The sequence below is a fragment of the Nicotiana sylvestris genome, chromosome 9 (assembly GCF_000393655.2).
Source record: "Nicotiana sylvestris chromosome 9, ASM39365v2, whole genome shotgun sequence".
NCBI lineage: Eukaryota > Viridiplantae > Streptophyta > Magnoliopsida > Solanales > Solanaceae > Nicotiana > Nicotiana sylvestris.
The window spans coordinates 104,690,502-104,761,717 of NC_091065.1; the positions used below are offsets into that span (position 1 = coordinate 104,690,502).

Here is a 71,216-nt window from a genome sequence, read left to right on the forward strand (position 1 = left end):
ATAATTCATTTAGTACTTTTTATTTATTTATATAGCTTAACTAATGTTTGATATTTCTTTGCTTGATTAACTTATGTTTTTTTGGTTTTCCTTGAAAAACTATATTTATGTATGGAATATTTGCTACTGATTCTGAGAGTTCTTTATTCTGACACCTTTTTTTTCAATTAATCATGACTTATCTTATACCACCAAAGTGTGTTTCTACATTCCTTCACAATACTGATCAATTGAGTAGTAATTCCTTAGTATAAAAAAAGAATAAATAATTTAAAAAATCTAAGAAAAATAGTTTTTATTGTATGTGTGAGTACGTCACAATAATATATGTTAAATCACAATCTGAAAAGGTACAATAATATATTATGTAAAAATATTCATTACTAAGGCTTTAAGTTTAACTAAACATGGGGTACACTGGTTACTCAATAAATTCTTTTTTTTGCAGATTATGAATCTATGATTTTACTTTTCTCTTTAAAATTCATATTCAAGAGAATTTTTCGTGCATTATAAAATACTTTTATTTTATTTTGATTAGCATCAAATATTTCTAATTTAACTTATCATTCTCTATTTTTTATACTATGCAGCATGATACCCATCTAGACCAGAAAGAAAAGTACGTTTCATATACTGAATTTGTTAACCAAGAGCTTATTCTATTTTCAGTGGCTGATATTCGAAGGACTATTCCATCAATGCTTGACGGTTTAAAACTGGATCGAAGGAAGATTTTGTCTTGTGCCTTTAAGAACTTTGTTAATTTGTACAAATATATTGTGTAGTAAAAATGGCCTTTTACAAATGGTACTAATAAATTTGTGAGAATCAGAATATGGCCAATCATCCAAGATTGCATTTTATTATGAATGATTTCCTCCCTACCTATTTTCTAACGGATACATATGTTTTCTTATTACTTCAATGTATGAATATCCAGTGGATTTATATGTTTATAAAATAATAGCATTTGAAAGCTCCTTTATGTCTACCATATTTTTCAAGTAATATTTTCTTATGAAAAAATTATATTTAATATTCTCCGCGCAACGCTGTTTAACCAAAAAATAGAATTTTAGTCAAAGCTAGAATTTAGAAGAACACGGGTTACTGATAATCGAAAGAATGTAGAAATTGGCTTTCAACAATAACAAGATGAGCAGAAGAAAGCAAAGTAAATCAGTATATTCCAATAGTCTTCTCTGTCCTTACAAATGTTCAGCATTCTCCCTTTTATAATGGTTTTTTTTTGGAGATATGTTTATTGCTTTGTCTTAATAAGGCAATTATGAGCAATAAATCACAATAAAAGAAATGTTACTCAATCATATGTATTAAATACAAATTCTCTAACGTACTAGGTATTTAATATATGTTAAATACTGAATTTGGACTCTCATGTGTCGTCAGATTCATTTCCTTGATCTTTGAGCTTTAAATGATTTAAATAGATACGAGCGCCAAACTATTTGAATAACTGCTTGTGCCTCTTTCATCACCTTCTCTCGTATCTGTTGTTGCTCGTGCCTCTTGGCTAATTATAACTATTTGACCATTTGACTAATCCACGTGTCATGACACGTCACCTCCAATATGCAAACTTTAATTTTACCCAATACAGATAGTCCCCCCACTTTTCATTTATTTATCAATTAAATATTTGGGAAGTGGATTTCATTAAAAAGGGAATTTATGTCATCATTAATGCTATGACAACATGGATGCTTCAATTGTCTCTTCTATTAAATGCTCTATACACGTGTCATTCTCCCATCAGTTCTGCAGTTTTGCAGCCCTTTTTCAAGGCTTTATAGCTCCACTATTCACGAAGAGCTAGTTGTCTTTATTATAGGCTTTCCATCATTACGCTTCTTGCCTTTGACGGTCGCTTTCTCACATAAATATAACCTTTTTTCTCTTGTCCTCTTCTTCATAAAATTTTATCGAATACTTTACTTTTCAATACTGTTCACTTCTTCCTTAATTCGACCTTCTTCATCATGTCTTCTTCAAACCTTAACCCTAGAAGAGTTCCTATCTTGGATAACTTCCCCAATGCCCCTGTTAGACATAGAAGGGGTAGGGGTGGCAGACTCCGTAGTTTAGGATCTGCCCGTGGCGTCAGTTCTTCTGCTGGTTCTTCTATACCTTCCTCTAGTTCTAGTACTCCCTCTAGAATTAGAGGTTCTTTTACTCAGAAATCATTTTCTAAGGGTAAAGAAATTTCTGAACCTTTCCAAGAACCTTTGATAGAAGAAATTTCTGAAATTTCTGAACCTTTCCAAGAACCTTTCCAACATTTTGCCCTTTTTTTCAAGTTTGTTTAGCACAAATCGGCCCGCTCGTTTGGAGATTTGTGGCTTGCTTAAGACATTTATCAAACAAGGCGGGTGTTGATTTTACTTTCCCTCATCTAATTCATCTTTACTCCCCCAGGCTCTTTCGCATCGGTGTTTTTACTTTAGTAGCCAGGAGTAAAAGGGTTTTGGTAAGCCCAAAAGATGATAAGGATCGTGGTTGGTATGATCGATTCGTTGTTGCCCCCACTGTTGGTTTGGTGGGTGAAGAAAACGTTCCTTTTCCCGAGAAATGGAATTTTGCACGTAAGTCTTTTATTCTTCTCGTACCTTTTTCTTTCAATTTTGACAATTTTTTTTTAATTTTCTCTCCCTCTCCTCTTTGTAGCAATCATGGGAGTTGTGGATAAAGTTCCCAACTTTCGTGGTTGGGTAAAGAAATTATTGAAGGCCGCACCTATGGAGGCCAGGTCCTAGAAATCTATTTCCAATCAGTACGGTTGGAAAGTGAAAACTCATGGTAAGGGTTTTTTATTTTCTCGTATGTAAAATCTTCTGTTTATCACCTTAATTTTCATCCTTCTTTTTGTCAGGATTTTCAATTCGAGGCGTTGCTGCTGAAGCTGTTGCGGCCTCTCGAACCTCTACATGAGCTCAATTCACTTTAAAGAGGGCTCAGGACATACTTGTGAAGAGGAAGACCATCGATGAAGATTCCGAGGAGGAAGATGAAGATGGCTCTTTGATAAAGAGGCCAAGGACTAGAATACGTGTTATGTTTGATGATGAGGCTGAAGTCTCTCCCCATGCCTCTTCTGCCGAGCATGTTCATCTCGTCTCTGATGACGATGTTACCCCCCAAGATACTCGTGAATCTACCGACCAACTTTTTGCTAGTGGTTTTGATAGTGGTGACCTCGGGCCTGTTTTAGATGAAGTGCCTTTATCGTCTTTTTCATCACCCGTGCCTGCGATTCTTTCTTTACCGGCCCCTGTTATTTCCGTTCCTTCTTCTATTGCACTCACCTCTTCTCCAGCTCCTCCTTTGATTATTCCCCCTCCTATTGTTCATCATACTGAAGTTGGTTCTACAAGCAGAACTACTACCATGAGGAGCGTGACTATTGAAGTTCCCGCCAACAGCAGCCTTTTGAGAAAATCTGGTCAGGCAGACGTTTGGCTCGAGCCTTTGATTGGCTCAATTGAAAAAGAGAAGATGAATAGTCATAGCTGCTTGACTTTGATGAACAACATTGTTCATGCCACTTTGAAGGTATTTTCCTCCTTTATTTAAAAATAATTCTTTTTCTTTTTATTCTTGAATTCTTACTTTCCTTCTTCACTATTCTCAGGCCAACCTCATTGGTACAGAGTTGATGGGCAGAATTTCTCTTTTAGAGAAAGTGGCCCGTGACTCTGAGAAAGCAATTCTTGAGGCCGAGAAAGTGACTCATGAAGCTCAACTAGAAGCGGCTAATTGGAAAGGGCAATTTGATAGTGCACAAATCGCTATTGAAGATATGCAAGAGAATAGGAGTAACCTGGAGCAGCAGGTGCGTGCATTGACTTTGGAATTGGCAGTGGCCAAGGCTTCTTCAAGCCAAGCAGAGAGGGACAAAGAATACCTTGAATCTTCTTTCTCAGATCAGCTATCTAAGGCAAATGGGGAGATTAAAGAATTGAAGGCACTCCTGAGTCAAAAGGAGGTTTATGAGAAAGATCTTGCACAGAGCTTGACCCAAACTCAAATGGACTTGAGGGCCTCTACTGATAAAATCCGTGCTTTGGAAAGTTCCAATGCTGCTCTTTAAATCTCTTTCAATTCCACCTTGGCTGAAAATGAAGAGCTCAAAAGTGAAATTGCTATTTGGGAAAGAGACTACGAGCTTCTCGAGGATAAAATGGTTGTTGAGGTAAGCTGGACTTTTCTGAACTCTCGCCGTGATGCCTTAACCGAGGCTAGCCAAGAGAATTTTAATTTAGAGTTAGAATTGGCTAAAGTCATGGAGACTATTGAGAAGGCTCAACAACCACTGGACTTTCCATCTCCCGCAATTGAGGCTCCCGTGGTTGAAGCTCCTCAAACTAATGTAGCCTTGGTTCAAGTTCCTAAAGTTGAAGCTACCGTGGATCAAGCTCCCAAAGGTGAGGCTTCCGTGTCTCTTGCTCACCTCAACGATCCTGATGTTTCAAGTCAAGTTGACACCGTGCTTGTGGCTGCTCCTTCTGATGTTGGCACCGTTACTTCTAATGCTCCTGCCTCCTAGTGACCAGTTTTTTTTTTTTTTTTTTACTTTTTGGAAGATAATGATCAAACCCTTAGTTTGTTTTTAAGGGTTTTTTGAAAGAAAAAGTCCTCAGTTCTTATTATGGGGCATCTATAAAACAATTTTGATGACTAGGTTCATACTTAGTCTTTAGATTTTAAATATAGATTAAGAAGTTTTTATTACTTCTATTCGTTCTATTCTTGCCTTTTATTTTTAAGGACTTAAAGAATAGCTTGCATTTTTATCCTTTGAAAATGCTCTATGATTAATCTCATGACTTAATAATATGAGTTTTATAAAAGAGGGTCCTTTTATATTTTCGACACTTAATGAAGAAGACGTCTCAACGTCATAATGGTGTTGTAATACGATGAAAAGAATAGGAACACACATGTTTTGTTTGAAATAACTTTGACAGGTTTTTATTTATGAACTTTGACAAGTTTTTTTGAATAATACTTTACATGTATTTGGATTACATCTATAGTTTTCTCGTAACTGTTTTTCTTGTAACAGATTTTCTTGTAACAGATTCTTACAAAAGAAAAATAATACACACCAGGTTTTTCCTTATAACCCGTTTTAGTACAAGGTTTGAGAAGTGACATCGTTGTTCTCATGAGAAAAAACACTATGATAAATGCCATAATCTTAATGGGAAAGAACACTATGATGAGTGTTATGAATGTCATATCTTTGTAACTTTTGCTCTGCACTTGTTTCTTCTTAACTTGATTTTTTCTTCAAATCTTTGCTTGAGATTTACACATATGTTTGTGTGTATTAGGTAGTCCCCCAAGTGTTTGAGCGTTGAAGATTGAAGCCTCGAGCACTTGTTTGTTCCTCTCATCTTGGTCCGTTTCCTGAAAAGGAAAAACGTACGGGACTCGGAGGGACGATTATAGATGAAGACTGCATAACCCGTTTTCGTTTCTATCAGAATAATTGTAACCCTAGGACAAGATTTTTAGGTTACTCTGTATGCCTTATAGGTCGTGACTCATCATTTAGTACGGGTTAGCTTTTTGCCTACCATCTAAAATCGTTAGTAAAATTAATAATTCAAAAATGAAATGTAAAATGGTTATACCTGACCGTGGGTTTTCCTTAGAAATAGTATCTCTTCAAATGAACAGCATTCCAATGTGAAGGCAGTATTTTGCCATCCATTGTCTCCAGTTCATATGCTCCCTTTCCTGCAACATCACTAATTCTGTAGGGTCCTTCCCATGTTGGACTTAACTTCCCTGAGTTAGTTACCTTTGTAGATTGAAAGACCTTTTTAAGCACGAAGTCCCCAATTTTTAAGAATCTGAGGCGCGCTTTTTGGTTGTAATATCGTTCAATGACTTGCTTTTGTGCTGCCATCCTTATTAATGCAGCTTCTCTTCTTTCCTCGAGTAAATCAAGATTGACCCGCATCTCTTCGCTGTTAGACTCCTCCGTTGCCTCCATGAACCGTGTGCTTGGCTCTCCTATCTCAACTGGAATCAAGGCTTCGGCTCCGTAAACCAAAGAGAATGGTGTTTCGCTCGTACTTGTTTTAGTAGTTGTTCGATATGCCCATAAACCCCAGGTAATACTTCAGGCCAGTTACCTTTTGCTTCTTGTAAACGCTTCTTCAAATTGTTAATGATAACCTTGTTTGTTGACTCTGCATGTCCATTACCCACTGGATGGTATGGTGTTGACGTAATCCTTTTAATTTGCCAGCTTCGAAAAAATTCCGTGATCTGAGCTCTAATAAATTGAGGGCCATTATCACATACGATCTCCATTGGCACGCCGAATCGACATATGATATTTCGCCAAATAAAATCTCTAACTTCTTTTTCTCGCACATGTTTGAATGCACCTGCCTCTACCCATTTAGTAAAATAATCAGTGAGAACAAGTAAAAATTTTACATGTCCTTTTGCTTGCGGTAATGGACCCACGATATCCATCCCCCCATTTCATAAATGGCCATGGTGCAATGATCGGATGTAACAATTCCGCAGGTCTGTGTATATTGTTACCGTACCTTTGGCATTTATCACATTTAGCCACGAAACTTCATGTCTCCTCTTCCATTTTGGGCTAGTAGTAACCTGCCCTAATCAAGGTTCTCACCAGTGATCTTCCACCTGCGTGATTCCCGCAATGACCCTTATGTACTTCTCTCATTACGTACTCTGTTTGCGCAGGTCCAAGACATCTTGCTAATGGACCACCAAACATTTTACGATACAAATTGCCTTGTTTTAAGCAGTACCGAGCAGCTTTTCTTCGAAGCGCACAAGCCTTTTTCTTGTCATCAGGAACAGTACCATACTGCAAAAAAGCCATAATTTCTTTCTTCCAATCCCAAGTTAAATTATTAAAATTTACCTCATTAGCATCAGGATCAATAACTGAATGAAATAAATGTATCACTGAGGTATTTGCATCGTTTGTCACGTCGGCCGCAGATGCGAGATTAGCTAGGGCGTCTGCTTCAAGATTTTCATCCCTGGGTATTTGTCTAATTTTCCAATCTTGAAATTGTTTTATCAACTCCCATACTTTCTCCAAATATTGTTGCATCCTTGCTTCCCTGGCTGTATAAGTCCCCAGTATTTGATTAACTACGAGTTGTGAATCACTTTTGATTATAATCTGCCTTATGCCAAGCTCCCGTGCCAATTCAAAACCTGCAATCATAGCTTCATATTCCACCTCGTTGTTAGTTATGGAATGACATTTGATAGCTTGCAGAATGGTTTCGCCCGTAGGCGGTACCAATACGACTCCCAAACCTGCCCCTCTCACATTAGATGAGCCGTCGGTAAATAAAGTCCAAGTTCCTGGGTTAGCCCCATTGAACACCTGCAATTCTTTCTCTGCTTCTAACTGTATTCCATAACTAAAATCAGCCACGAAATCCGTTAATACTTGTGATTTTACAGCAGTTCTAGGTTGATATGCAATTTCATATTCACTTAACTCTATTGCTCACTTAGCTAACCTACCTGATAACTCATGCTTGTGTAATATGTTACGTAAAGGGTAGGTAGTTACCACAACGATAGGATGACACTGAAAATAAGGTCTTAACTTTCTAGATGTCATGATCAATGCAAGGGCAAGTTTTTCTAATTGAGGATACCTTGTATCCACATCCAACAAAGATTTACTCACGTAATAGATAGGGGATTGTTTACCTTGCTCTTCCCGGACCAAAACAGAGCTTACTGTCACTTCTGAAACAGCGAGGTAGATGAGTAGCTTTTCTCCAGCTTTTGGTTTTGCCAACAAAGGTGGATTTGATAAGTAAGTTTTCAAATTCCTAAGTGCTTGTTGACATTACTCATTACATTCAAAATGATCCTGCTTCTTAAGAGCTAAGAAGAATTTAAAACATTTTTCTGATGATTTTGATATGAATCTTCCCAAAGCCGCAATTCTCCCTGTTAACCTTTGAACTTCTTTTTTGTTTGAAAGTATATCAGGGATTTCTTCAATGGCTTTAATCTGTGTAGTATTCACTTCAATTCCACGGTTAGAAACGAGAAAACCCAAAAACTTACCTGATGTAACGCCAAATGCACATTTTTCGGGATTTAACTTCATATTAAATTTACGCAAAATTGAAAATGTGTCAGATAAGTGTGATATGTGATCTTTTGAATATTGAGTTTTAACAAGCATATCATCTATATATACCTCCATAGTCTTTCCTAAATATTCCTGAAACATTCTGGTTACTAACCTCTGATAAGTCGCCCCTGCATTTTTTAGACCAAAGGGCATTACTTTATAACAGTAAGTCCCCCTGTCTGTTATGAACGAAGTGTTTTATCTACCGGGTCCATTTTAATCTGATTATACCCTGAATATGCATCTAGAAAACTTAGTAATTCGTGACCTGCAGTTGCATCAGTCAATTGATCTATGTGTGATAGCGGAAAAGAATCTTTAGGGCAGGCTTTGTTAAGATCTGTATAATCTACACAAACCCGCCACTTACCATTTTTCTTTGGAACCACAACAGTGTTAGCTAACCAATTAGGGTACTTTACCTCTCGAATGGAACCAATTTTAACAATTTTTGGACTTCTTCTTGAATCACCTGATTCTTGAAAGATCCATGCTTTCTCTTTTTTTGCTTCACAGGAAGATATGATGGATCCTCATTTAGTTTATGAGTCATCACCCCCGGTGAAATTCTAGTCATGTCTGAATGGGACCAAGCAAAGCAATCCATGTTAATTTTAAAAAATTCAATTAATTTACCTTTCATTCCTTGGTCAAGATTAGACCCAACATAGACTTTTTTATCAGGCCATTGAGCATATAACACGACAGGCTCTAATTCCTCTATCGTTGTTTTGATATTTTCATTCTCTTCTGGTTCTTGTATAGTGTCAGGCCTTGAATCTACATCTGTCTGTCCTTGTTCAGTTAAGGTTTGCGTTGTGATGTCCTCAACTGCCTTCTGTGATTGCTATTTACCTTCACTTCTCGTGCTCGTGTCTGCAACGGAGTTGATAGCCCTGGACGTATGTTGATCCCCACGAATTTGACAGATTCCCCATGGCGAAGGAAACTTAATAACCTGATGCAAGGTTGAAGGAACAGCATCCATTTCATGGATCCACGGTCTCCCAAGAATCATGTTGTAAGCCATTTCCATCTCTACTACTTGAAACTTTGTATCCTTCGCGATCCCTTCAGCAAATGTGGTGAGTGTTACCTCTCCTTTTGTGACGACACTGGAATTATCAAATCCAGATAGAGTATGCACCTTTGGTATTATCTTCTCTTCAACTTGCATCTCACGTAATACTCTTAGCAAAATAATGTTCACGGAACTACCTGGATCAATTAAAACTCATTTCACATTAGTATCAAAAACAATTAGAGATATTACTAGTGCATCGTTATGAGGGGTTAATACGTCGTCAGCATCTGCATCATTGAATGTAATATTGTCTTCTTCTAGAACCTGCCGCACCCGTTTCCCTTGGGTAATAGTTACTTTGGAAACTTTGTTGGCTGCAGTATATGATACACCATTGATGCCTTCACCCTCACTTATAACATTAACAGTTTTTTTGGGAGAGGGGGGCTTTTGAGGCTCCTGCCTGTTTTTCATATAAGCTTGCTTGCCTTTCTCACTGAATAACTCGGTGAGATATCCTTGTTTTAATAAATGATCAACCTCACTTTGTAAAAATCTACAATCTGTTGTTTTATGTCCATGGTCATTATGGAACTCGCACCAATGGTCAGGGTTGCGCCTGTTTGGATTCGACCTCATTTCCTTTGGCCATCGAACCTTATCTCCCATACTTCTCAAAACGGCTACGAACTCAGAAGTGCTGACGTTAAAGTTGTAACCTCCAAACCTCGCTTTTAAACTTCTATCATCGTCCCGTGACTCATAATGGTTTCGCTCGTTCCTGAATCTCGATGAGGAACCTGCTTCTCTGTTCCTTGGTTTGCGATCGTGCCTTTGGTCGTCCTGTTTTGATCGTGAGTCTTTTCCCGCAGGTCCCATATAAGGCTCGTACCTATTTTTACCGGACCTTTTGTCGGTCTTTGCCCGTCCCGGACGTATATTTTCTTCTTTTTGAGATCGTGGCACAGTATCTTCCTCAATCCTCAACTTCGTACTATACCTGTTGTAAACATCATTCCACGTTGTAGCTGGGAATTCACGAAGACTTTCCTTGAGCCTCCTTGTAGCTTCCGAACTTTTTTCATTCAAATTGCTTGTAAAGGTTATAGCTGCCCAGTTGTCAGGTACACGCGGCAATGTCATTCTTTCACGTTGAAATCTGTCCACGAACTCTCTAAGCAATTCTGAATCTCCCTGCTTGATTTTGAAAATATCCTCCATTCTTTTTTCCACTTTTTGAGCTCCCGAGTGTGCTTTGATGAAAGAATCTGCAAGCTCAGCAAAAGAATTTATAGAATTTTCAGGTAGAAGAGAATATCATGTTAGTGCTCCTTTGGTGAGTGTTTCACCAAATTTCTTGACTAGAACCGATTCAATCTCCTGCTTAGTCAAATCGTTGCCCTTTACACCCGTTGTGAAGGCAGTCACGTGGTCTCGTGGGTCTGTTATTCCATCATACTTTGGAATATCAGGCATTTTGAACTTTTTTGGGATTTGGAGTGGAGCAGCACTTGGCTTCCAGGGTTGTTATGAATACCTATCCATGTCTACCCCCTTGATTATAGGTGGCACCCTAGGTATCTGCTCTATGAGTTCACTTTGCTCCTTGAGCTGTTTCTGCAAGGTTAGTACTAAAGTTTGCAAATTAGAATTAATTGCATTACCTGGTTCTCCCTCCTGTGAGTTATTGGGGGTTCCACCACTGCCTGAGTTAACGAGCCCGGAACGAGGGTTTTCTATAGTGTTATTATTTGGAGTAGGTGTAGGTGTTGCAACAGGTAACTGGTTAACAAGTGCCGCAACGGCTCTATTGACCTGAGCAGTAATTAATTTCTGCAAAGCTTCATCAGCGGCCTCCATGTTTTGAAATTGAGCATACTCGTTTGTTTGAGATTCATCAGGAGAACCCTCGCGAGATTGTCGTGGAGAGTCTTACGGAGCAGGAACTTGAATGTTGATATTTTGTGGATCCCCCTAACTTTGTTGGTTCTCTTGGTTTCCTTGAGTATTGACATCGTTAGTCGACATAGTTGATGCAACAAGGAAGGTTAGGTGAAAAGAAAATAGATTATCAGATTCCCGGTAACGGAACCAATTTGTTTAACCAAAAAATAGAATTTTAGTCAAAGCTAGAATTTAGAAGAACACGGGTTACTGATAATCGAAAGAATGTAGAAATTGTCTTTCAACAATAACAAGATGAGCAGAAGAAAGCAAAGTAAACCAGTATATTCCAATAGTCTTCTCTGTCCTTACAAATGTTCAGCATTCTCCCTTTTATAATGGTTTTTTTTGGAGATATGTTTATTGTCTTTGTCTTAATAAGGCAATTATGAGCAATAAATGACAATAAAAGAAACGTTACTCAATCATATGTATTAAATACAAATTCTCTAATGTACTAGGTATTTAATATATGTTAAATACTGAATTTGGACTCTCATGCATCGTCAGATTCATTTCCTTGATTCTTCTTGATCTTTGAGCTTTAAATAATTTAAATAGGTACGGGCGCCAAACTATTTGAATAACTGTCTGTGCCTCTTTCATCACCTTCTCTCGTATCTGTTGTTGCTCGTGCCTCTTGGCTAGTTATAACTCTTTGACTATTTGACTAATCCACGTGTCATGACACGTCACCTCCAACATGCAAACTTTAATTTTACCCAATACAAACGCGTAGGTACTGGTACTAGTACAAAATAAAAAGCATGCGTATGCCATGTAACTCCATGACCATTCCTGAAACTACCCTTGTTTTCTTCTCTATTTTCTTTTTCTAATGCTAATTATAGTACGTACTTCCTTTTTATGTTTTACTTTTGGACTGTTTCATTAGTCACCGAAATATTTTATTAGTCGCGAGAATAAGCTAAGGTGAACTAATGCCTTTCTTCTGCTCTGGATCAATTTGCTCCTTCCTCTCCCCAGAAATAATATTTCAAATTCTCCATTTTAGTACCCTGATAAAGATTTATTAGTATGTTTATAATCACTAAAGAAATACGAGATCAATACACATAATAATCACAAGCACACATACAGAGATATTTGCGCTTGAAGCTGTGTATTTATATCCAACATGAGTACGATTCCAGGCAGAGACAGACCTACCCTTAGGGTAGGGGGTCACTGGCCCCTAGTAATTTTGTGAAAAATGTATGTATATATCTTAAATAATCCTTATATATATATATATAATTGAGAGACATTAAAAAGGTGATGTGGCAGCCTCTAAAGCCAGAATTTGTATTTATCTTTTTCCTCAATTTTTTGTTATTTTCTCCTTATGTTGATTTTTAAAAAACCCAAAAACCATCTCTGTAATGTTTGGTCCATACTAAAAGACCGAAAAGTCACGTCTATTACACATCAATTCCTCATAAATAAATCAATGTGTAAAGATCAGTTTCAATAAAACAATCGTTTTCACCTATTCAAAGCCGATTGAAATGCCTTATTAATAAAGAACCGTTTCCCTTTTGTTAGAACTTTAAAAGCCTCACAAATTTTTCAATCAACTATAAATCCTATAAGCCACCATCAGAAAAATAGGAAAGAAAGTTGAAAAAGAATAAGGAAGAAGAGGAACTGTTATGAAGAAAACTTGGAAGAACGTAACATTCACATTTTTCCATTTTCTTACATTTTTGAATGTGGTATGTCTGCTTCCATTATTTTGTCCCTTTCAGTTTGATTCTTTCGTTTTAACTTTTGCTATTTAATTTCTGTTTATAAATTAGGATGTGTACGTATATTGAGTTAACACATTGCTAATACTGATGGGTACAATAATTTTGTACTTTCCCTTTCGGTTTGATCTTTCGTAGAAATTTTTGCTTTATTGATGGGTTTTTAATTAATTTTGTTCTTTTGTGTTTGATAGTTTTTCATATAATGAAGACTCCAACATCTGAAGGCAAATCGATAACAAAGTTGCCCATATACACGATCAAAAGTTGTATATGATTTGAAGGTTTCTCATGCTTTAAACTCTGATTTTATTATTTTGTATGTGTAGGACTTCAAATTTTCTTCTCCTTTTTATAATATCTTTTTGTTAAATTTGTCTTTTTTTTGCAGTTGCTTCTTTGGGTGTTCATATTATGCTGTTCTTCTACTAATGATTATGCATATATACGGAAAGAGCAATAACCATAAAGTTAGTATTTAATGTTATGATAAAATATTGAAGAAAAAAGTGTTTGCCGTTCTCTCTTTCTTCTTCTTTTTCATGCAACTCTTGCCATTTTAAGTTTACATCTTACCCCAATGTTAGGGAGCACTTTACCCCAATGTTAGGGAGCGCTTTATTCTAATGTGGGATTTTCTGACGCGAATCCGGATTAGTCGAGCTCCAATGTGGGTACCGAATATTGGGTGAGAAATAAAAAAAAAAGAGTTTACATCTTACCCTCTAATAATTAGCACATGTTTAAAGAAAAGAAAAAAATTGCAGAACCGTTTCCTCTTTAGAAGATCTCATCCAATTAGTTTCTTTATATTTTTCTTTATAATTATCTAATGCATCAAGATCTTTTAGTATACCCTTACATAACTTTTTTCTGTACAAAAATGAAAATAAAATAGAAATATGAGTGTACGTAGACACTTTTATTATGAGCAACTTATAAAATGATTATACATTTTACTCAATGTATAGAAAAACTTACAATTACTCCGAAGATGTTAATTAAAGAGAGACAATTTTACCTTTTCTTTGCTTAATTAATTTTATTCCATTATTATTAATATTATTTATTCTCTCCATTCACTTTTAGTTGTCCACTTTTGACTTTATACTCCTTTAAGAAAAAATAAATGAAGTATTGTATAAAGTTTACTCATAATAATGATAGCATCTTCAAAAGTTTTGGAGAATGAGTAGTTAATGATAAGGGTAAAACAGGAAAAGAAAAATTGTCTTTCTCTTGATTTAGTATAGTGGACAAATAAAAGTAAAAATGTATTTTTAGTATAATAAAAGTGAACGAAGGGAGTATGAACAATATTTAATTAGAAATAGAACATAAACAGACATAACAATTTTATACTTATTGAATAGATTATTTAGTGAGGAATAAACGTGTATGCATGCGTGTGTTACCTCTTTTTTTTTTGTGGGAATGTACGTTTTATATAATACTCCCTTAGTGTATTTTACTATATTACCCCTAATTAATATTTTATTAGACACCCCTTGATCTATGGTATAGATGTAAAATGGTAGAATGTCTCTTGGATTTCTCAAAAAATCAAAATGGACAAGTAAAAGTAGATATTTTTTTTAGTATAGTAAACAAGTAAAATTAGACAAAGAGAATACATTTGTTTCTTATTTATGGTACTATAATATTTTCTTAAACCAGGTTAGACAAAGAGAATACATTTGTTTCTTATTTATGGTACTATAATATTTTCTTATTCTTCTATATCAACTATCAATTAAATTCAAATAATTAAAAAAAAAAATATTTGACCGCGCGAAGCACGGACTAATTAACTAGTAGGTATATATTTGAGGGACAACTTAACTTTTAATGCTATGTCTGGGCTCGGCTCCTACTCTAGCATTTGCTCAAATTTTTATTCGAAAGTGATGCCCGCCGCTTTCAAATCCTGAGTCCGCCTCTGATTCCAGGAACATTAACAGACTTGCTAAATACTCTGGCAGATAGCCAAAAGTAAGAAGCTATAGCAAGTACATATGGAATAACTGATTTAGGGAAAAGAAGTTATAAAAAGTTACCAAAAAGCACATGGAGTAACCAATTTGAGAAGTTCCTTCCCGGACTTCCTATAAAAAAGCAATCGATTTACGGGTGCTTGCTGGTCTTCAATATGAAATTAAAGAATGTTTAACTAGGAAAGGTTCAAATATTTGGATACCCTAGGGTGCTTGCTGATCGCCATGCATCATGTAGAAGCATAGACGCATTCACAATTTAATATTGATAGGTTCAATCTTAAGAATTTTAGTGTTAAATTCTTTAATGGATTCAAAGTTTAATTATAACATATATATCTATCTCCCGTGTCAAAAGTACTAGATTTGGGTGAACCAAATACACTACATCCGCCACGGCATAGAAGCTTCATCTTGCCGTTCTTCTTGGATAAACTATTAAAAAGGCAAAGAAGAAAAGCTGAGAAAGGAATAGGTCAGTAGAGGCCAAACATGAAATAACAAACCAACAACCTAAGAAATCAAATTCTTCGAAAGCTCGTAGGAAAATTAAATCTGAAAAGCTTACTTCTTCTACGTATTATATAAGTGGAAAATGTCATGATCCGATCCTTTAAAAGGACGCTGATAAAATTATTCAATCGATTTCAGGGTTGCATTTAAGACGATGGATACAGCCAGTGTTATTATCATAGTATGTGCTTGTCTTGTTTTTCTTGATACCGGGTATACTGTGCCCATACCATAGAAGGAACTTGCAGCAAAGAAGTGCTCAATCTCGAAACAGAACTACAAGAGATGGAAACATGGTTGTTTTAGCAGGAGCTGGTGCTGTAGTTGCTGGTGCAGCGGCCGTTTCAGCGAACGATAGTACTGATCATGAGCGTAAGCGTGCTGAAGTTACAATTGATTTAGGAGCTTCTGCTGAGGCAACTGTTATGGCTACACAAGGTTGTTGCTGCGGTGGTGGAGGTTGCGGTGGTGATGGTGGTAGTTGTGGCGGTTGTGGTGGAGATTAAAAGCCTTGTCACCTTTTTGCTTTTCAAGTTAATTTCACATATGGTCATTGACCTTTTTCCTAACAGTAAAGTCGTATCAAAAATAGTTAAGTTATTTTACTGTTTTAGTAGATAATTAAAGTTCGTGAAATTAACTCCTCCTTTTTCTTCTTTATTTTTTTTAAAAAAGAATTATGCTGTCCTTTTTTATAGTTTGGTTTTAATTTGGACTGTTTCATTAGTTAACCAAACTAATATTTTGCGAGTCGTGAATGTAAGATGAACTTGTCTAACCTTCCTACTGCTCTAGATGATATAGATTCCTATTCTGTAAAAAGAATCAATTTGGAATATTTCTTTCAATAGCAGTGTGATACAAGTCTAAATAAATTTTTGATCTTGTGAGAAGATATATTTCAGGTAATAGCATATTCAAACCTTTGAATATTGATACAATCTTAATCACATGGTTTTATTTGGAATTAGATTTCACGAATGTCATGTGCCTTACATATGATAAAAGTTTAAAAGTCTATCTTTTGAAATTTAAAATTTAATGGTCTATTATTTAATACCTAGTAAAGTATGGTAAAATAATAAGGTCAGACCATAAAGTATACTTGTTTTCACCTTCTTTCAACTGTTCCTGTGTAAAAACTAGAAGTTGTGACAACTAAATCTTACAAGATGCAAAAGATGATACTGTATCATTATATAACTTCCTATGATTATCATACATTGTGGGTTCTAGAGTAGAGTTTGAAAAAGAGAATTATTATATATAATCCTTATTGTTTTTTTTTCCATCTAAACATAACTTTTAATTTTTATCATGCGAAATTTCGTATTTTGCGACTATACGAGCTCAATATTGGGAGGAAAATGCGATGCTTTGGGTGAGAAATACATGTTTAATAGGCACATTTTTGAGAAGGTAAGGTATTTAATAAGTCGAACCTAAGACAAAAGTGTATAATAAAGAAAAAAGTAGTGCTAAATTTAGGGAGCGTAGATGTATTTGGCCAAGATGTTTCTTCCCTTTATACAATAGCAGGGCAGGACAACGTTTCACCATCATGGACTCATTGGAAAGGTATAGTAATTCTATGAATGGCCAGGGGTAATAATATTAGCAGACAAACCGATCCAATTGCCTTTGGCTAGAGCATTTTATCACTCTCCTCCAATAATTTTTTTAGAAGATTATAATATTCATAAAAGATAATATGCTTCAACATTTTGAATATTCACACACTTTACATTAACATTTTCTGTTCAAGGATGTAATGATCATTCAGGCTTTAGGAGGAACCGCAACTTTGTCATAACAATTCCTACCCAACCTTAAACAATCTAGCCAATGCAGAATCTGGGAGTTGGGGTCTCTCTCTATAACAACATCTGAAACAGTAATCTGAAGGTTACCTCTAAAGCTAGTGATCCTCCCGCGAACTCTAGCAAGAACCCCAATCTGGACTTGGGAAGCAAAATCAGCAGCCATTTGGGAAATTAGTCGAACATGTGATGGGCTACGGCGAGAGAAGTGACGCGAGCTCTCCTGGTTGAGCCACAGCACACATGATATGCAACCTGTGCCATCGTCAATGTCAAATTTGAGAAATCTATTGGGCTTGAAGTCTCTGCTTACGATGACACCCACTGTCTCTGCCCGCGAAAGCCGCGTCCCCTTGCGTGAAAAGGAGGCGGAGTCGTAGGGGATTGGTTTTAGAGTGAGGAAGTCGAAGGCCAAGAGCTTGACGTGTGTGTTGAGCAGCTGATGAGCATCCATTAATGGAGTGTTTCTCAACGGGTTTCTACTGAGCCGTCTCCTCCACTGTGACAAGTGCCAGGGAGAGAGCCTTTTTCTTCGGACTTTGAGGTTGTTTGGCTAAGCTGGTCAAACTAGTTTATAACTATTTTTTGGTTTATGTAAGCATTTGGTAAAACTAAAAGTGCTTATAAGCCAAAAATAAGTTAAAAGACATAAGTTGGTCTCCCCAACTTATCAAATTTCAGCTTGTCAGCACTTTAGGTTTGACCAAAATGTTTACTATTTTATCCCTAAAATATTTCTTTTTAAAATAAAACTCTTTGTATACCCAGTTCTTCAGCTGCTTATTATTAATTTCAGCATTTTTAACCAAACACATAACTGTTTATTTTTTAAATCAGTTTCAGCACTTAAAAGTGCTTTCAGCATCTAATGTTTATCAGCTACTCTAAATCAGCTAAGCAAAACGGGCTCTTTGTCTTCTTTTTTTTTTGGGGGGGGGGGGGGTAGGGCTGGAGTAGAAGCACATATGTTCCAATTTATGGAAACAATTTGTCTCGACACCAATTTTAAGAAATAAAATATTCTCTCTGTTTCAAATTAGACGAGATATTTTCCTTTTTAGTCTATTCCAAAATAAATGACAAGTTTCTAAATTATAAAATAATTCAACTTTAAACTCTTTTTTTTACTTATTTTATTCTTAATGAGAAGCTTTTATAACCACACAAATGTCATGGTCCCACAAAGCTTTTAAGACCACAAGTTTCACAATTCTTTTCTTTCTTTCTTAAACTACGTGCCGAGTCAAATTACCTCATCTAAATTGAAATGGAGGGAGTAGTAATTATTAAAATCCGTGATCTTAAATATATCATAATATTTATATGATTATAGACTTTTGAATTTGTGGTCTTAAATGCAACATAATATTTGTGTGATTATAAAAGCTTCTCATTAAGAATAGAAATAAGAATTTAAAGTTGAATGAATTAATAAAGAAATAATATCACATTAAATAAAAATAGGAATTTTTACCTCCTATAGCAAATGTTAACACCTTATTTATTTTAAATAAATACCATTTAAAAAAATTATATTCTATAGATACTTTTTAAGGTTTATAGCAAAATATTTAATTTTGGTTACCTCCTAGCCCTAAGCCACTAAATATGCTATTCAGTTACACTATTTTCTTTCTCTCTCTACTTTGATACATCTCATTCTCTTCTCTCATCCCATTAAATTTTCGCTCTCCTCCTCCTTTTAACGGCATCTTCTCTTTGATTCACTTTAATCAATCCTTCGAAATCCAGCGACCAGCAGTACAGCAACAACAAACCCTAAGCCGAAGACCCAATCATGCCGAAGCAAATCCACGAAATTTTTGGTGATTATTTGTTGTTGAGGTTCACCAAGTTTACAATGCTTGACTTCATCACATATTTATCTTTCATTGATGCCTGGATTTCAGTCCATGCGGATAACTAGACAAGAATCCAATTAAGTTTCGATTAAATATTCTGTAAGTTCCGGTTCAATTAGTGTTCTGCAAGATCTTTGAAGATGGAAGGACTATTTGGCTACAAGGCGGAAATTAGGGTTTGTTCTTGAGCAAAGACGACGGAGTTTGGGGCTGATCAACTTGATTTGCTGTTACTATATTTCAATATATTTTCAACGTATCACGGTGTATTTTTATGTATTTTATTGTATTCATTGTCTTTTTTTCATTGTAATTCAATGTATCTCGCTGTATTCCGTATATTTCATTGTATTCAATGTATCCCACTGTCTTCTATGTATTTCATTGTATTCACTATCTCGCTATATGCCATGAATGTATTCATATATTTTTTAATTAATATAATTTATGTATTCAGATGTATTATATAATTTCTCGGAAGATTGCTATGTTTTGGGGTATTTTTCAGTTGAGAATCTTTTCTATAACCGGAAATACAAATTTTGTGTATTATAATTGAGTTTGTTGAGTTATATTAGGAGTCTATTATGTTAATTGATACACTTTCCGTTTAAAAACAGTGTAATCCCTTGTTTCACGCCGTGAATACAGTCGAATACAGTAATTTGTCTAGCTGTAATCCCATGTTTTATGCGATGAATACAGTCGAATCAACAACTAATTAGCTGGACTTCCCTGATTCACGCCTATTTTTGCTACTGTATTCATGAATACAATAACTTAAATACATCAAATACATCTTATAACCACAGAAAAGGTATCTATAATCCGTAATATAGAAAATGGTATCTATAGATGGCTAATTACTACTAAAAGATAGTGCTTTATGAAAATTTCTCATAAAAATATATACTCCTATATAGTTTGGCCCAAATTCGAGTTTTGTGCGAAAACTAGGTGAAAATAGCACGGGCTAGCCAGTTTTAGGACTGGTAATTGAAAAATAGCTAGCATTTGCAAAGTCATTGAAAAATAGCCATTATTTTGCTAAATACAGTAAGTTCCAGCATAATATGCTAGATTATGGAGCTCCAGCGTATAAACTTCCAGTATACTATGTTGGAACTTCAGCACATGGAAAGTTCCAGCATAATATGCTGGATTATGGAGTTGTGCTTATAAACTTACAGCATAATATGTTAGAACTCCAGCACATTATGCTGGAATCTCATATGTAAAAAGTTCGAACTCAAGCACATTATTTTTCCGGATTTTTTAGGGTGCTTTTGTTCAGATTTTATCTTTACATTAAAAAGTAGTTAAATTTCAACTATTTTTGAATTTGTGGCCATTTTTCAATTACCAATTGTAAATCTGGCTATTTCTGATTTTTTCCCCCAAAAATTGGAGATTCCCAAAAGCTAGTACGTACTTTAAGCTCTAAACCATAAACCTGTAATAGGACGTAGGGATGTCAAATGGGATGAATTGCTGTCTTTGAATTATGGAAAATTGACACATCTGACACTGGACACCTCAGGTGATTTCTATTGCTTGGCTAATCATGCCACAATTAGCTTTTTGCTTGTCAACGGGAACGGGGTACTACTGTTCTGTCCGTCGGGTTTGGGATAAACCACAAAGCTTAGTTGTGCATCATTATGGATTATGCTACTGTTACACCGCTTGATGTTTCGTAACGGTGTCCGTTCATAATGTTGTGTTGAGATCCTGAACAAAGCAGAGCCCGCTTATTCTACCCTTAGTGGTGTCTATTACTTGCCTCGTCCTCCCACCTCGACCTCGACCTCTTGCTCCCTAGTGGCCACCACTCAATAGTCAATATAAAGATAGCAACATTGGATCCTGTACACAAATTCAGGCAGCCTCCGAACGGATGCAAGCAACAAATCCTAAGAAAACCGGGGTGGAATGCCCCTGGAAACTGGCAATTATTCAATTCAATAAAATGCTCCCCTTAACATGATGTCGTGCGAGAACACATTTCGAGAACCAATCAACACTACAAGAATATATGGTTGCAGAAATTATATACAAAAAGCAGTTGATCACTTCAAACTCAACCAAAACTGCTTGTAGCCAATACAACCATCAAAGTATCAATATAACCAGATATCCTACAACAATGTAGTAGTTAATGTATCTTTTACGAGAGTCTGATACAGAATCTACTGAAATAAAACTACAGTCAGGCCAACAGAAATTTCTGTCATAGGAGTGTGCCACTAAGACGGCGTCTTCTTCACAAACAGCTTGCTGATGTCTTCTGTAACAACGTTGCTCCTGCACAAGTTAATTAAAAACATCCATTAGTTGTCATAACTAAAACATCTGCTACCAGCACAAAATCTAAAACATGGCTCCCTAGTTGGTTTTAGGAATCTTCTATAAAAGAATGATTAGGTCATATACCTCACAAGTACTTTGTACAGCTGTGGCATCAGAAAGACTAGCGTTTGTATCTGATAGGTCAGCTATAAGATAAATTTTGAGCACTTGGCTTTCTTTAAATGGTGGTGCAAATCCAATTTAAGACATGATGCCAAAGGAAACTGATGATGTCATCTAATTCCAAAAAATTTCATTTTTCTCCACTTCTATTTGCTTATTTCCCTCACTGTTTCGCCCTTGATTTTCATCTTCCTATGCTCTCTAAAACATATGTAAGCAATTTTTTTATTGGTAAAGGGTACCTTTTGTAAGCAATTACCCATCATCACGCCCCTATAACTCACCAATCCCCATGTTTATTCAACCCCGAGTCTATGCTACTTTGATCATGGAAACAACTGTATGACTCATCAATTTTGGGCTCAAGTGAGATATTAATGTTGAATATTAAGAGTTACTCTAATCTATAACCATCCATTAGCAGTCATCTGCCATAATTTCCTCCTTCCCCTTCTGTCTAATCTATAAACGTGCATTACCAGTAATTTAATGGGTCCTCCGCCGTAGTCTCATATTTTTCTTCAGGCTAATCTCATGACCATGCAGAAGCGTAATTTGGTGGGTACTCTTCCTCTTCCATACACTCTTTCCCCTTCTGCTTTTTCTTTTTCTTTTTCTGTTTGCGTTTCTCTCATTTGCTAATTTTGTCTCCTTCTGTGCTACTTTTTCCTCCATTAAGTCCATTTTTTTTCCACCTATATTTCCCCATGGTTCTGTGCTGCTATTCTGTTCTTTTCACTACTCTACTCTAGTTATACCAGTGCAATAAATTTCCCCACGACCACCTATTGGCCCTCCCTTCCTCCCTCCCTCCTAACTCCCCCCTGCATTTGTTTGTTATGCTTCCAGTTGTTGCTGGAAAAATCAAAACCACATGCAACATTTGATTAGATTTCTGCTTCAAAAGAAGTTTACCACCTGAAATTGTTTCTGCTGTTAGAATTTCTCACAACTGTAAATCAAATCTACGTACTGAGATTTCATTTCTTGCTTACACAATGCATGTCTATTATCCTGATGGAAAATCATAATCCTAAAGTACACAACTTATTCGTGTCACGTGTGTTCCCAATCGTTCTTTAAAATTTGGACAAGGCAACAACAACCCAATATAATCCCACAAGTGGGGTCTGGGGGAGGGTAGTGTACACAGACCTTACCCCTACCCTGGAGGTAGAGAGGCTGTTTCCGAATAGACCCTCGGCACAAGAAGAAAAAGTTGGACAAGGCAATAGCAGAAAATAGACCTCCTATAGCGAGCCTGCATAAGGATTTAGTTGCTATGATGAATTGGTGTTTTTCCCTTCTTACCAAATAAAAAGAATTGAGGAGTGCTCTCCTAATTCAAGCCAGATGAAGAGACTTTGTACCATGATACCAAAAACTACTATTCTTGGTGCTAATAAAACGAAGTAATTAGTGATGCCTGCTTTATTATCGGCATAAAACCTGAATGCCTTGACAAGTAAAGGTAATAAACAAAAGAAGGAAAAGTTTCCTTTTTTCATTTATAATTACATAAAAGAAGGAAAAAAGAGAACCTCACTTGACGGGACGTGAAAGACATATCTAAATATCCCAGATTATTATTGTTATTAGTATTATTATGTTTCTTTATGATAATTAACCCAAGCCTTACAAGTTGAATTTCTGCGACTGACATGGTTGAAATGAAATGAATAGAAGTCGGCCCAGTAACGTTGTTATATACAAGAGAAAGAACTTTCTTTCCAGAAAATTGGACTTCAACTTGAGGAGGATTAGGCAAAACACCATATAGGCCCGAACGAAAAAAGAACAGATAGTGATACATGATACAACTTCCATATATAGACGAACTTAATACAGAGCATGCAACGAGACTCAAAATCTCATTAACAAACTGACCTTCCAGCAAGTTGAGGTGGGACCAGAAGACCACTTCCTGTTTCAGGAACATTCTTCATGTGAGGCAAAGTTCCTTTTGGAATCTTACTGCGTGGATAAGTGGATGCAGACACATTTTTATCCCGCTTCCGTGATGCATTTTCAGCCATGGCTGCTGCAACTCGGGAAGAATGGTCAGTCATGTATCCAACTGGCATTGAGGGTGAATTTAAGAGAACTGATGCATCAGGAAGTTTCAGTTCAGAGGACTCCGATGAGCTTGACAAATGTAATGCTTCTTTATTTAATGACGAACTAGTCCTCCTGCATATGCAACGAAATATAATTGAAGCATTGCCATAGGATAAATTTGCAAGTTAAGCATTGCCAAAGTATAAGCATGCAATTCATCGTTATATGAGTATAAAGCAAAAGTTCCTCCGCTAAATGCATATCATCCATAGTTTTCACTAGACATCAAAGTTAAAGAAATAAGATCATATGCTTCGACTACTCATCAACAGTAGCATACCAAAATGTAGAGTTGAGCTGCATGAGTCGGATTTTCAGAATATTTTCCCCTTTCTAACGAAGCAAATTTACTAATGACTGCATAACGCAACCACATAGAAGACAGAAGCTTTATGGCACACTATTTGTAACGACCCGACCGGTCGTTTTGAGCTTTTGCACTTTGATCGCCAGTTCTCGGGCATGACTTGCCCCGTGTGATGTATTATGACTGATGTAAATCGTTGGTTTTGGTTTTCACGGAAATCGGTATGAATTTGAAAGAACAGTCTAAGTTGAAAGCTTAAAATTTGAAAGATTTGACTTATTTGTATATGAGCTCGGATCGGAATTTTTATGATTTGGTTAGCTTTGTTGGGTGATTTATGACTTAGGAGCGTGATCGAAATTGGTTTTGGAGGTCCGATGTAGAATTAGGCTTGAATTGGCGAAGTTAGTATTTTGGCGAACTCCGGTTGATAGGTGAGATTTCGATCCGAGGGTCGGAATGGAATTTCGAGAGTTGTTGTAGCTTCGTTATGTCATTTGTGATGTGTGTGCAAAATTTCAGGTCATTCGGACGTGGTTTGGTTGGGTTTTTGATCAAAAGCGTATTTCGGAAGTTTTTAGAAAAAAAAACTTAGGCTTGAATTCGATGTGAATTGATGGATTTGATGTTGTTTGAAGTGTTTTGATGATTGGAACAAGTTTGAATAAGGTATTGGGTCATGTTCGTGCTTTTGGTTGAGGTCCCGGGGCCTCAGGGTGATTTCGGGTGGTTATCGGAGAATTTGGAAATTGTTGCAGCTTCAGATTTGCTGCTTCTGTTATTTCCGCATCTGCGGGTTGTGGACCGCAGATGCGTCTCCGCATGTGCGGTTGGTTAGTCGCAAAAGCGAAAATGCGCTTGCTGGGCAAAGACCGCAGAAGCGGTTAGGCGGGCCGCATCTGCGATGTCTCAGATGCGGGGATTTGGTCGCAGATGCGATTGTTGGCCAGTTGAGTGATTTCCGCAGATGCGGAGAAATGACCGCAGAAGCGGTACCGCTTCAGAGCGGTGGTGGGGTCGCATATGCGAAAACCCCTAGGCAGAATGTTTTAAGTTATTTCATCCGCGATTTTGAGTCATTTTCCTCCATAGCTGAGCATTTTGAGAGTTTTTTGAAGGAAATCGAAGAGGGGTTCAAGGAGAAACGTTTGGAGGTAAGATTTTTGAACCTAAAACTCGAATCTATTGTGAAATCCACCTAGAAATTTATGGAAACTAAGCAAAAAATGGAAGAACTAGGGCTTGGGATTTTGAAACTTTTAAATTGGGATTTGAAGGACCATTTGAGGTCGGATTTGAGAACTTTTGATATGTATGAACTCGTGGAGGGATAAGGAACCCGTTGATGTAAAAATTTCTGAGTTTCGAGAAGTGGGCCCGGGGCTCGGGGTTTGGTAATTTCGGGATTTGCGCCCGTTATTGATTGTTTTCGCTTGGGCTTTGTTCCCTTAGCATATTGTGATGTATTCGTTCTGATTTTGGATAGATTCGACGCGCGTGTAGGCCGATTTGAGGGGCAAAGGCGTCTCGAGCTAGAGATTTCGCCGGTTCGAGGTGAGTAATGATTGTAAATGATATCCTGAGGGTTTGAAACCCCGGATTGCACATCGTAGTGCTATATTGAGGTGAGACACACGCTGGATGACGGGCGTGGGGTCGTGCACTATTGGGGATTGTGACTTGGTTCGTCCCGATTGATGATTTTACCGCGTATTTGACTGAAACTAGCGATCATTATGTTTTGGGCTAATACCCATATTTGGGCTTCGTGCCAGCTATTTGAACCTTTTGGGGACTGTTGTTGATATTTCCTCACTGTTTTGATTTTATACTTGAACTCAGTCATGTATTTTCCACTGTTTTCAAAACTCAGCCAAGTTTATTTCGCTTTAACACTTGAAATGATATTTTCAATAATATTTTGGGCTGAGCATCATGTTTTATTGCTGCCCGAGGGGCTTATGTGATTTTTGACTGAGTAAGGCTGAGGGCCCTGTATTGTGAGGATACTTTTGGATCGGGCTGCACGCCGCAGCAGTGAGATACTGATTGATTATAAGGCCGAAGGCCTGGGATATGTACGCCACAAGGTGGCTTGTGATTTATATGAGGCCGCGGGCCTAGATTTGATGTCACGAGATGGATTGATATTGTGCTTGGGCCGTAAGGGGCCCCTCCCGGAGTCTGCACACCCCCAGTGAGCGCCGTCAACGAGATATATGGATCGGGCTGCACGCCGCAGCGATATATGGATCGCGCTGCACGCTGCAGCGATGCTGTTACTGTTCTATGTGTCTACTTTATTTCATTTGTCTGCCATTATCTGTTGTTTGTGCTACTTCATGGGATGTCTATCTGATTGCCTGGCATTATCTGTTAATTGAGTGTTGTGCCTGAGAGGCGGATTCTCGTGCTTATCTGCACTATTTGTTTTGCACTCATTTGAGCAACCGTTGCAAAAGTCATTTTTAAAAGAGGTTTAAGCTGAGCTAAGATGTTTTTCCAAGGATTTCACAGTTTCACTGCTTTTACTCAAAGGGTTTTAGACTGCTCTATATAGCATGATGGTTTGTTTTACGTGATTTCTTACTGCTCAGTTATTATTTACCTTTATTACTCATTGAGTTGGAGTACTCACTTTACTCTCTGCACCTCGTATGCAGATGCAGGTATTGGTTCACCCGGTAGCGGGTTTTGAGACGGTCGAAGACTAAGTTATCGGAGTTTAGTGAGGTGACTGCCAGCGTTCGCAGCACCGCATTTCTTCCTTTTGTTTATCAGTCCTATTTTATATGTTTCAGACCTTGCAGTTATATTTATACTCTAATAGATGCTCGTGACTTGTGACACCCCGGTTTGGGCTGTGTTTGGGTTGTATTCCGCACTTAATAAAGAAAACTTTTGTTTAGACTGTGGTTATTTAATTATGCTAAAACTGTTTTATTAATATTAACTATTCTGAGAAGGCGAAATGGGTTGGTTGGCTGGCCTTGTCTTCACGAGAGGCGCCATCACGACCGGGTTCGGGGTTAGGGTCATGACACTATTGGATTGACCAGTCCCCATTATCCGCTTTGGATATTCTCAACCAACACCAGTCATTCTTTCTAACACAGTAATCTACACTTAACTATACCTTCGAAGTGCTCTTAGGTGTTCAAAACTTTAAAATCTACTAGTATCATGTTAACCAATTCCTATGCTATCAACTTATTAAGAAAAATAATAACAAAAAAAATCCCATGCTAGCAGCCTTCCTAAGCATATTTGACACATAAATGTGGAAGCAAAAATTCAGAAAATTTGCCGCAGGCTTATTATTTTTTCCCACCTTGTATCATACTCTCCCCTCTCTCAAAGAGACAGTGTGGGACAATATTCGGATTAGCTTTGCTCCAGATAATGCAGAAACAGGGCACTGTTCTATTAGCAGGGTGTGAATGCAATAAGTGAAGAGCCAGAACCATTTTCTTTCCCGTGTTCTTCCTTCTTTTCCTTTTCCATCATCCTTGCTCCTACCCATCCCCTTGGCCTAAAGCAAATAGGCAGCTCTCTCATTAATCATTAAATTAAGAGATGTTTCATTATCTTAATATGTCTTTCCTTTATGGTAGCTCATTAGGATTAAAGAGCACAAGTTCACAAGCACAATTCCTATTAGATTGAGCAAGATTGATTTCTTATTCCATCCGGTGTCAATTTTACTAGATAATTTCGGATAGTTGAATGACCATCTAAATAATGGACTCCTCCTTTATTGTCAACCCACAGTCTAAGTCCAAAAAAAACTACAAAAAGAAAAAAAAATCATGACCCATTAGGCAAAAATAACTAAAACCCACAAATTATCTCAAAAAGGGATTGCTTTCTTTCGTGCAAAGAACACTGAGGAAAACATAAGGAAAGACGAAACTAGCCAAAGAAATACAAAGAACAAAACCCTATAAATAGAAAATTGAACTGAATGCAAGGGATTACTTACTGGTTTTGCGGCTGAGGAAGATGGGGATTCTGGTTTCTGGTAGGTAATGGATCTAAAGGGGCTGAAGAAGGGGTGGGTTCCTCCGCTTTGGGAAGTTGTTTATCTTCTTTAAGATCTTCTTCTTCTTCGTCGGACGATGCATAGTCCACCAAAGACATCTTTATTTCTTCTTTTTTTTCGTTCTGGAAAGTGGAAACTCCTCTCTCTATATGTTCCCTCTTTTATATTCCTTACTGGGGAATGGAATCGAAGCATGGAATTATAACAGCTTAAATTATTTTTTTTCAAGAGACATTACATTATTTGGATTAGTTAATAAGGTTCATGGTTAAAACTTCTTTAATTACATTTTCTTATTTGTACTACTTTTAAATAAGCATTTTATTGAAAGAAAATTTCTGAGCTCTTCTAAAAAAAAAAAAAAAAAAAGTTCTTGAAAACGTTTCTCGATATCCTTAGCTATGTGGTAAAAGTCTAGTTATTCTTTTGGTTACAAAAATTAGTATGATGATTAAACGTGGTTTGCATCAAATATTGGAATTATTAAATCTCTTTTGTTCCCTAAAGATTGAATCGGTCATTAATTAGTGGCAAGATTCATCTATTTCTCTTTACAATACTATATTCCAGCACTAACTCTTCATATATTTCTTATTTAGAAGTAACCGAGTCCCGAAATGTCTGTTGAAGAGTTTTCAAGAAGCAAAAAGGAGACTTTAAAGCAATAATTTTAAGTGAAAGATTGAATAAATAAATAAAAACATGATACAACAACAATTAGCATTCTTCAAGATAGCGCTCCTGATAACCAATTGTCTAAAAAATGAATGAACACCTAAAGAAGCTACTGCCGAAGAATTTGGATGATCAAATAGTACGTGATGACAGCGTGCGAAGGCCTCTTAATAAAGGCTACTGCCCAAGTAATGAAGGTTTGTAGAAGGCATGGCTTTGTGCTATCTCAATTCGCTCACGCGGATCATTCATAGTTTCATCTCTCAAGGCCTGAAGTATTGCCTCTGATGAAACCTCCCTGTAGTTTCAACGCACCAACAGTAGTCAGATTATTTTTTAACTAAAACAACTGCAAACATAAGAGGGAACGCGGGCCAGCATTTTAAGTACCTCACTATCAGTATTTTGTGCAATGTCTTCAACAAGGGACAAAGTTCAACAGGAGCAACATGTTTGTTCTCATCAGGGTGATACACATTTAAACTGGACTGACTAAGTAGCTCATAGAAGGCTTTTACTGCTGAAACTCCCTGCACAAATTGACAGCAGGTTAGCCTACATACATGATTTCAATTATCCATAGAACTCGCTTGCAGCTCTAGTTGGGGTACAATATCCTCCATAAATAATTATGGAAACAGCAATTTTAAAGGATGCTAAACGTCTTTGTAACTTCTACAACTTCTGCTCGTAGTACAAGCATCAATAGACATTTCTTTTGCGTTTTTTGTTTCGATAAGTGAAATAGTATCAGTAAACATCTCTTATATTAACTATATAAAATCACGTAGGCTCCAGCAAACTATCATTAAAGATCTATTGTTGGTCACACGCTCCTAGTCACTGTATGTAAAGTATTCTAGAATATACCTGTATCATTCCCTTTCCCTTGATGCTGTCACCCATATCAAGGTTTATTTCTCCCTTGGCCAACTTTTGGCCATACCAAGCATTACGACCTTTCAACAGGGTCACATATGTATCAGCCAGAAGAGGACCTGCAAGCTTCTCGGGTCCTTCCGACAGGAGATGTGTAATGAATATCATCTCAGATGTACAGTGTGCAAAGTATACTGACTTGCTCGTGGCACTTTCATTAGTAAGAGCTGCTACCATACCTGTTGAGTAGAAAACAGTGTGTAAATATGTGGTTTCATATAACTAGCAACTAACAGTATCGCACAATTCTGGGGTTTAAAGAGATCAAACTATGATGTTATACTGCCATAATCAGGGGAACTAGAGATGTTATTATTCATAATTTCAAGAAGGATATTGCAGTATATAGAAGTATCAGCCGCAAACTGTGGATGCCCTGACATTCTTGATCTATTTACTAATGAGAATTCCCTGAGAATCTGATCTCAAATGGACAAGAAATTCTGGAATCGTGTGAATGTGATCAGCTTTCCAGAGAAGCTGCAATTGATCACCACCACACTGCTGAAAGCTCCCAAGCTCCAAGTAAAAAAGAAAGGGAACAAACAGTGATAGCAGAAATTAGGAGATGATATGTTGCACGCCTCAGTCAAGCCCAGACACAACTCAAAAATCCAATTCTAGACAATATATGCACTGTAAAAAAGTTTACAGATAGCAAGCGACGTAAAACTTTGCACCAGAACAGCGAAAGGATTATACCAGCTCCAATGGCGTATACATTCTTTAGACCACCCATGACCTCATGAGTTACCAGGTCACCATTGTCCCACACAATAAAATGTGGGTGCCTCAAAAATTTTGCCAGTGCTTTCCGCCATTTATCAGCTCCACATATCCGAGCATTAGCGTATTCTCTATTGTAAATCTCAGATGCAATATTAGGTCCACCAAGATACAAGATGTTTTCAATTGGAACTCCAGCTGCAAATTAAAGGTGTCACGTGAGCAAAAGCTAAGACTAATGAAGAACTTGCCAAACACAAATATACTGAGAAAAACAGAATAAAACAAAACAACCAGCAATAAGAAAATAAGTGGATAGATTCGTAAATGGTAAACAAAGAGAAATTAACTCATTCTGGACTGGAATATGAACCAGTTGGCAGTTGCCATGTATGATTTTTGAAATTCTATTTCAACCATACATGTCATAGCCTAGTCACTTTAGCTATCAATAGTACAGAAGTATTGAAGAACCAGAGTCACTTGATCAGGTTGCAAATAATAATATTTGCATATCCATAAACTTCAAAAGTACTATATACAGACACGGAGGGAGTAAAGAAAAACTAATATATTTCAACAATTAATCATGTGATCTAAAAAGTGGTTAGAGCAGAATCTAACCTTCAGAACTCCTACATTATGAAACGTGTATATACCCCATAAATTTGACTCAGCAATAAATATATCTAGAAGATGGAAATCCCTCACTTTGTCACCTGTAGGATGAACTAAAGGCGTGAAATATGCTTATCTGTAATGACACCTCAATCAATCAGCTAAGAAGAGTTAAGTGTAATGAAGCCAATAAACGTCACGAACTCTCAACAACAAAAGGTCATACTAAGCAGGGAGCAGAGGCTGGAACGTCCTGGTAAGGAGGAACCGCCAAGACCAGGAATAGAGCTACTAAACTTACTAAACAAAGTGGATCACATAAGAAACCCAGAAAGGGAGGATCGGATAAGCTGGAGCAACAATAGCAGAGGTCTATTCTCAATCAAAGATTGTTATCAAGTCCTAGAGAAGGAACGCAATATAATTGAAAATCGGCCATGGAAAATCATTTGGAAAACAAAGGCCCCGTGAAAGCAGTTTGTTTCACCAAGTTATTGACGTGTGAGGCTTGTCTTACACATGAAAACCTGATGAGGAGGAGTTTCAAATTATGCAACTAGTGCTATTTGTGTAAATCAGATTGTGAGAGTGCCAAGCATTGCTTTTTACATTGCATAGTAGCGATAGATCTACAGAACATGCTCTTGAATCTTTTTGGTACGCAGTGGATTATACACTACAACTTAAGGGAGTATTCACCAGTTTGTTAGGTTTCGAATTTAAATGATGACTAAAAACAAAAGTCAAACACTCTCTACTAATGTATCTACCACTTGCGCAGGTCAACTATCAAAAGCACAAGAAGGAAAGTCCGTAACATCAGTGCACCAGAATAGGGAAGAAACCAAAGAAGGTCCAACGGTAACTGTCACATTCGAATCCCTCCATCAAATGCGTACATTAGGGAAACAAGAATGGAAAGCGTACATCAAGGGAACAAGGAAGGAAAGGAAATCAATCAACTGTGCAAAGTCAAGGGAAGAATCAAATTAAGCGATTGGAAAGAAGATTACAAGAATTGAAAGCTTTTGAGTCCAAGGCAGATCCAGCACACTGATTAAGGTTGAATCTAGCCCTATTTCGTATGCTGGATTCAAGAGGCAACCATTAGAATACATTGCCTCGAAAGGAAAATCATAATCAACGATTTCCAAAATCTCAGAGAAAGGAACAAACAGCGTCATCAAGTTCTATATAAGAAGAGAAGAAAGGACGTGGGAACTTACGCAGCTTTCATACAAGTTTTCAATCTTTCTACATCTTAGAAAAACATTGTATTCCTAAGCTTACTAGTGTCTCAAAAGATAGAGAGAAAAAGAAAGCAATTGAAAGATTGTGTCAAGAATTCATTTGTAACTCGTTTGTGGTAAACGTGAGGAAAACCACACTCTCATTTGTAACTGTTCGATTGAAGATCTAAGAGAACCCTTGTGACCCAAGGGAACTGGATGTAGGTGCCACATCGGTACACGAACCAGTATAAAAAACCTTTGTCTCTACTGTTTATTTTTATTACTCTCTATTATCTTTATTTGTTGTACTAACTATTGTCTGCAGAACCTCGGCAGTCAACTAAGAACAAAGTTAGTCGACTAAAGAATTTTTACAATCCCCCCCCGGTACTTTCACAGTTGGTGCCTCCGGAAAGTACAGAAAACAGACGAATGCTGTTGTAGTCCATCACAAGTTGGATTTCTTCGTCCCTATGTAAAGAATGGACCGAAGATGCTTCGAAGGGTTTTGTCACCTATATCTTCTTTGAAGTCTAGGTGTCTTATGAATCTGGTCTGTTGGAATAATTGTCAAGATGCAAAACAAAACAGAATTTTGTTGGCTCCTTCAATATAACTTAGTAGCAAATATGCCCTTCTATGTGTCAATGAATCCACTGGATGCCACTTCAATAAAATATTCATCACTTCATCCAACAAAATATCAGAATCTAAAAAGTGGAAAGTAACTAGCATACATTTTGCAGCGCAAAACTCAGTATAGTAACAGAATGTTTTTTGAACTAAGTTATTTAGAAGCTATTAGTTCAAGTTTACATGAAAAACAAACATGTTGAACTCTTCTCAAGCATCTGAAGAAGAGGCAAGATAGCACTCCCATCACAAACAGGTAAAAGAAAAACTTATTCTGCCATTTAACCACGTAATGTCCCAGTAATTCAACATTGGAAACATAATAGAAACTTAGTCAGCTGCGGTAAAGTTCACAACAATGAAGTTATTTACCGAACAAATATTGCAACGGAAAAGTAAAGTACAAGCTGAAAAAATAACTCAAGAGTATGCGGTAAGAAACCTCTTACTTGCTCTGTTAATCATCTGTGTTGGGGTAACAATGCGGGGTTCAGGCCCTAGTTCAGCCTCTATGCCCTTTGCCAAGGATACAATGACTGGAGCAGTAATTCGTTCCTTCCAATACCGACTAATTTCTTGAAATACTTCCCTTGTTTCTGTTGATGGCAAGCCATTGATGACAATATCAGCATCCCACACAGCCTCCTGCAAATTGGTGACAACCTTTAAAGGGCAAAGTGGCGTGTCAATCATATTCAAACAAAAGCCATCTTTCAAAATCTCATCGGCATGTAGTGTCCTATCCCCTAATCGTGCCTCAACATACTTCAAGTATGCACACCGTCTTATTAGCCTCCTTAACACATCTTCCCTTGAATTGATGACCTCAAATAAATGCTCAGCAGTAGCTTTATCAACGTCTCGTCCAGCTCTCCTCCATATTCTAATCTGCACTTTCTCGCGAAGATTACCATACGCATCCTGCAACATTGCTACAAAAACACTACCCCATGCTCCTGCTCCAACACCTACAATTCTCAATGGATCACCATCTGCTTTTCCAAAAAGTCGACGGAGCTCATCAACCTTTTCCTCCACAGAACCATTAGTACTTTGAAGCCCATTCGAGTATACATGACTTGTTACTTCTTCCCCAGATCCAACCATCTTATTTTCTGGTATTAAAAGTTTCAAACTATTCGCAATATTCCAACAACTCAATATGTTAATCAATTGCAAATACACAAACTTGAACTCTTCTCAACCAAATGCATAAACAAGAAACAGCAATTTCACCAATAATCTGAACTATCAAAGCTGAGAGTTTTTAGTACAAGATCTAGTAGTCGTTTGGATCACCCCCTAATTTCATTACACCAAAATACCCAAAATGCAGAATAGCATACAATTTTACACATGGGTTTTCAAGAAAAAAGAGACAGCTTTATCAAAATCGCAAATCTTCAGCACTCTGATGACCACAATTGTTTGTTACACACGAATCATTAAAAAAAAAACAATAAATCGATTGATTTTTTTTTTCATTTGGGTTTCATCTGAATAACATAGATAATTCAGCTAGAAGGAGTATTAATGGATCACAGAGTAAAAAAGAACCAAACTTTAAAACCTCCGTCAACTGCGAAGACAACTTGGGTAAACAACCCCCTTGTCCTAATAGTCCAAAAGAAGGCGGCAACAGCTATTGCGGCTATAGCTCCTGTGGGATAGCTTCTAGAAATGAGTTGGCAAAATTTTGAAAAGCGTGAAAAGCATGGATTTTGGAAAGGCTAGTGTCAAATGTGAATGTTAATAATGTTATGCAATTTTGTTCGTCTGCTTCCTAGAAGTGGGCTGTGTGGCCAACGCGGCAACCTGGCCTCACTGTCTTTTGCCTTTTTTCTTTACTTTTCAATAACACCCAGGCAATGAAAATTAGTTAATTGAATAAATTAAAGTATTACTACTATAAAATAATAAATGTATAAGAACAGATAGAGATGCTAAGAACAGAGAACGAGACGATAATTCAGTGAATGAGGTGTCCTTTTATTTTATTTCATGTTTTACACAACCAACCTTCGTTGTATCTGTACATGAGGCATATGATGTACTTGTAGATAACCATAAGGGGATCAACGCCGGTTAGACCCTAAAGCAAGTGAAGTACTTGATTTAGGCCCCAAGAATTTAAAGGCCCCAAAATTACTATTTTTTTATATGTAGTATATAATTTATATAATTATCGCTTATTATTAATAAATTTATTTCTTTGTTTTCATATGAATATTGATTTCTTCCTATGATTAGTATAAACTCTATTGTCATGTAACTATATTTAATAATCTAACTTATCAGTTATTTTCCTCACATAAATTATACTTCCGTCGTCCCAATTTATATGAAGGTGTTTGACGGGCATGAAGTTTTTTAAAAAAAAGACTTTTGAAACATGTGATCTAAACAAATCATAGAAACTTGTATAGCTAGAAATATCTCATTAAAGGTAAAAAGAAAAATTTACTGTTGAATATTACCAAATATAGAAAGGCATTCTTTTTAGGGCAAACTAAAAAAGAGAATGTCAAACAAATTAGGATGGAGGGATAATGTATTCTAGGTTCTCGCATTTTAGTTGTGATGCAATCAAGGTTAAATTCATTCAATATTTTGTACTTTATAAAACCAAGTTCTCATTTTTTTTTCATTCAACGCTTGTCTAATTTTTTAAACAACGATGCTCATTAAATATATAGTATGTATTTATTTAAGGCCTCTTATTAAGGCTTTGCTTTAGGCCTCGGATACTATTGAGCCGCCCCTGAAGGGGATTAGTATAGAGGGATTTTCTCTGTATACTAGTTAGTTCTTAAAATGAAGATGAATTTGTTAAGGGAAATTTTCGTTCCTATACCATATAGGAAATTATATTACCAAATATGTTCATAGTTTGCATATTACCCTTCATGATAATAGTATTTCTACATAATATATACAATGCATTAAATAAGGAATCATTATAGCTGTAGGATTCCTTATTTAGTTGAGCTAAAAAGGGGGAATTAAATATTTTCCAGATCTTCCAACGCAAATCACGCACAGTAATCATTATCGTCTACTTCATTACAAACTTCCAGTATTCTGTTTTTTGCGCTAAACTCTGTTTCAATATTTTCTCTAATTTCACAAATAAAAATCGACAAAATCTTCTACAATTCTTCTGCAACAAAAACAATTACAGCGAAAATACCAATTATGCTACAATCGAATGGGAATTGGGATAGCTATGGGAGATTTAGAGAATTCGAGGTCGATGGCATTGTAGTCGATGACGATGCGACTTATAGTCTATTGATTTCTACAATAGCACAGCAATTAATGATTGATACATCCGAAAAAATTATAGAAATCAAATACATTGTCAACGAGCATTGTCTTCCAATTGAAATTAAGAACGATATGGGTGTTCGTGTATACATGGAGACGAAAAAGGAAAACAAAAACTTAGGATCACATCCGCTATGTATAATTGTTCGCGATTTCAATATGGAATTGAGTATCACCAATGAGAACATAGCTGCAGGTGTGCGATGTTATTTTTTCTATGAAATTCTGGTAAATTGTAAATGAACTACAATTTATCTACATTGTATCTACAAATAAATTACATATATATATATCAGTATGAATTTCTGTAATATCTACAAAATTTCTATATTTATTCTACACTAAAACTACAAAAAAATTTGAAAAATTAATATGAAATACTGAATTTCAACCTTTCTACAGATTATCTACAAATTTTATACAAACTGGTGATAACAATATTTATATTTATTTTCATGCAGGTTCATCTAGAATGCTAAAGTTACTTGATATGCCAACATCTCCCGTTATAGAGGAATACGAAAGTATAATAATAACAGATAGTACACCAAGTTCTATTGAAGTGGGACAAGTATACCAAAACAAGGAAACAATTGCAACTGCAATGAAGCACTATTCTCCCATACATAAGTTCCAATTCAGGGTTAAAAGATCTAGTGCTAGAAGGAATGAACATATGAATAGTCAAATATTATTATTTTTTTAATTTTGTAGTTTATTTGTAATTTTTTACTTCTTCAGTTTTCCTTGTGATAATGTTTAGCAGAATTGTAGTTATATTGTATTTATTATAGTATAATGTGATTGTTTAAGCTAAAACAAGTTTTTTTAATCTAAATGTTAACCCATTGTTTAAAATGTATTTATTTTGTAGCTACTGGATGATATGTATTGGTGAAAACTGTACATGACACTTCAAGGCAACTAGCATAAATGATTCTGCAATGTTCAAGGTCAGAAATTTCGACAAACAGCACACATGCTCTTTAATGGACAATACATTCATACAACGCAAACCTACTGCCATGGTAGTTGGTAGCATGGTTATTCCAAAATATTCTGATCCTAAGACAATTTACACCCCAAAAGACATTCAATTTGATATGTTGTCTGAACACGGTGTGAATCTAACCTACATGCAAGCTTGGAGAGCAAAGGAAAAGGCTTTACAGTTTTTGAGAGGTCATCCTGCTGACTCCTACAGCAAATTGCCTAGTTATTTGTATATTCTAGAAAAGACTTGTCCGGGGTCTGTAGTTAAATTGAAGAAGACAGACGATGACTGTTTCTTGTATGTATTTATTGCGATTTGTACGTCAATCAGTGATTGAAAATATTGAAGACCAGTTATAGTAGTTGATGGGACCTTTTTTAAGTCAGCGTACAAGGGAATAATGTTAACAGCCAGTACAATGGATGCAGCAGGTACTGAAGTTTCATTAGTAGAAATATTGTAGCTTGTATTTTTTTTAGTACTTGCAGATTAATTAAAGATATATTGTAGTTTGTATATATATGTCTTCTTCTGCATTTTTACTGCAGCCAATTAATTGTTTATTGCCATATAATATAGGTACCATATTACCATTGGTATATGTTGTTGTTGATTCAGAGAATGACGCATCATGGAAGTGGTTTTTTGAGCAATTCAAGCTCGCGTATGGTGAAAGAGAAAACATGTGTGTTGTTTCGGATCGGAATGAGAGTATCTTGAAGGCAACATCTATTATTTTTCCCGGCATGCCACATTATTCATGCATGTGGCATATCTGGACAAATATATAGTCAAAGTTCAAGAAGGGACATCTTAAGCTTATTGAATTATACTTTGCCACGACGCGGTCAGACATACTTGATGAATTTAATGAAAGGATGTCAAAGATTGAGGAGATTGACCCTCGTGTTAAAGCATACTTATACGATATTGGATATCATAGATGGTCTCGAGTACATGTAACGGTGAGCAGAACTTGGACTATGACATCAAACATTGCAGAGTCGTTGAATGCTGTAACAAAATATGCAAGAAAGCTACCGATAGTAGAACTATTAGAGTATATGAGGACCCTTCTTGAACGTTGGACGAAAGAAAAATTATTGAAAGCAAAGGGTACATTAACATACATTGGATACAAATTCAACAAAGAGTTGGATGACAACAAAACATTGTCGCACAAGCTTAGAGTAAGATCTGATTATTTATTGAATCAAATTCATAAACAACACATTGTAGTTTTTTTGTAGATATTTTGTATATAGCTTGATTTTAACCATATATGAATTGTTTTTTGTTTGTAATGTACTCGTAGGTGAGGGCTTCAACAGACTACATCCATACAGTAATAGATGGTGTGAGGCGCTATATTGTTTGTCTTGAAAACAAGAAATGTAGTTGTGGGCAATTCCAGCTTGATGAACTACCTTGTCCACATGTTTTGGTTGTTTTAAAACAAAGGGATGAGTCCTTTGAAGAATATTGTTCTCCTTATTACACAAGGGCGAACCTCTTGCGTACGTATGAAATACCAGTAAATCTGCTGCCTGATGAAAGCAAATGGAATGTGCCATAACATATAACTGAAGAAGTAGTAAATCCACCTAAAGGAGGGAAAAGGCAGCCAGGAAGACCTCAAAAAGAAAGATACAAAACATATGATGAAATAAATTCAAAGAAGTACAAAGTTTCATGCAGCAATTGCGGAGGAGAAGGGCATAACAAAAGATCTTGCAAGAATGCACCCAAAATGAAATAAAATTCTATGTAGTTAACAGAATATTTGATGAAAATTTGTTGGTTAGTTCTGGAAAACAGATGTTGATGTGTAATCGTTGGTTTTTTTAAAGATCATAATGTAGTTAGTTAGGATGTTTCTATAATGAGATAATACTTTCATATATTGATTTGTTTATGAATGTTTTCTATATATATAATCTATAACTTTTTTACTATATATGGAATCCTTTACATAATTGCTAATGTGTTTTTGCAGTCTATATACAATAAAACTACTAAAAAAATACATTATTGAGAATTTACAGAGTATATACATTATAAATCTGTAGGAAAGTAGTTAAAAACCAAGTCATATTGTAGATGAAGTATTGTTTACATTCAATAAAATAAATATAAAAGAAACAAAACACATTGTTATAATAATCTACAAAATATCTACAAATATCTGTAGCTGACATAATATATAGATTAAAATTCTGGTAGAAAGAAGCTTTATGGTGGAAATAATGTAGATCAGAATAACTATATAAAATTTCAGTTGGAAAGGATTTAAATGCTAAAAATAATGAAGATCAAGTACTGTAAAGATTCAACAAGTGAATATAAACCCAACAGAATGTTTCCATTTGAACTACAATACTGGATAAGGAAAAAAAATAAAGGCTACTATAATTGTAGCACAAGTCTGCTACAATTAAAACATACTAAAATGTTCAAAAAATTGTCTACCATCTTTCTTATAAACTAGCATCAACTACACAATTGTACTACATGTTCCATTCAAAAGATTACAACTACTTCTTCTTTCTCTAGACTCGTGTTTTCTCATTCAAAGTTGGTGCACCTTTCCTCCTTGCCAATTTGCCCGTCACCTCATTATCACTAATTGCCCCAAGCTCCTGCTTCTTTCTAGCATAGTCCCAAAGTAGCGCTCCATAGCGTCTACGGTGTTGGTCAATATCAGAAAGGTCTTTTGGGGGAATTGATAATTCTCCAATACTAACATACTCTGCAAAGGCAGCAACAAATACACCACAATCGCTGCAAAAAGATAACAAAATGTCAATATTTACCAAACCATCAGAAGAAAAAAATGTTAAATATATAGAAAGAAAGAAGATTTTTATTACAGTGATCCTTCTTTTTGCTGTGGTATCTCTCCGACTATCCACTGAATATTAAGAGGGTCGGTAACAACTTTCTCAATGTATGCTTTTGTATTCTTGAAGTTGATGTCTTTCCGCTTCCCATAAAACCCGGTGCATGACAAATACAAAGGGATAATAATAGAAAACTTATCGATACAAGATTCAACAATAGGGTGATTGTGTGAAGAAACCATGGAATCATACGCATAAAGACACCTTTCTGCAATGTCATAAACAACCAACACCCAGTGGAATTTTTCTACAATGTTGACGGGCATGATGACACAATCAACTTCATCCCATGCAATATTTGCGACTAGTCTATACCCCAATATATATTCTGCTACAACATCCTGGGATTTGACTACAGAAAACTTCTTTTTTTGAGGAGAATTTTTGAACTTTTCATAAATCTGATCAATCCTAGTCTTGAAAACACAATCTGTTGTAGTAAATCTGGTGTTGTTGTGGGGCCATACTTGCCTCTTTTTCTCAAGTAATACATTATAACATTAATGTGCTGCAACAAAAATAGATTTCATTTATACTACATGTTATCGCAAAAAATTCTACACAAAACTACAAATTATCTTCAATACATCTACAATCAGAATACAAAGCATCTATTCATTCAGAAAATACAAAGTATCTACAATTTATCTACAAAAAAAACTACAAATTAAATACATTAAATAATATCGAGTCGTTAATGACTTGTCCTGGGTGTGCAAGGGAAAAAAACCACTCCTTCTTGTCAACATTTTCAACTCCAAGATCCAACCATGACTTAATTTGGTTGTCCTTTATAGAATACGGAGCCTTCCTCCTATATAAACCAATAGAAATTAAAATAAAATTGTTGAATGAAATGGATGTGTAAAAGATGAATACAGGAATATAAGTGTTAAATTGTGCAACCTAACCTCTTTGAACGTGTGTGTAGACACGTGATTTTTGACCCTCCCCGAGAATTTTCACATTTTTAGCGTGAATATGTGAAATTGGGTCTAATTAGTTATTTTTAACTATTTTTACTTTATTTTCGTCGCAAAAGAAAAATTACAAAAATATATATATAAATTTTAGTTTATGTATTTCTCATAAACTTGAAAAAATACAAAAATTGTACTTTATTTTGGTACTTTATATAAATTCGAAAATTACAAAAAATATAATTCTATTAATGTTTTGTAATCATTATAATTTTGAAAAAATACAAAAAATATTACTTTATATTATATCTTTATATAAAAACGAAAATTACAAAAAATAGTTTTATTAATATTTTGTAGCTATTTTAATCTTGAAAAAAATATTAAAAAAGATATAGTTTTGTTTTAAATATTAGTCTTATTTTTGGGAGTTATTTTGCTTACATAGGATTAGTTAAGCAACGTCATGTTCTTATTCTCGGATTCGGGCAAAAGAATAATATTCGGGTTCAAACTACCCGGTTTTAGGCCTAATTTCGGACCTAGCCCATAATAATCCGAGTCCACCACACATGGGGGACACGCGTGGGGAACACGGACGGAACACGACACACGGGGAACCCCACCACGCGTGGGGGACACAAGTCTTGAACCCCACCACGCGTGGGGCTCATTTTCCTTGTCAAGTGCTACAAATGCATGGGCAAACACAGGAAAGGGGGACTGGGAAATTTTTTGGGAAAGCACTGTTCATGTTCTTCTTCCTAAAGAAGAACAAACAAAAACCCTAACAGTCCCTGCTCCCTCTCCGGCTCACCACCACCATCTCCGACCAGCTTCCCCTCCCAACGCCTGAACCATCAACAAACCACCAGCTCCCTCCGTCGACCACCTGCCGAACCAACCAGCCCCACGACCACTTCTTCTCCTTCGCCGTAACCAAAAACCAGTTCGGCGATCCTCCATAACCCACGACCCCTCGTTTTGTTGAGCTGCAGCAACCCCCGCTGCAGCAGTCGACCATCCTTCTGTCCAAACAGGATCGTCACCTTCCCCATCGCCTAAAACCACCTGAAGAGAAAGATACTATCGTCTTCTTCTTCAACTGCCCAAACGACCCCTCGTAATCCTTGCAAACCAGTAGCTGCGTCGTCACTGAACCACCCTTCATAGCTGCTCCATCCTCAAGCCAAACGACCTCTGGAGCCCCCCGACGAGCAGCAGCTGTTACTGCTGTGTCGTCACCGTCCGTCGCGCCACCAGCTCCTTCCATATCTGATCCTTCCCCACATCCAAACTACCCCTCTGCTTCATATTCACGTACCAGTTGTTGCGTCGAAAAATATACAGCAGCAACCAACAATATCAGGTCGTTGACACTTTTGGGCCGAGCTTTCAGTTTCCTTTGAGGTCGTTTTTGTTCGTCGAGGTCCGGTGCGTCGAGGTTGTTCGTTGAGGTCGATGTTGAGGGCTGGTCCGTGGCTCTATCCGTTTCTGTTTGTTCAGGTTAGTAAACCTCAAGTATTAGATAAGGAAACGTTACGTTGAATGTTCAAAAATGCAATATAGAAATTGGTATGGTAATTGTTCTGTCGATGTTTCACTGTATGCATTTTGGTTCATTTTTTAGGTTATGTTATTCTTGCTTATTTGATGTCATTTGATTAAGTTATAGTACGTGTTCTATGACACAGTTTGGCGTTAATTGGTTCGTCCCCTCCTTTACTTAGCGCATTTAGACAAATTAATATTAGTACATGCTGTTGCTGCTCCCGAAACACTCATTCGCTAAACTCCTTTTATTAAATCTCTAACAAGTTATGAGATTTTAGTTGTAAAGAGGCCGTAAGGTTTAATATTGTTAAAGGCATAAAAATGGCATCCTTTTAAAATAAAAGTAAAAAACGAGACAAGCTTCGCCGAATAAAAAATGTACAGATTGCGGAGCCCTCACAAAATATATGTATTAAATACTTAGATTCCGGGACGGGCCGTTTAGCAAATTTCACGGCCCTACCCAAAATAATAATGCACTAGTTGTTTTAGGCGTGCCTTTAATAATTTATTCTCCCAAACTCGGGTGCACATTTATGTGACCCAAATCCAAATCTCAACGAAGTTGAAATGTGTCTCTAAATCGCGGGTACATTGATTGTAACGTGGTTCGAGATGCATGTCCACGACGTTGCAAATTCCTTGAAAAAAATAAGAATGAGATGAGCCTCGCCGAATAAAAATACAAATTGCGGGGCCCTCAGTAAATACTTGTTTTAAATTACTTAGAATTCAGGAGGGCCGTTTAGCGAATTTCACGGCCTTCCCAAAATAATAACACGATAGTCTCTTTAGGTGCGTGTTTAATAATCTACTTTCTTAAACTTGGGTGTGCATTTCATGCGACCCAAATCCAAATCCCAAAACGTCAAATAAAATATGTTCCGGATTGTGGGTGCATTTCATGTGACGCAGTCCAAAGATATGTTTTAAGCGATGTTAAAAATATATAATAATAATAATTATGAAAGCGGTAAAAAGTTAAAATTTGCACATAAGTTCATATTTGTATAAAATCAGATAATCAAGCCGAATATAACAGTTGAGCGACCGTGCTAGAACCACGGAACTCGGGAATGCCTAACACCTTCTCCCGGGTTAACAGAATTCCTTATCCAGATTTCTGGTACGCAGACTGTAATATGGAGTCATTCTTTTCCTCGATTCGGGATTAAAATTGGTGACTTGGGACACCCTAAATCTCCCAAGTGGCGACTCTGAAATAAATAAACCAATCCCGTTTCGATTGTCCTTTAATTGGAAAAAACTCCCTTGCACCCTCTCGGGTGCGGAAAAAGGAGGTGTGACAGCTCTGGCGACTCTGCTGGGGATCTACACCCAGAACCACTGGTTCAGGGTTAGAAATTCGAGCTTATATAAATTTTTATATTTGGTTTTATCTGATTTTGTTACATGTTTTGGCTCAATGTGCTAATTGGTTGCCTTTTACCGCTTTGATATTACGTGAATTGTATATAAACTGTGCCGAAACCCATCTCCTCTCTGAGTCTTCTGAATCATGAAGAAGGGTGTACTTCGTACGACTTCTTTTCTGTATAGTGTCAAATCCCAATTTAGAACGAGGTTCGGACAAGTTGCTAAGCCGGTGAAGCTTCTGTATTCCCGGTACGCTGCCCCCCCTCGGCTCGAGCTGTCCGCTCGGGTAAGCCAGGTCTAGAACAAACACCCAGGTTCTGAACCTAGTATAACAAAGCCACATGCCGGATCCCTAGTAGGAGCGTTTATTTGCATCATGTGCATTTGACTTAGGGGACTCAACACAGGGGTTGGGTCCGTCTAGGACAAGCAACCTGAAAATAATAGACCATCTTTTGGCATCCTATGTGCTACATGTTGTATTTATTCAAGGGTGAATGGGTCAATTGGCGGACCGATGATAGTTGCGGACAAATGACACACCTTGTTATGTTGATCACGTTTAATAAGAAGGCCGCACGTTTTTTTAGCATGGTGTTATTTTAATCAAAAGCATGGGGAACATTTGTGGAATCCAAGAAGTCTTGGAATTCCCCATGTTTCCCATGCTTCATTTTTGGGAAAAGCACATGGGGAACATTTGTGGAATCCAAGAAGTCTTGGAATTCCCTATGTCCCCCATGCTTCATATTTTGGGAAAAGCGCATGGGGAACATTTGCGGAATCCAAGATGTCTTGGAAATCCTTATGTCTCCCATGTCACATTTTTGAAATTAATAGTAAATATAAAAAATAAAATAATATATATATATATATATATTAAAAAAAAGAAAAAGAAAAAAGCATTGAAAATTCAAAAAAAAAAGATTTTGTATGTTGTCATCATTTTCCACATATTAGAAAATCGTGAAAAAGAGGAGAAAATAACAGCGTAGAGAAAAAGTCCAAGTAGTGTCGAAGCTCTGCCGAAATTTTGAGAAAGTGAAAAAAAACATGTCTTATTAGTTTGTTTATAAAAAAAAAAAAATGTCGGGCGTTAAAAGTGGTTTTATTATTTATTGCAAATATATATATATATATAAAAAATTCAAAAAGTTTTTCTTTATTTCCAAAAAATGTATAAATATCTTTATCTGTTGCAAGAACATTTGTCTTGCCAAAAAGTCTAGAAAAGTTTTTAGACCCCCAATTTCCAAAACAAAAAATCCAAAAATATTTTCCATTATTGACTTATTTAGAAAGTCTTTCTAATTGTTTTAAAAAAAATAAAAAAAATATAATAAAATAAAAAAAATTCGAAAATATTTTGATTCTTCTTTCAAAATTGAAAAGAAAATTCAAAATTCAAAAAACATTTTTAGAAGCATTTCTTTTATTAAAGGTCAAATTCCGAAAAATATTTTCTTCTTTTTCTTTAGAATAAAAAAAAGCAAATGAAAATTCAAAAAAAAAAAATATCTTAGAAGTATTTCTTTTAAAAAGAAAATCAATCAAAAATCCAAAAAATACTTCCTTTCTTCTTTTAAAGTAATTCTTTCACAAATTCACAAAAAAAAAAAGTTAGTTCATCTACTTATTCTTGATTGCCCGAACTACGCGGGTTTGATTCTCACCGGATGTGAGATACGTAGGCAACCCTCATCGGGTCCAACCCCACCTTTTTGCTAAAAAAGCCAAAAATAAATAAATAAATAAATAAATAAAAAACATGTCATAAATAAGTCGGGTGATTCCAACCCCCCTTTTACTAAAATAGCCAAAAACAAAAAAAAATGTGTCAAAATTTTAATTTTGTCATAAAGAAATCGGGTGACGCTGTTTTGTCAAGACATAGCCGAATGTTCCCGAAAGGGACGCCGGAAGGCTGACTTTGCATAAACAGTTGCTTTTTGGGTCATGTTTAAGATTTGGTCCAGTTGACCCACACAGCCTTAAAAATCTTCGTCCCCGAGACGTTGAAAGGCCGTGTTTGCAATATTGAGTTTGCTAATTTGAAAAACGATAAAAAGAGTCATGAATAAGTCAGGTGATTTTGTTTTGTCATAAATAGCCGAATGTTCCCGAAAGGGACACCGGAAGGCTGACTTCGCATAAACAGCCGCCTTTTGGGTCATGTTTAGGATTTTGGTCCAGTTGACCCACACAGCCTTAAAATTTTCGTCCCCGAGGCGCTGAAGGGCCGTGTTTGCAACCCCACGTTTTCATTGTAATTTGAAAAAAAAACAAAGAGTCAGCGGTTAGGTGAATACCGTTTGAATTTTTAGTCAAAAATAAGTCGAGCCAGCTTCGGCCGCGTCTTAAACTGTTCTTGCCGAAATAGCCTTAGAGTATCTTTCAGTTGTCGAAAGGCTATTTTTGTAAAAGAACGGACAAGTTTGTAAAGTGTCATAAAATAATCCTCCCCGGCCCCAAAATTCATGTGAAATTTGGAAGGGGTCACATTTGCAAAAATAACCGTTTGGTTGCATTTGTCGAACAGAGAAAGGGAGCTAGCCTTTTGTTTTTGAGTTTATAAATCTCTTGATTAGAATATATGGGTTGTTTGATTTTCGAGTTTGTAGGTCATCTTTAAACTTTTGAAACCCAGTTTGTTTTATTATGCAAATTGATAAGAAAAAATATTTATTATTGTTTATCTTTTATTGGTCCGAACTACGCAAGGTCTGATTCATGCGGGGTCATGATACGTAGGCAATCTCCATAAGATTCGACCACAACAAAAAAGCAAAAAAAAAAAGAGAATGAAAAAGAAAAAATGAAAAAAAATGAAAAAAAAATGAAAAAAATCGAAAAAAGAAAGAAAAATGAAAAAATAGAAAGAAAAAAAGATGTTGTTTTTGGTGGCTTATTTTGTTGTCATTTCTGTTGTCCGGATTATTCTTAGGGTTGTAATCCGAATATTTTCTTGTGTCAAACCTTCCTATCTTTCCATTTTGTCATATCAGTTTGTTTAAGTTTTGTCGAGGCTGTGTTAGGATTTTATTCTGGTTGTTTTGTTTGTTTTATTATTCAAACCATTTCGCCGGTAGTCTAATACAAAGCCGGTCTTTTGTTATTTCCAGTCATCTTTTTGTTTAGTCCTTTTATCATTTTTGTTCGATGCCGATTCTAGGGATATGACATGCGCACCCAGTTTGGGCCTAATCTTAAAAGTTAATCATAAAACCCTGGGAAGGTGATCAAAGCATTTAAAGGAAATAAGAACAGTTTGAGATTATTTGGATCCCGAGTCATGTGGAACTGGGGCAAGTTAAACACAAAGAAAACCGTTAAAAAGCAAAGATTCGCCAAATTGGCATGAGGGTCGTTCATAATAATGAGAATGAGAGTGTCGCCCAACGGTGCTTTAGAAGTGACAAATGAACAAACAGATGTTGAATATAATTGTCAAGTCCAGCACCATCAGAAGAGACTACAAATTTAAATTGTGTTGTTTGCACTTGGCATATTTTGAAGACTGGAATGACGAAGGCATTTTGTTCTGCTACCTAAACACTTTATCCTTCGTTACCCCTTTTGAGCCTTGTTTATTTTTCTTTCATACCCTTCGTTCGGAATCAGTAGCAACGACTAGAAAATGGGAACATGGAAGATAAAAAAAAAAGAGAATAGCAAAATAACAAAAAAAAACAAGCAAGAAAAAAAAAGAAAAAGAAAAAAAGAAAAGAAAGATAAGAAATGAGTGAAAAGAAAGTCAAATGAAAAAAAAGAGGAATTGGGAACTACGTTTGACCTGATTCCTCAAAGAGGATACTTAGGCGCTTCACGGCTCGGTCATAGTTTTGAAAAATGAAAAAAAAACAATTAAAATATCCCCAAGCAAGAAACTGGGGCAGAGGTTGCGTTCGTTGTAAATAAATCTGGTTCTGAAGGTTGTAATTAATAACCCAGAATCGATGCACTTTTGAGCCTTTAATACCCTTTCTTTCTAGCCCTATCCAAACCCACATTACGGTCCAAAGAAAGACCTTCTGACCAGTCTTCAAAAGATGCCAAGTCAGACAAATGAGAGTCTTACCGGTGAACGTAACATTCTGTTCCATAGCAGAAAGGACTCTAATCCCCGGCAAAAAGAGTCATACCGGCAACACTCCGAATCCCCAGCTGGAAAGTGATACAAATGAGAGAGTCTTATCGGTGAAAACCTTCACAGGCACCATAAGGCGATGAAAACTGAGAAAAAACCAAAATGAGAGAGGCTTGATAGTGAAAACCTTTTGGGCACTACAAGTCGAATAAGACTGAGAATCAGATGGGGAATCGCCAAGGGAGGGTCTTGAGAGACGATTGACGGCAGAGGATAGGCCACATGTGCATGTCATGACCAATAGAGTCAGTATCTGCGTTGGATAGATTTTTATTTATAGTTTCTTTTGTTAAAGAGTCATCTTTTCCTTTGTCTTTTATTTTGTTTCTTTTTATCTTTTTCCTTTCATAGAAAAATTTCCTAGTAGAGTCTGTTTGGTCAGAACCAGTGGGAAATGACTTCAAAATAGGCCATCAACTAGTACACCCAAGTGGTACAAGGAACAGGTGCAAAACCCGTGTCAAGAAGGGTATCCCCATAAAGACGAGATTGATAAGAGGGATGGGCCAGTGTCAGCAATTAATATCATCCCCAGCAAGTTTTGATAGCATAATGGAACACAAAGCTGGGAAAGGAGAAAGAGGAAACCATCCACAACAAGAGTGGCATGACCGCTTACCATGTTTTTAAACTAACAAAATTTTCTTTGATTTAGAAACAGGGAAAATGAACGTTATTGATGGCGGAAAGACAGGCCATAAAGAAAATCATCAAACCGGGGCAGAAAATTTTCTCATCGTGAAAATTTTCTTGAAGGCGGGTGCCCATTTGGGGAAGAAGAAAGATAACGCCAGTCGCAAGAGAAGTGGTCTTAGAACCAGAGTTGCCCCCAACATAATAAGTTTCAATGGAGGAAGTTGTTCCCCAGCAAAGGGATGAAACTTGAGCTCAGAAAAAGCAAGAGGCCAGCATCATTCCCAACGACCTTCCGAAGAGTGGAGCACCAGTTTTGAAGGAATGAAAATCCCCCAGCAGTGTTATCCTCAACAGCGTTATCCCCAGTTGGTAACATTTTATCCCCCAGCAGGTAAGTAAATAATCCCCAGCAAGTTTTGAGGTAAGACATTTTCAAGTTTTAAAGGATATTTTGGGTTCATCCGCCCTCGAATAGGATATTTTGGGCTCATCCGCCCTCGAATAGGATATTTTGGGTTCATCCGCCCTCGAATAGGATATTTTGGGTTCATCCGCCCTCGAATAGGATATTTTGGGTTCATCCGCCCTCGAATAAGATGTTTTGGGTTCATCCGCCCTCGAATAGGATATTTTGGGTTCATCCGCCCTCGAATAGGATATTTCGGGTTCATCCGCCCTCGAATAGGATATTTTGGGTTCATCCGCTCTCGAATAGGATATGTTGGGTTCATCCGCCCTTGAATAGGATATGTCGGGTTCATCCGCCCTCGAATAGGATATGTCGGGTGTCACACCTCCTTTTTACATACCCGCGAGGGCACAAGGGAGTTTTTTCCAATTAAAGGACAGTCGAAACGGGATTGGTTTATTTATTTCAGAGTCGCCACTTGGGAGATTTAGGGTGTCCCAAGTCACCAATTTTAATCCCGAATCGAGGAAAAGAATGACTCTATATTACAGTCTGCGTACCAGAAATCCGGATAAGGAATTCTGTTAACCCGGGAGAAGGTGTTAGGCATTCCCGAGTTCCGTGGTTCTAGCACGGTCGCTCAACTGTTATATTCGGCTTGATTATCTGATTTTATACAAGTGTGAACTTATGTGCAAAATTTAACTTTTAACCGCTTTTATCATTTACTGTTTTTATCAAGAATTGCAACGTTGTGAAAATGTATCTCGAACCGCGTTACAATCAATGTACCCGTGGTCGTCGACACACTTTGACTCCGTTGAGATTTGGATTTGGGTCACATCAATGTGCACCCGAGTTTAAGGAAATTAAATTATTAAAGGCGCGCCTAAAGCGACTAGCGTATTTATTTTGGGTAGGACCGTGGAATTTTACTAAACGGTCCATCCCGAAGCCTAAACAATTTTTAAAGCAATATTTATTGAGGGCCCCGCAATTTGTATTTTTATTTGGCGAGGCTCACCTCGTTCTTTATTTCTAATGAATTTGCAACGTCATGGACATGCATCTCGAACCACGTCACAGTCAATGTACCCGTGATTAGAGAGGCATTTCGAATCCGTCGAGATTTGGATTTGGGTCACATAAATGTGCACCCGAGTTTAAGAAGGTAAAGTTTATTAAAGCGTATCCTAAAGAGACTAACGTGTTGTCATTTTAGGAAGGTTGTGAGATTTGCTAAACAACCCGTCCGGGAAACTAAATGCTTCAATGATTTACATTTAACAAGGGCCCCGCATCTGCGTGTTTTGTTTATTTTCATCGAGGCTCATCTCGTTCTTATTTTAAAAGGATATCCTATAGCAACTACGTTTCTTGTCGTGTTCGTCTCTATCAATTGAAAACGGTAGACAGTCCTAATTAATTACATGATTGCGAGTTTACTTATAACAGGATTTAAAATGCTTTTACAGAATAATAAAATGTGACTGCGATTATGGATAACTAGCCGAAAATTATGGGCCCAAACCTAGCTCATGCGAGATGGCCAGACTTAGGCCCCCTTTTTCGATATGGGCCTAACTGATTTGTTTCGATTTGGGCTCTCGAACCGGACCTCACTCGACGAGGAACAATGATGAAACCTCGGACAAAACACCTCGACGAGCAAAAGCAAACTCACCGGAAGAACAGAAAGCTCGGACCAAAGTCGACCTCGACGGAAAACAGAAAACTCGGCAAGGCAGAATCGAGGCAACCAACAGCTGCTCGGAAACGATGGAACAATGCCGACAGTAGTAAGGTCGACGCCAGGGGGGCTGCTGACGGGCTTGCTTTGGGTGTTTGTTGACGGGGGTCGACTGGTTGGGGTTGTGACGGAGAGGGGTCATCTGGGGAGGTTTTGGAGGTGGAACGAGGGTGATCGTTTGGTGGTGGCGACGAGCAGTGGTTGACGCGTCGATGGAGATGGTCGTTTGGTCGTTGGTTGGACGTGGACGCAGGTGGTTTCAGGCGTTGATGAAGGTGACGGAGGGAATGGTGGTTTGTTGGTTGTTTGAACAGTTGACGATGGTGGAGCTGGGGGGGTTGCATACGGTTTGGGTGAGGGTTTTTTGGACGTGAGGGAGTGGTTTTGGGTGGTGGAAGGCCAGTAGGTCGACGGGACAGTGATGGGCAGTGGTTCAGGCGTTGTGGGGGTAGGGTGCGACTGGTTGGCGGAGGTGGTGTTAGTTGGTGGTTATGGCGTCGATGGTCAGGGAGCTGGGGTTCCGACGAGGGTTTTGGGGTCTGTTTGGTGGTGGTTTAGCGTCGGGAAGGTGACGGGATGGAGGTGGTGCTTGGACGTGTCGATGGAGGTAGTTGTTTGGAGGTGGCCCGGTTCCGCTAGGGTTTCTTCTTCTTCTTTTTAAGAAGAAGAAGATGATGAACAGTCTCCCCTTTTCCAAGTCTTTTGTCCGTGTTTTGTAATGGGCTTGCCCAGAAAAATGAGCCCCACGCGTGGTGGGGTTCGAGACTTATGTCCCCCACGCGTGGTGGGGTTTCCCATGTGTCCTGGACTCGGTTTATTATGGGCTAGGTCCGAAAATTAAGCCTAAAACCGGGTAGTTTGAACCCGAATATTATTCTTTTGTCCGGACCCGAGAAATAGGAACACGTTGCTTAACTAGTCCTATGTAAGCAAAATAACTACCAAAAATAAGACTAGTATTTAAACAAAACTATATCTTTTTAAATATTTTCCAAGATTTAAAATAGCTACAAAATATTAATAAAACTATTTTTTTGTAATTTTCGTTTTTTAAATATTAAGATAAAATATGAGGTAATATTTTTTGTATTTTTCAAAGTTAAAATGACTATAAAACCTTAATAGAACTATATTTTTTTTGTAATTTTCGAAATTATATAAAGTACAAAAATAAAGTGCAATTTTTGTATTTTTCAAGTTTATGAGAGATACATAAACTAAAATTTATATATATATTTTTTGAAATTTTTCTTTTTGCAACGAAATAAAGTAAAAATAGTTAAAATAGCTATACTAGACCCAATTTCACATATTCACGCTAAAAATGTGAAAATTCTCGGGGAGGGTCAAAAATCACGTGCTTACATCGGGTTCATCCGCCCTCGAATAAGATATGTCGGGTTCATCCGCCCTCGAATAGGATATGTCGGGTTCATCCGCCCTCGAATACGATATGTCGGGTTCATCCGCCCTCGAATAGGATATGTCGGGTTCATCCGCCCTCGAATAGGATATGTCGGGTTCATCCGCCCTCGAATAGGATATGTCGGGTTCATCCTCCCTCGAATAGGATATGTCGGGTTCATCCGCCCTCAAATAGGATATGTCGGGTTCATCCGCCCTCAAACAGGATATGTCGGGTTCATCCGCCCTCAAATAGGATATGTCGGGTTCATCCGCCCTCAAATAGGATATGTCGGGTTCATCCGCCCTCCAACAGGATATGTCGGGTTCATCCGCCCTCGAACAGGATATGTCGGGTTCATCCGCCCTCGAACAGGATATGTCGGGTTCGTCCGCCCTCAAACAGGATATGTCGGGTTCGTCCGCCCTCAAACAGGATATGGCGGGTTCGTCCGCCCTCGAATAGGATACGTTGGGTTCATCCGCCCTCAAATAGGATTTTATTCTCAAAGTTGTGGTTGAAGACAAACGTCCACCTGAATAACGAGAGGAATACTTTTTTGTCTGTCCATTTCATATTTTAGGCGCCCACCTGTATAACAAGGGAATACATTCCACGCCTTTACCAATAGGAGACGCACTTCCTAGGTCAAGTTTTGCCAATAGGAGACACACTTCCTAAGTTTTACCCATAGGAGACGCATTTCCTGAGTTTATTTTACCCAGAGGAGACGCACTTCTTGAATTAAGATTTCACGCATAGGAGACGCACTTCCTAAGTTAAAGATTTCATTAATAGGAGACGCACTTCCTAAGTTTAGTTTTACCCATAGGAGATGCATTTCCTCCTAAGTTTAGGTTTACCCATAGGAGACGCATTTCCTCCTAAGTTTACTTTTACCCATAGGAATACATTTCTGTCTTTTCATTTTTGTTCTAGGTCGCCCACCAGTAAAATGCGGGAATATTTTCTGTTCTAGATCGCCCACCAGTAAAATGCGGGAATACATTCTGTTCTAGGTCGCCCACCAGTAAAATGCGGGAATACATTCTGTTCTAGGTCGCCCACCAGTAAAATGCGGGAATACATTCATGTTCTAGGTCGCCCACCAGTAAAATGCGGGAATACATTCTGTTCTAGGTCGCCCACCAGTAAAATGCGGGAATACATTCATGTTCTAGGTCGCCCACCAGTAAAATGCGGGAATATTTTCTGTTCTAGGTCGCCCACCAGTAAAATGCGAGAATACTTTCTATTCTAGGTCGCCCACCAGTAAAATGCGGGAATATTTTCTGTTCTAGGTCGCCCACCAGTAAAATGCGGGAATATTTTCTGTTCTAGGTCGCCCACCAGTAAAATGCGGGAATACATTCTGTTCTAGGTCGCCCACCAGTAAAATGCGGGAATACATTCTGTTCTAGGTCGCCCACCAGTAAAATGCGGGAATACATTCATGTTCTAGGCACCCACCTGTATAACGAGGGGAATACTTTTCAGTCTTTAAATTGCATGACAGGCGCCCACCTGTATAACGAGAGGAATACTTTTTTGTCTGTTCATTTCATATTTTAGGCGCCCACCTGTATAACAAGGGAATACATCCCACGTCTTTACCCATAGGAGATTCATTTCCTCCTAAGTTTAGTTTTACCCCATAGGAGATGCACTTCCTAAGTTTAGTTCTACCAATAGGAGACGCACTTCCTAAGTTTAGATCGTTCAGATTATATTTTATTTTAGGAGATGCACTTCCGGAATTGAGATTTCACCCTTAGGAGATGCACCTCCTAGTTTGATTCTTTTTAAGTTCGACCATAGGAGACACACTTCCTAGTCTAGTTTATTGAAGTTTTACCTGTAGGAGACGCACTTCCTAATTAAGGTCTTTCGAGTTTTTTAGGACAGGCGTCCACCTGGAGAACAAGGACAAAGAAAGGAAGAAATCAGGCGTCCACCTGGAGAACAAGGACAAAGAAAGGAAGAAATCAGGCGTCCACCTGGAGAACAAGGACAAAGAAAGGAAGAAATCAGGCGTCCACCTGGAGAACAAGGACAAAGAAAGGAAGAAATCAGGCGTCCACCTGGAGAACAAGGACAAAGAAAGGAAGAAATCAGGCGTCCACCTGGAGAACAAGGACAAAGAAAGGAAGAAATCAGGCGTCCACCTGGAGAACAAGGACAAAGAAAGGAAGAAATCAGGCGTCCACCTGGAGAACAAGGACAAAGAAAGGAAGAAATCAGGCGTCCACCTGGAGAACAAGGACAAAGAAAGGAAGAAATCAGGCGTCCACCTGGAGAACAAGGACAAAGAAAGGAAGAAATCAGGCGTCCACCTGGAGAACAAGGACAAAGAAAAGAAGAAATCAGGCGTCCACCTGGAGAACAAGGACAAAGAAAGGAAGAAATCAGGAAAACAAGGACAAAGAAAAGAAGAAATCAGGCGTCCACCTGGAGAACAAGGACAAAGAAAGGAAGAAATCAGGCGTCCACCTGGAGAACAAGGACAAAGAAAAGAAGAAATCAGGCGTCCACCTGGAGAACAAGGACAAAGAAAGGAAGAAATCAGGCGTCCACCTGGAGAACAAGGACAAAGAAAGGAAGAAATCAGGCGTCCACCTGGAGAACAAGGACAAAGAAAGGAAGAAATCAGGCGTCCACCTGGAGAACAAGGACAAAGAAAGGAAGAAATCAGGCGTCCACCTGGAGAACAAGGACAAAGAAAAGAAGAAATCAGGCGTCCACCTGGAGAACAAGGACAAAGAAAAGAAGAAATCAGGCGTCCACCTGGAGAACAAGGACAAAGAAAAGAAGCAATCAGGCGTCCACCTGGAGAACAAGGACAAAGAAAAGAAGAAATCAGGCGTCCACCTGGAGAACAAGGACAAAGAAAGGAAGCAATCAGGCGTCCACCTGGAGAACAAGGACAAAGAAAAGAAGAAATCAGGCGTCCACCTGGAGAACAAGGACAAAGAAAGGAAGCAATCAGGCGTCCACCTGGAGAACAAGGACAAAGAAAGGAAGCAATCAGGCGTCCACCTGGAAAACAAGGACAAAGAAAAGAAGAAATCAGGCGTCCACCTGGAGAACAAGGACAAAGAAAGGAAGCAATCAGGCGTCCACCTGGAGAACAAGGACAAAGAAAGGAAGAAATCAGGCGTCCACCTGGAAAACAAGGACAAAGGAAAGAAGCAATCAGGCGTCCACCTGGAGAACAAGGACAAAGAAAAGAAGAAATCAGGCGTCCACCTGGAAAACAAGGACAAAGAAAAGAAGAAATCAGGCGTCCACCTGGAAAACAAGGACAAAGAAAAGAAGAAATCAGGCGTCCACCTGGAGAACAAGGACAAAGAAAAGAAGAAATCAGGCGTCCACCTGGAGAACAAGGACAAAGAAAAGAAGCAATCCGGCGTCCACCTGGAGAACAAGGACAAAGAAAAGAAGAAATCAGGCATCCACCTGGAGAACAAGGACAAAGAAAGGAAGCAATCAGGCCTCCACCTGGAGAACAAGGACAAATAAAAGAAGAAATCAGGCGTCCACCTGGAGAACAAGGACAAAGAAAGGAAGTAATCAGGCGTCCACCTGGAGAACAAGGACAAAGAAAGGAAGCAATCAGGCGTCCACCTGGAAAACAAGGACAAAGAAAAGAAGCAATCAGGCGTCCACCTGGAGAACAAGGACAAAGAAAGGAAGCAATCAGGCGTCCACCTGGAGAACAAGGACAAAGAAAGGAAGAAATCAGGCGTCCACCTGGAGAACAAGGACAAAGAAAAGAAGAAATCAGGCGTCCACCTGGAAAACAAGGACAAAGAAAAGAAGAAATCAGGCTTCCACCTGGAAAACAAGGACAAAGAAAAGAAGAAATCAGGCGTCCACCTGGAGAACAAGGACAAAGGAAAGAAGCAATCAGACGTCCACCTGAAAAACAAGGACAAAGGAAAGAAGCAATCAGGCGTCCACCTGGAAAACAAGGACAAAGAAAGGAAGCAATCAGGCGTCCACCTGGAGAATAAGGACAAAGAAAAGAAACAATCAGGCGTACACCTGGAAAACAAGGACAAAGGAAAGAAGCAATCAGGCGTCCACCTGGAAAACAAGGACAAAGAAAGGAAGCAATCAGGCGTCCACCTGGAGAACAAGGACAAAGAAAGGAGGCAATCAGGCGTCCACCTGGAGAACAAGGACAAAGGAAAGAAGAAATCAGGCGCCCACCTGTATAACGAGAGGCATACATTTCAGTCTTTTCATTACAAGTGTTGAACCAGGCGCCCACCTGTATAACGAGAGGAATACTTTTCAGTCTTTACATTTCATGTTTCAGGCGCCCAACTGTATAACAAGAGGAATACTTTTTAGTCTTATACTGCAGATTTTTGAAATCAGTAACCCCACCGGAAGGTAGAAGGTTACAACAGGAATCCCTCGCAGGAAACAATAAAAATCCCCAGCACCGGGAAGCAGAAGGCTACAGCTAAAATCCCCAGCATTCAACCAAGTTATAAATAGCAGAAGCTCGCCTCAAGAATGCGAGTCAACTATCTGAGATGGTCAACAAAAGCTGGACACAAAAAAAAAAGAACAAGAAAAGAAAAAAAAGAGAAAAATACGGAAGTGGAGAACAAATGTGGTCTGCTCAAGAACTAGCACCTACAACTAGCAAGTATCAAGGTTCAAATCCAAAGTCTGTATGAAGCACCATTCAAGACTCAAGACCAAGTTTCAGAAGACTTAAAGATAGGAATCCTTGTAACTAGTAGCTGATAGGCTTAGTTAGTCTTTTTCAGTTTTCATTTTTGTTGTAATGACAGGACCGCGGACCGGAACCTCAACGGAACGGCACCTCGATCGGCTCTTCACCTCGGTACACTTCACTATCTCTCTCATCCCGAACTACACGTGGCCTGATTCCTGTATAACCAAGGATATGTAGGCAGCTCAGATACCAGGGCTCGGTCACATTCCCTCCCTTTCCTTAAGTGTAGTCCGTCCAAGTAATGGTCGGGTCAAAAACACGTCTAGTCGTTCTTTGTCGGAAAACTCTTCGTGTTTCCAGTCAAAGAGGGGCAGCTGTAAGCACGTGATTTTTGACCCTCCCCGAGAATTTTCACATTTTTAGCGTGAATATGTGAAATTGGGTCTAATTAGTTATTTTTAACTATTTTTACTTTATTTTCGTCGCAAAAGAAAAATTACAAAAATATATATATATAAATTTTAGTTTATGTATTTCTCATAAACTTGAAAAAATACAAAAATTGTACTTTATTTTGGTACTTTATATAAATTCGAAAATTACAAAAAATATAATTCTATTAATGTTTTGTAATCATTATAATTTTGAAAAAATACAAAAAATATTACTTTATATTATATCTTTATATAAAAACGAAAATTACAAAAAATAGTTTTATTAATATTTTGTAGCTATTTTAATCTTGAAAAAAATATTAAAAAAGATATAGTTTTGTTTTAAATATTAGTCTTATTTTTGGGAGTTATTTTGCTTACATAGGATTAGTTAAGCAACGTCGTGTTCTTATTCTCGGATCCGGACAAAAGAATAATATTCGGGTTCAAACTACCCGGTTTTAGGCCTAATTTCGGACCTAGCCCATAATAATCCGAGTCCACCACACATGGGGGACACGCATGGGGAACACAGACGGAACACGACATACGGGGAACCCCACCACGCGTGGGGGACACAAGTCTTGAACCCCACCACGTGTGAGGCTCATTTTCCTTGGCAAGTGCTACAAATGCACGGGCAAACACAGGAAAGGGGGACTGGGAAATTTTTTGGGAAAGCACTGTTCATGTTCTTCTTCCTAAAGAAGAACAAACAAAAACCCTAACAGTCCCTGCTCCCTCTCCGGCTCACCACCACCATCTCCGACCAGCTTCCCCTCCCAACGCCTGAACCATCAACAAACCACCAGCTCCCTCCGTCGACCACCTACCGAACCAACCAGCCCCACGACCACTTCTTCTCCTTCGCCGTAACCAAAAACCAGTCCGGCGATCCTCCATAACCCACGACCCCTCGTTTTGTTGAGCTGCAGCAACCCCCGCTGCAGCAGTCGACCATCCTTCTGTCCAAACAGGCTCGTCACCTTCCCCATCGCCTAAAACCACCTGAAGAGAAAGATACTATCGTCTTCTTCTTCAACTGCCCAAACGACCCCTCGTAATCCTTGCAAACCAGTAGCTGCGTCGTCACTGAACCACCCTTCATAGCTGCTCCATCCTCAAGCCAAACGACCTCCGGAGCCCCCCGACGAGCAGCAGCCGTTACTGCATGCGTCGTCACCGTCCGTCGCGCCACCAACTCCTTCCATATCTGATCCTTCCCCACATCCAAACGACCCCTCTACTTCATATTCATGTACCAGTTGCTGCGTCAAAAAATATACAGCAGCAACCAACAATCTCAGGTCGTTGACACTTTTGGGCCGAGCTTTCAGTTTCCTTTGAGGTCGTTTTTGTTCGTCGAGGTCCGGTGCGTCGAGGTTGTTCGTTGAGGTCGATGTTGAGGGCTGGTCCATGGCTCTATCCGTTTCTGTTTGTTCAGGTTAGTAAACCTCAAGTATTAGATAAGGAAACGTTACGTTGAATGTTCAAAAATGCAATATAGAAATTGGTATGGTAATTGTTCTGCCGATGTTTCACTGTATGCATTTTGGTTCATTTTTTAGGTTATGTTATTCTTGCTTATTTGATGTCATTTGATTAAGTTGTGTTACGTGTTCTATGACACAGTTTGACGTTAATTGGTTCGTCCCCTCCTTTACTTAGCGCATTTAGACAAATTACTATTAGTACATGCTGTTGCTGCTCCCGAAACACTCATTCGCTAAACTCCTTTTATTAAATCTCTAACAAGTTATGAGATTTTAGTTGTAAAGAGGCCGTAAGGTTTAATATTGTTAAAGGCATAAAAATGGCATCCTTTTAAAATAAAAGTAAAAAATGAGACAAGCTTCGCCGAATAAAAAATGTACAGATTGCGGAGCCCTCACAAAATATATGTATTAAATACTTAGATTCCGGGACGGGCCGTTTAGCAAATTTCACGGCCCTACCCAAAATAATAATGTGCTAGTTGTTTTAGGCGTACCTTTAATAATTTATTCTCCCAAACTCGGGTGCACATTTATGTGACCTAAATCCAAATCTCAACGGAGTTGAAATGTGTCTCTAAATCGCGGGTACATTGATTGTAACGTGGTTCGAGATGCATGTCCACGACGTTGCAAATTCCTTGAAAAAAATAAGAATGAGATGAGCCTTGCCGAATAAAAATACAAATTGCGGGGCCCTAAGTAAATACTTGTTTTAAATACTTAGATTTCAGGAGGTCCGTTTAGCGAATTTCACGGCCTTCCCAAAATAATAACACGATAGTCTCTTTAGGTGCGTGTTTAATAATCTACTTTCTTAAACTTGGGTGTGCATTTCATGCGACCCAAATCCAAATCCCAAAACGTCAAATAAAATATGTTCCGGATTGTGGGTGCATTTCATGTGATGCAGTCCAAAGACATGTTTTAAGCGATGTTCACATTCTTAATAATAATAATAATTATGAAAGCGGTAAAAAGTTAAAATTTGCACATAAGTTCATATTTGTATAAAATCAGATAATCAAGCCGAATATAACAGTTGAGCGACCGTGCTAGAACCACGGAACTCGGGAATGCCTAACACCTTCTCCCGGGTTAACAGAATTCCTTATCCAGATTTCTGGTACGCAGACTGTAATATGGAGTCATTCTTTTCCTCGATTCGGGATTAAAATTGGTGACTTGGGACACCCTAAATCTCCCAAGTGGCGACTCTGAAACAAACAAACAAATCCCGTTTCGATTGTCCTTTAATTGGAAAAAACTCCCTTGTACCCACGCGGGTACGGAAAAAGGAGGTGTGACAGTGTGTCGGTACCGTTGTATAATTACTTGTGGAATTGATCCAACAACTCAGGGTCTACATTTTGACCAATAACACTAGTAAACGGGTGCTTGAGGTGGAATATTAGAGGTCCAAACGAGATATTGCTACCAGAAGAGTATAAAGGGAGAAATGGTGATCGGGCATGCTTCCCCGGCTGCTTTGTTCTACCTTGATGCACGGGTATTGTTTCATCTTGTATAGGCGCACAGAACTTAACCAACTGGGAGAAGTTATCAGGCAGCTCGAAATCATCAAGCGTAACCTCCTTCTTCTCACCTCCAGATTCTTCTGAATCACCTACATTCACAAACTCTGCCTCTTCACCTACATTGTCATCTTCCGGGTACTGCTGTTCTGTTTGAGCTGCTAGTGTCACTTCGTGAATTGGAGATTGTGCATGCAGATCTTCCCTCTCTGAAACACCATGTATATATAACTTAATAGAATGGTAAAAATATTGAAGCAATATATCTCTGAAAACAATTTCAAACCTGCATTCTCTTCATCAACAGCCCCTTCAAAATGTGTATATAAATCAACACGTGCTGGGTGATTTTCTTCACCATGCGCACATTCAACATGTTCTGTTTTTTTCATTAAAAATATTAAATAATATTGGATAGTATTGGCTTGACAATTTATGAAGATATGAAGGTGTGTCATAATATGTACATAAATCTGTATTGCTATGTAAATAAGCTGGAATTAATTGTATATATTGCGTATATATAATGTAGACAAATTGTAGTTATGTTGTAGATATTTTGTAGATGCTATGTATGTAATTGTAGATATATTGTAGATACCTGTTTTGCTGGGGCTAACCTGCACTGTTTCATCGCTATTGAACTGAAATTGCTGATTGTTCTTGTCTTTTGGTTGGTCAGTATTTTTGGTTGAACTCCCAGCAAACTGTAAGTTTTATATTAGTTAGGATATATATTTTAGAGGTGACATAAATAGTTTTGTTAATATGATTAAGATTCAAATGTTACCTTTGCATCAACTTGATCATTTGGATTACAGTCTTGACTGATTCCTTTATTAGGTCTCGAAGGCTACCTAGTTCTTCAAATACATCTTTCCTAAGTTTTTCAAGCTTTTCCTTGACCTACATAATAAAAAAAAATACATAGTTACCTTTAGAAATATGTATTAAAATACAGATACACTATTATATAAAAATCAAAATGCTTTATTAGGACTACATGTTACCTTCTCAACACCTCTTTTTAACTTTTTTATTTTACGAAGAATAGACTCATTTTCCTCTTTTCCAATTGATTCTTTGGGTTCCAATGGAGGAGCATCAACTTTTGGATTCTCAGAAACATATTCCACCTCTTCAATTGTGTACTCAACTTTATCTGGCAAAGACATCACTGAAAGCTCTTCAGGTGATTCATTTATGTTGGTGAATTGAATGATGAAAAAAATAAATTAGCTTGTTTGAGGCATAATATGTATATAAAATGTAGATATTTTGTAGATACATTGTATTATAATGAATAAAGACCATTTACCTTCATCCATTCAGGCTTGATCATTTTGTCTTCAATTGCAGCTAGCCAAATCTCCCTTAGTAGCTGACCAGTTTAGTATGCAAGAGATTGAATTAGAAATCTTTGTAGCTATATAAATATTGACGGAGGAGGAACACTCATACAACCATACTTGCATGGCTAGTGGGAATGAATGAGATAAGAATGAACGAAAGGATTTAGCTTGTGCCTAACAGATTCAATCAGGTGTCTGTAAGACTGAACACCCCATGGAAATGACTCGTACTGACCAGATTCAACCAAATAAAACCTAAAATGATCTACCAACCCAATATGATCTCTCTCTGAAGGACAAATGAAGTATTCTATGAGATATAGAATACATAACTTGACTGCATCCTCATCATTGACCCAACTTTTGGTTGTTACTATCTGTTTTAGGTATGTCTTCTCTACTTTTACTTTGTTTGGAAAGTAACTGCTCATTAACTTACTGACATAACTAGGAGTGTAACCAAAGCTTGTCACCTCAGTATGACATCTAAGACCAGTTATTATTGCAAACTCTCTCAATCCAAAATTTAACCTCTCACCTTTTAACTCAACTGAAAAATAGGAACATCAGATGATTTCAATTCATACTTCATAAGAAGATGAATAGCTTGATTTTGCATGCATAAATTGGGAAATGACAGTAAATAACCAAAGCATGTATTCTTGAACAGCTTCAGACCATTTGGAGATAAAAGCGTTTTAATTTGGCTAGGAATGCTAGGGTCACATAATGTCTGGAATCTAAGCACCCCATAATCAACATTATGGGATGCAAAAAAATGTCCATTCTGCAAAATTCAACAAATGTAATCTAACATTAATACAGTAATTAAAAAGCACTGATACACTTGTATGTTTCTACAAAATAACTTTAAAATTATACAATATAACAACAATGTTAAAATAGATCAACAAATCAACAATTAAACTACAAAATTAAGACAAATAGTCTTACATTATTCCAGTGCTTAAAAACATAGATACATATGTAATTTATATACAATATTTCTACAAAAATCTATAAATCAAAAAACCCACAGAGTTGTAGATTTTTACCAACTAAAATTAGGTGAAATAAGTAGGGAAGAAATTAAAAAATTCTTACCTTCACCAGTGAGTGTTTTCGAACATTTTGAGGAGTTTTAATACCATGAGATTTTTTTGAATTTTTTTTTTTTGGGAGTTTTTGAACTGGGAGCCACCTTAGCTTTCTTTTCAGGTTTATTGATAGGCACATCTTCTACAAAATCATCATTGATAACTATCCCTTTTCGTTTCCTATCCGCTTGTTTGATTGGCCTCGAAGATTCTCCAACATCGAAATCATGTTATTTTTTAGTTCTAGCTTCAGCCCTGATTTGACGAGGAAAAATACTATGCTTCATAGCTACAATTGCATGTGCAGATTTCCCTTGCTTTGGGGGTGAATATGGTGATAATACACCCAAATCGAAAGAAGGTACATAAGATTTTACATCTTTTTTAGGGCTGTATTTTGAAGCTTTGTTCTTTTTTATTGAAAAATTTTGAAGCTCAAGGTAAATGTGTATATGAACGAAATTGAATATTTGACTTCAATTTTGACTGGGTTTGTATAAGAAGCTTCAGCAATGGGTTTGAAGCTTTGTTTTTCTGGTTTTAGCAGAGGTAAAAATGGCTAGAATCGTATGTGTGTGTCGTGATACGTAGGCGGGGTCGTGGGTTTAGGAGAGAGAAACGTGGGGGGTGGGGATATGGAGGAATATACAGTACCTTTAATTTAGGAGTGATATAAGGTACAATTAATGTACATTTAAAATACCTTATGGTATAGAATTGATAATTAGGTATACTAAATGTAATTAAATCAAACCTTAAATATTGAGGGTAATATAGTTTCTTATATGGCATGAGAATGTAAAAATTTCATTTGTTAATAGTGCCATTTGGTAATGGACTGGAATTGTTTGGGCTTTATTTTCAATGGTCAGGCCAGATATGGAAAGCATGTTGGCCCTCCACAAAAAGTGGGTCAAGCCCACGAAACTCAGTCGACCATTTCATGTAAAAATAGCACGGTATAGCCAGTTTTCGGACTGATCATTCAAAAATAGGCAGCGTTTACGAAGTCACTGAAAAATAACCACTATTTTGCTGCAATAGAGACCGGTCCAGCATAATATACTGGAGTTCGGTGCACCTGTGTATAAACTCCAGCATATTATGCTGGACCGGTATACTTTGCTGACTCCAGTATAATATACTGGACAATTATACTTTCTGGAACTCCAATATATTATGCTGGAGTTCTAGTGTACTTATGCTAGAACTCCATCATATTATGCTGGAGTTCCAGCATACTTATCCTGGAACTCCAGTATAATATGTTGGAGTTCAAGCATACTTATGCTGGAACTCCAGTATAATATACTGGCATTTTTTCCGGGTTTTGAATAGTGTTTTCGCTCAGATTTATCTTTACATGAAAAGTGGCTAAATTTCGATTACTTTTGAAACTGAGCTATTTTTGAACGACCAGTTGTAAATCTGGCTATTTTTGAATTTCTCCCTAAATTCATTGATACTTTTGACTCGAAATCAATAAAGCTTCTCGAGATATTCGAGGAAGTTATTGCTATTAGTTTAGAATAGTCAAATGTTGATGTTATGATCTAGCTAACTTTTGGGTGTCCTTCTCTTTGGGTTGTATCAGTTGAATAATATTGTGATTTGTAGATTGTTTTCTCGTTGGTGTGGAAAGGGTAATGGAGTTTCACCCGTTCCACTATGACAATGGTCAATGACTATTTTTTTTAAAAAGGGCTGAAAGTGATCAGTGACTGCTATTTTACATATTTGTTTGATCAGAGGGAGCCATGTTGTGACATGGGCCATTGAAGAGGTCCAGTAACTGATAGATCTAATTGCCCTTTGCATGGATATGTACATCTTTGCTTACTACAGAAGGAGTGCATTACTGAATTGTATATTCATGACTTGTGCAAAGCAAAAAAGAATATACTGATTCTGTTACATTTCTTTCTCCATTTAATAAAGGGACATTTTTGGATGCTGTCACATTCTCTAAAGTACTGATAAGAAAGGAGTTCTAACCAATGTCAGATGTTTGAGAGGATGCTTAGTGTTTTTTTAGTTAATAAGCACAATTAAAGAGCCTATATAGATGTAGAACAAGAAACTATTAATCATCTCTAAACCCCAACGTTTCATTTTTCTACTAGTAAAGGTTCTAAGCATATAAAATGGAGTAGTATTAAGTCAGTCTCTTTTAAGCAATTATAACAATGGTCTATTATTATGCACCTGGGGCTTAATCTTTTATGAAATGCTTATTTTGGAGAAAATAATATAACGAGGTACTTTAAGTTATTTTTTAAATTTCTAGTTGGGCATAAAAATACACTTGAGGTATTATTTAGTATATCTATTCCTACTATTTCTCATCAATTGATATATTGTGCAAAAAACAACAGGATTTGGACGAATGACAGAGTCAGAAAAAAGGCAAGAATGAAGAATGTCACATAAGGAATTTGTACTTATGACTAAAAACAGTTTTTAAATCATCTTTTCCGCTGCACTAAATACTAGAGATCAAAAAATTCATATATATACAGATATATTTGCACAGTGTAATTTTTTTTAAGCCCCGACCCTGATTTGGACTGGCTAGTCATAATTGGAATATTTGACAGTATCCATCTGTTATGAATAAACCCCGTAAAAATAATATTCACGGTATTAGTAATAAACGCGGACCACTAAGTTATGGTTAAATCAACAAGAATAAAATACAGCAAAAATGACACCAAGATTTTACGTGGAAACCCTTCTGAATAAGGGAAAAACCACGGCCAAGAAGAGCGACTGATATCACTATAGCAAGGAATTTTACACTCTGTAGTAACGAGTACAAATACTCCTAAGACCACTACACCCTCAAAAGAAAAAAAATACTCTTTTGTTTTTTCCACCTTACTATAATATCTCTCACACTCAATTTTTCTTCACAAACTATTTTCTTATAGTATATGAAATACCTTGCTCTCTCTCACTCAGATGTATTGTCTGAGGTTTTTGGTTGTGTAGAAATAAGAGACGAAGCTCTCCTTTTATAGGCAGAGCCTCGCCTACTGCACTTGACATTTTTCTTCTGTAGCCTACCCTTTTTGACAATGCAGAAGGAAAAGTTGCTGCTAACTTTGAAAAAACCAACAAAGGAAGAAAAGTCTTCCTAAATTTATGGGATGGACTCCACAAATCTCCCCCTCCATTCCGATTCACCTTAAGGGGATAACACCGGAGATTCTATATTGAGCACATGCCGACAAGTTCTTTGCAAAGCTCGAACTTGTCTCTTGGTACTACCTTGTGTCACACCTTCTTTTTACCCCTCTCTAGAAAAGTATAAGGGAGTTTTGACCAATTTAAGTGACAATCGAAACGAGATTATTTTATTTAAAATTCAGAGTCGCCACTTGAGATAGTTTATGGTGTCCCAAGTCACTGATTTAAATCCCAAATCGAGGAAAAGATTGACTCTGTATTACAGTCCGCGAATCAGAAATTCAGGTAAGGAATTCTGTTAACCCGGGAGAAGGTGTTAGGCATTCCCGAGTTCCGTGGTTTTAGCACGGTCGCTCAACTATTATATTCAGCTTAATTATCTGATTTTAAACAATTATGAACCTATGTGCAAATTTTAACTTTTAACCGCTTTTATTCAATTTTTTAAAGAGGATTGAACGTCGTTTAAAACATGTCTTTGGATCGCGCCACATGAAATGCACACCCGAATTTGGGAATTATGTATCATGACTATGCCACAGGAACCGTACCTATAGCCACGATGATTTATTAATAATCATGCCTAAAGCAAACTACGGTGTTCGAAGTTGTTTAATTATCTGCTAAGTTTGAGATTATTGTAGTGCTCGATGGTTACAGGGGTAGAATTTATGGAAAAGTAAGATTGATTATTAGGGACTGCCTGATGTATCAATTATACCGAGTATAGTTTTATAATGCTACAAGCAGATAAGTCCTAACTATTCATTCTATTTTATCTAGACTTAATTCTTAATGAAGAAAGTTAATGGAATAAAATGAAAGGTCATGCTAAAATCCAACGTGATCTCTACCAAATCATACAATGGCTCATTTAACTTTTCCATTTCGTGATTAAGCTCACACCCAACGTAAAGTCATAAGAACCTCCAAATCTTGACAAGAACAACTATTAATCAAAATATGAACTTGGGGAAAGATTGATTCAAAACATAGTAGCATCTGTTATTGATGAAACAGAGAGCAATAAATCACTCATACTTGCATATTAATTCAACAGTTCAACACACCATGAATCAGATGATTTAAACAAAGAGAATTGCCACTTTAGCTCAAATGAGCCTACCGTATATATAGCCAGATGAATCCTTATTTTCTGGTGGCTCTAATCTATGAGAGTCCAATGCAAATTTCATGCACTAGTAATAATTTCATGAATTCAAGCAGATGAACATCATTAAACTATTGAATCGAAATTAGCTTAGACAGTGAACCAATTTTTAAATCTCCCAAAGTTTGAAATTAAAGCAAGTTGAAGATTCTGCACATGCTAATAAACCAAAACACATAGCTAATTAGTGGACATACAAACAAACTGAACCTATGACATGGTATTTGAGCACAACGATTGATTTCAAACTCAAATTTTCAGTTCAAAACAAATAGTCAAAGCTAGATGTCGGCAGACATAGCAGATGTAGACCAATCCAGTGATTAAATACAGTGAATGCACGAATTGAACATTAATATAACACGAACAAATCAGATTTATATTTATGAATTTGGTAGACAACTAAATAAAATCTGACATACCTTATTATGCAGGAATCAACTCTAAAATGCCACATAAAGGCAGAAGAAAAGGAGCACAAACCCAGCAAACAAATCTCATCAACAACAAACTGAGAACATCAGTGAGCCCAAACAAAAACACTTCTAACAACTTGGAGATCCTTTAAATTTCCAGAAGTACCAAATGAAGGAGCAAGGCTTCAACATGCATTGAGACCGAAATCAACAATTTGAAATCAACCACATCTATAGAAACTTAGGAGGAGCGTTTGAGCTTCAAAATTTCAGTAACCCAATGGACTTCAGATCTTCATAAAAAAATCATCTTCTCTTTTGTACTTCCCTCTTCTAGGTCTAGGATCTAATGATGATTCAGACTTTAATACATGATGCTAATGGATCAGTTAATGATGGATCTAACTTATTGGATCTCTATTAATGAACATAAATCATTTAAACTTGTATGAAGCCAACAAGATGAACTGAAGGTTCACCATATAAATACTAACATCATATACTCTCTATTAGCAACTACCACATGCTTAACCGAACTGAATTGGACAAAATAATCACATTAAATAAACAAACAGATCAGAGAAGAACAAAATGGAATATTTTCTATGCTCAAATTCTTCATTTTTCATTTTTCATTCCTCAAATTCACTTCATAACTAAAGGAGTTACAGGGTCGTGTACCTGGAAATAAAAGAAGGAAGCAGAAAAGTGAGGTATCAGTAGTAACAGCAGTGAAGTAGAATTCAGCAACAACAGGTGACCAGCAAACCAATTTCAAACTCAGGAAATAATATACAGCAGCCCAGAAATCAGTTTTGATCGAACAACAAACCAGATTCAATCACCTTTTGATAAAATTGACTCAAAATCAGGGAGGCAGTGAATAAAAATGCAGAATATCTCTATGTATATGAATTCAGTCTCTATATCTCCCTCTCTTAGGTTTGTCTCCCTTCTCTTAGGTTGGTATCTCTCTCAGAAAGTTTTCTTCCTAATCTCCTCAGCTCCTCCCCACTCTTCTCTTAGGCCTGTTCCCTTTAAAGCCCAATGTTAAACCCTTTTTATTCAAATTTTTTTCACTTTTCCGCCTGTTTATTCCCTCCCATGTGCGCCCTTTTAAACTTTTATTATTAGCCCATGTTGTTTTTGATTTCCCCACCTCTAAAGACTTTTTTAAAAGGGTGTCAGCCTTACTACCATCTTCAATTTATTAAAGCTGCCCTATGTTCTTCTCTGAATTCCCACCTCTAAAGGTGTTGACAAACTGTCATGTCCACTACCAATCCATTTGTTTCTTAATTAACTCCAACTAACCACATTACCCTTATGAGGACTATTTACATGTTAAGGTTTCAAAATAGATCCAAAAGAGATGTAAAGATTTTGAAAATGAACTGAACCTGAGTCAAACATACACACATTTATAGAATCATGTAAACCAAAATTCAAACAGAAATTGCAAACAAATTATCGTGTTTAACTAAGCAGTAATTTGACATACAATGTTCACATTTGTTGTTCTCAGCAAATTAAGACACAAACAGACTGAAACTTCATATAATAAAAAGACAAGAAAATGATAAGACCGTGAATTTCAGCCTGTGGGAAAGGGATGAGGAGGAAGATACATAAAAAAAAACATTGAAAAACACCGAAACACTTACCAGAATCGAACCCTTTATTCCGCTCAAAAGATCTTCCTACTCTTTTGGTTGAGACGGGCTCTAATCGTATGTTTTTTTTCAATTGAAAACACACGATTACAGCCAATTTCAACCTAAAAATCTTGAAATCTTTACTAAGTAGTGTTTTTGGGGACTCAAGGTTCAACTTTTCGATCTAAAATTCGAAAGGCTCTACGGTGATTCGAGGAAAACTATCATGGGATTTGGGACGAGGGAAGCATGGTGGTTCAGGGGATGTGATTTTTTGGGATTGATTGGGTAAGCTAGGGTTTTTTGGCTGAACTTCGATTGAAGATTCGAGGCGCTTGGCTATGATTCGAAGAGAGGTGTTTGGATATTTGGAATGGGGAGGTCGATGGGGTTCTGGGGTGTATTTCTGGGGTTGTTTGGCCACTATCCGCCGCCGTGGGCGATTTCCGGCGGGCGGAAGGCAGTGATATGTGGTGGTATGTGTTTTGGTCTCTGAAGAGACGAATGGGGGGGGGGGTGTTTGGCATAATAAAATGAAGAATTAACCGGGGTCGTTGGATTAGAGGAGATCGACGGCCCAGATCAGTTAGGAAAGGAAAAATGGGGTCATTTGGAGTTCTATCGGGCGGTCCGGGTATGGGAATGGGTCGGGTTGTGGGAAGGCTTGGGACCGTTTGATCAAAGGAGATCAACAGTCCTGATCAAAGCGTGTCCAAACGACGTCGTTTGGTTCTGGTAGGGGCTGGACCGGTTGGGCTTTGGTTTTGGGTAATCGTTTGGGCTTCTTGAATTAAACTAAATTTGGCCCATTTCCGACTTCATTTTCTTTTACTTAATTCTTTTCCTTTTCTTCTTCCCTTTTTTCAAAAATTAAAACTAAAATCCTAAATTAAATTATAAAAACCCAAATAATTTTAAAATACTAATTAACTCTAAATGATAATTATCACGAATAATTACATACTAAATTAAAAGAAAATCACACAATTTGATTAAAAATACAAAAATATGTTATTATTTTTGAACTTTCATTTTTTGTAAAACACCTAATCATTTAATTAATCCGAAAAAATGTAAAAATCAAATCCTAAATGCAGATACTATATTTTTTTATTTTCAATGCGTTAATAAAATTAAACATGTACACAAATATATACAAACAATCAGGAAAATTGCACAGTAATTCCTAGAATAATGCATAATTAAAGAAAAAGACCTAATTTTGAGAATTCTTTTAGAATAATTCATGTGAGGCAAAAATCACGTGCTCACACCTTGGTCAACATATTTGCATGATTTTCACTCGTGTGAATCTTTTTGACTTGAAGTGATTCATTCTCCACTTGATCACGAATCCAATGATATCTGACATCGATATGTTTTGTTCTCGTATGGTACATGGAGTTTTTGCTCAGGTCTATTGCACTCTGATTGTCGCAATGAACAACATACTCCATCTGTTGCAATCCAAGTCCTTGAAGAAATCTCTTGAGCCATATCATCTCTTTGCCAGCTTCAGTAGCCGCAATATACTCCGGTTCAGTTGTAGATAGTGCGACACACTTCTGCAACTTCGATTGCCATGATATAGCTCCCCGCATAAAAAAAAGTAAACAAATATCCAGTAGTGGATTTTCTGTTATCAAGGTCACCTGCCATATCGTAATCTGTATAGCCGTTCAGAATTGGATTTGATCCTCCAAAACTTAAGTATTCATGTGAGCTTCCTCTTAGATACCTGGGCATCCACTTTACAGCTTCCCAATGCCCTTTTCCTGGATTTTTGAGAAATCTGCTAACAACACCGACTGCATGAGCAATATCTGGTCGAGTGCATACCATTACATACATCGAACTTCCGACAGCAGAGGAGTAAGGAATCTTGGCCATTCTCTCTTTTTCCTCCG

The 71,216-nt window shown here is 37.3% G+C and overlaps 7 protein-coding genes across 7 annotated transcripts; 1 reads left to right on the forward strand and 6 right to left on the reverse strand.

The window, feature by feature from the left end:
* Positions 1-5,573: 5,573 nt before the first annotated feature.
* On the reverse strand, positions 5,574-6,348 carry LOC138877999 (uncharacterized). Its single transcript, XM_070157651.1, has 3 exons — positions 6,168-6,348; positions 5,831-6,054; positions 5,574-5,606 (listed from the first exon to the last, which is right to left on the reverse strand). Exons 1-3 carry the CDS (start codon positions 6,346-6,348, stop codon positions 5,574-5,576), a joined length of 438 nt encoding a protein of 145 aa, XP_070013752.1.
* A 301-nt stretch (positions 6,349-6,649) lies between these two features.
* Positions 6,650-9,365, reverse strand: LOC138878000 (uncharacterized). The gene is made up of 5 exons (XM_070157652.1): positions 9,044-9,365; positions 8,255-8,316; positions 8,007-8,155; positions 7,698-7,877; positions 6,650-7,502 (listed from the first exon to the last, which is right to left on the reverse strand). The coding sequence occupies exons 1-5, from the start codon at positions 9,363-9,365 to the stop codon at positions 6,650-6,652; spliced, it is 1,566 nt and encodes a 521-aa protein (XP_070013753.1).
* A 57-nt stretch (positions 9,366-9,422) lies between these two features.
* LOC138878001 (uncharacterized) lies at positions 9,423-10,355 on the reverse strand. Its single transcript, XM_070157653.1, has one exon. The coding sequence runs from the start codon at positions 10,353-10,355 to the stop codon at positions 9,423-9,425; it is 933 nt and encodes a 310-aa protein (XP_070013754.1).
* Positions 10,356-17,037: 6,682 nt separating this feature from the next.
* On the reverse strand, positions 17,038-17,775 carry LOC104213081 (CST complex subunit STN1). Its single transcript, XM_009762495.2, has one exon. It carries the CDS (start codon positions 17,683-17,685, stop codon positions 17,191-17,193), a length of 495 nt encoding a protein of 164 aa, XP_009760797.1. The 5' UTR covers positions 17,686-17,775; the 3' UTR covers positions 17,038-17,190.
* Positions 17,776-21,132: 3,357 nt separating this feature from the next.
* LOC104213082 (uncharacterized) lies at positions 21,133-28,327 on the reverse strand. The gene is made up of 3 exons (XM_009762497.2): positions 27,973-28,327; positions 23,453-23,755; positions 21,133-21,397 (listed from the first exon to the last, which is right to left on the reverse strand). Exons 1-3 carry the CDS (start codon positions 28,128-28,130, stop codon positions 21,340-21,342), a joined length of 519 nt encoding a protein of 172 aa, XP_009760799.1. The 5' UTR covers positions 28,131-28,327; the 3' UTR covers positions 21,133-21,339.
* Positions 28,328-28,697: 370 nt separating this feature from the next.
* On the reverse strand, positions 28,698-34,875 carry LOC104213083 (probable glycerol-3-phosphate dehydrogenase [NAD(+)] 1, cytosolic). Its single transcript, XM_009762498.2, has 5 exons — positions 33,305-34,875; positions 30,349-30,570; positions 29,578-29,825; positions 29,098-29,237; positions 28,698-29,005 (listed from the first exon to the last, which is right to left on the reverse strand). The coding sequence occupies exons 1-5, from the start codon at positions 33,960-33,962 to the stop codon at positions 28,885-28,887; spliced, it is 1,389 nt and encodes a 462-aa protein (XP_009760800.1). The 5' UTR covers positions 33,963-34,875; the 3' UTR covers positions 28,698-28,884.
* Positions 34,876-37,207: 2,332 nt separating this feature from the next.
* LOC104213084 (uncharacterized) lies at positions 37,208-38,752 on the forward strand. Its single transcript, XM_070157654.1, has 5 exons — positions 37,208-37,404; positions 37,525-37,607; positions 37,756-37,865; positions 37,968-38,366; positions 38,492-38,752. Exons 1-5 carry the CDS (start codon positions 37,208-37,210, stop codon positions 38,750-38,752), a joined length of 1,050 nt encoding a protein of 349 aa, XP_070013755.1.
* The last annotated feature ends 32,464 nt before the right edge of the window (positions 38,753-71,216 follow it).

Excerpts from the sequence above, each read along its gene's own strand:
- LOC138877999 (XM_070157651.1), bottom strand. The coding sequence starts at position 6,348 with ATGGAGATCGTATGTGATAATGGCCCTCAATTTATTAGAGCTCAGATC. Across the intron at positions 6,055-6,167 it reads GCGTTTACAAGAAGCAAAAG|TTGAGATAGGAGAGCCAAGC; the intron begins GTAACTGGCCTG and ends CCTTGATTCCAG. Across the intron at positions 5,607-5,830 it reads AGGTCTTTCAATCTACAAAG|ATGGTAGGCAAAAAGCTAAC; the intron begins GTAACTAACTCA and ends TAACGATTTTAG.
- LOC104213084 (XM_070157654.1), top strand. The coding sequence starts at position 37,208 with ATGGTAGTTGGTAGCATGGTTATTCCAAAATATTCTGATCCTAAGACA. Across the intron at positions 37,866-37,967 it reads GTGAAAGAGAAAACATGTGT|TCAAAGTTCAAGAAGGGACA; the intron begins GTTGTTTCGGAT and ends ACAAATATATAG. Across the intron at positions 38,367-38,491 it reads CATTGTCGCACAAGCTTAGA|GTGAGGGCTTCAACAGACTA; the intron begins GTAAGATCTGAT and ends ATGTACTCGTAG.
- LOC104213082 (XM_009762497.2), bottom strand. The coding sequence starts at position 28,130 with ATGTCTTTGGTGGACTATGCATCGTCCGACGAAGAAGAAGAAGATCTT. Across the intron at positions 23,756-27,972 it reads CTTCCTCAGCCGCAAAACCA|GAGGACTAGTTCGTCATTAA; the intron begins GTAAGTAATCCC and ends TTGCATATGCAG. Across the intron at positions 21,398-23,452 it reads CCACCTCAACTTGCTGGAAG|GAGCAACGTTGTTACAGAAG; the intron begins GTCAGTTTGTTA and ends TAACTTGTGCAG.
- LOC138878000 (XM_070157652.1), bottom strand. The coding sequence starts at position 9,365 with ATGCAAGTTGAAGAGAAGATAATACCAAAGGTGCATACTCTATCTGGA. Across the intron at positions 8,317-9,043 it reads CACGAGCACGAGAAGTGAAG|GGGCGACTTATCAGAGGTTA; the intron begins GTAAATAGCAAT and ends TAAAAAATGCAG. Across the intron at positions 7,878-8,006 it reads AACAAAAAAGAAGTTCAAAG|GAATTTGAAAACTTACTTAT; the intron begins GTTAACAGGGAG and ends ACAAGCACTTAG.
- LOC138878001 (XM_070157653.1), bottom strand. The coding sequence starts at position 10,355 with ATGACATTGCCGCGTGTACCTGACAACTGGGCAGCTATAACCTTTACA.
- LOC104213081 (XM_009762495.2), bottom strand. The coding sequence starts at position 17,685 with ATGGATGCTCATCAGCTGCTCAACACACACGTCAAGCTCTTGGCCTTC.
- LOC104213083 (XM_009762498.2), bottom strand. The coding sequence starts at position 33,962 with ATGGTTGGATCTGGGGAAGAAGTAACAAGTCATGTATACTCGAATGGG. Across the intron at positions 30,571-33,304 it reads ACAGATGATTAACAGAGCAA|CTGGAGTTCCAATTGAAAAC; the intron begins GTAAGAGGTTTC and ends TTTAATTTGCAG. Across the intron at positions 29,006-29,097 it reads CACAAAATACTGATAGTGAG|GGAGGTTTCATCAGAGGCAA; the intron begins GTACTTAAAATG and ends TTGAAACTACAG.